The sequence below is a fragment of the Prosopis cineraria genome, unplaced genomic scaffold, assembly GCF_029017545.1.
Source record: "Prosopis cineraria cultivar Desert tree isolate PC_DT_omini unplaced genomic scaffold, ASM2901754v1 PC13, whole genome shotgun sequence".
Taxonomy (NCBI): Eukaryota; Viridiplantae; Streptophyta; class Magnoliopsida; order Fabales; family Fabaceae; genus Prosopis; species Prosopis cineraria.
Genome location: NW_026555344.1, coordinates 14694873 through 14766961, shown reverse-complemented (window position 1 = coordinate 14766961; position 72089 = coordinate 14694873). Strand labels below are relative to the sequence as shown.

Genomic DNA, 72089 nt, shown 5'->3' with positions numbered 1-72089 from the left:
CATATTTAAAAAAATTATGCCACAAAATACTTGACGGTTGTTTCCTTATAACCATCAAGTATTTACAAATACTTGATGCTTGTTTTGAAACAAGCATCAAGTATTTATTCAAGGAAGTGCATATTTAGTTCATATACTTGATGGTTTTTTAAAAATAACCGTCAAGTATAAGATTAATACTTCACAGTTTTTAACCGTCAAGTACCCTTACTTGATAGTTAAAAATCTTCAAGTATTGTGAAAAATAAGCATCAAATATAGGTATTTTCTATGGTAGTGTAATGGAATTGAAATAAAATGAAGAAATAGTTGAGCTTAGCTAAGTGAAGACTTTAAAACTCCTCTTCCATCAACTCTCCCCTAGTACTCCATTAAGATTCTAGCTAGGAAACATCAAGAAAATCTTGCTTCCACTAAGAATACTAAGTGGTCAAGTCGGTTGCTCCATAGTCTTAATGAATTGAGCTTAAATCTTCTTCCAAGTATTTGAGGTAGGGTTGATCTTGAGAGAGGAGAATAATGGTGGCAGAATTGAGTGGATTTGATGGTGAAAAGTGGAAGAAAAGGTGGCAGGACGTGCTAGAGTGTAGGGAGAAAAAATGGACAAAATGAAGAATACCAAGAATGAGGGAGAGAAATTGTGGAAGATGAATGAGATGAGTATTGGATTTGATTTTGGGGGATATGGGATGTGGTCTAAGTGTTTCCCCATTAGCTGAAGTTCAATTAATAAAATAAAATAATAAAATAAATCGAAAATAGGAGCCTTGTCACACTTGCAAGATGGCACCCTCCAATTAGCTTGTAGATGATTCCAATATATGTACAATTAATCCCATATGTCATCCACAATTTTAGCTAATCTAAACCACCTAGGAGCCCTTACACATACAAACCATTAACCTTTGACCCTATGGACTGTTGACTCCTTTTGCCCAATTGATACACAAGTCACATACCACCTATGTCACATCAATCACATAATTTAATTATATAACATGTGACATTATAAAATGTAATTAAAGTCCAGAATTGAATTCATAATTAGAAGGGAGAATTAATTAAAATAACCAAGTTCTAGGCTGCATAAAATTATATAAAAATTTCTACACAAAAGAAAATTGAAAACTAAGTCAAACTAAGACGCTTAAGAAAGTGTTGACTTTTTATTTAGTTATTCCCAAACTAAAATGAATTTTAAAAATATAATTTTACAACTCATCAACTGGACATAAAATGCACTTTGTCAATTTTTCTTGTACATTTTCTCAAAAGTTCATTTTTTAGATCAAAATGTCCCTAATGCACTAAACCTAGAAACTTAGGCAAAATTCCAAATCTAATACAATATGTGCACTTTGAGGTGATAAATCATTAATAAAAAAGTCCTAATTGACAAATAAAAGTGGGTAACAGATGTGTTCTATTAGTATGTGAAGATTCTATGCCGTCCTGAAGCATCAATTGTTCAAAAATATGTCTCAAAAGAAGTGGCAGAATTTTGTCAAGATTACTTGAATAATGTACGACTTGTTGGGTTGAGATAATGTGATATCAAAGATTGTAGGTGTAGCATATCTGTGAAGACCGTAGATCCTTGTGAATTGCAACAAGTACACTTACACGTGTTGAATAATGTTGATTAAGTTCAAGACTACATAAATGTACACAAAGAACTTGTAAGGGAGCAAAGCAATCAAATTAAGACGACTGAGCAAAGACTAATTAGGGAGCATAATAGTACTTTTGCAAAGTGGTTGAAACAGAAGGTTAAGAATGAAGAATGTGTTTCTAATATTGTTATATGCTGGACTGCATTTGATATTAATGAGCATTTATTCTACACAAAGTCTCTAGACAACAAGAGTAATGTGTAAAATAGTGATGTTATGCTAGTAGCTTCAAGCATGCATTTCTCAAGTAGAAAAGACTTAAATCCTTTGTTCGCATCCATGCCTTATTATGGGGTTATTGAAGAGATCGGGGAGGTTGATTATATTAAATTTAGAATTCCTATTTTCAAATGCAAATGAGTTTATGTGACAAATGGTTTTCATCAGGATATGTTGGGATTTACACTAGTCAATCTGAATACTCTAAGTTTTGGTGTTGAACCTTTTATTATAGCAGACCAAGCAAAACAAGTGTTTTATATCACAGATCCAAGAAATGAAAGATGATCAGTGGCTTTGGAAGGAAAAAGGGAGGTTAAATTTTGATGAGAAAGATTATTCAAATTTTGATATTTCTGAGACTCCTTCCTTCTCAATAGGCTTGCTTGTATTGAATTTTGGAGATGAAGTGGATAATGAACATAGCACAAGAGATGATTATTGTAAAGGGATTTGAGAGAATATCACTATTTAAAACTATTTTAAATGTTAGCTATTTATTTATCATTGTGTTTGATTATTTAATTAGTTATTTCTTGTACCATAAAAAATATTTATCATTATGCTTGATTTATTTATTAATTTATTTATTCAATTTATTTATCACTTATGAATTTTGATTATTGTCTAAATAGGATTATGGAGGATCAGAGCGTTAATTAGGGACAGCTTGACCCTTCTACTACTCCAATCGTGTCTACTACTAGTGATGAGGGTGTGCCTGCTGTGGGAGACCAGACCCAAACTGCAGGTAATAGCCAATCTACATGAATAAGGAGACCTAGAAGTAGAACATGATTAAGAGAATTGGCTCTAAGTTGAAGTAGAGGCGAAAGGATTCCGATCTAGTTTGATAGTAATTGAAGGCCAATAGGGCCTAATGTAGCCAAGTTTATTAGTTTTGCAGGCCTCTAAGCAGCATATTGGTACCCACGTGAGCCGATATCCCCAAACGTGTCAAGGAACAAATTTGGTGTAATGCCCTTACTGACATTACCATACACTCCACTAAAAATTTTTAATTACTTTAGATATTTGAATTGAAATTGTTGAATACATTAGGATCCTAATAAAAGATTTTCAGAGATCTTTATATAATTTAGACAAGCATAAATCTTATTATACACTGCAAAAGCAATAAAGCATTATGCATCAAAGATCTAGAAAACATGTACATCACTAAAAAAATAAATTAAAAATTGGCACCGTGCACCGTGTCTCGTGCCACATATGCCATGACATGTGGCACAGAGGCCACAATCGCTCACTTTATGTCGTGCGCCATGGCATGGGAGTAAATGCACCGAGGCGCACACACCTGAATTTGCTGTCAAATAGCAGTTTCTGATATGAAATTCAAATGCATTCCATTTCCACATATGAAGTTTGATTGAGATTGTTCAAGTGCCCACACGAAGCTTATTTTGAAATCTAACTAATGACACTGGTTTCATCCCAATCCAATATTTCTATCAAAAATTAGACACTAAAGTACACTTTAATCATTTTTTGTCAAATTTTTGTCACTTAAGTGTCTCAATTTGAAACCAACTGTCATTAGCCTCTTTTTAGGCCTTGACCAAGTCTAATTAGACCAAACACACTTAATTGACCATGCACATGTACAATATAACACACATACACAAATTTGGCCTATAAATGGCCCATTTCTCCCGTTGGGCCAAATTCACATTTCATTTATTTAATTTCATATATGGATAAAACACTACAAATAATCTCTACCCATCTTATATTCACACATAATTACATCTATCCACTAGCCTGACCAGTCACTTCATCTTTTACACATGTATAAGGGCTAGGGAGGTCAAAATCACAAAACATACCATAATCATATCTTATGCACATGTACAAAAGCTATGGAAACTTATACATATACAAAACTAATATCAACCAAATTCATTACACCACATCTTATAAAGATTTAGGTGAGAGATGTCAACTCAACCTATATCCTTTCCCTTTGATCTACCAGTTCCAGAACCTAAAAAATGTAAATAATCACGGGTGAGATAAAAATCTCAGTAACCAAATATAGCTCATTAAATGTTTATTACCACAAATAACCATGCCAAAGTAACTGAAATCATCATATAACACATATATACATAGTATATTATAACTAAATTATCACTTTTGCATATAAACCATGTTTCAAATACTTTTACACCTTAGCATGATCAACTATCCACTAATCATTCATAGCTTCCCGACACGAAACCATAAGCTTTTCTGGATCATTCACTTATTGACCTGAGCTCACTTTCGGTGATAGAAATACTCAGCCAAAGGTATCTATCCTATCTACAGGCTATGGCTTTTCCTTTTCACACACTTGTGATAGAAGTGTCATTGACTCTTAACCATACCCTAATGAGCACTAAGGAGTTTCCAGACTACCAGGATGTCCCATGGTAATAGTCCTATAATATGCTATACCAAATTACCTATGATAATGGCCCGTATAATGCTGCACCGGATGTCCCATGGTGCCAACTGACTATATGTATTTTTACATTCACATATCTCCACACACACACAACCCTACACATCCTGAGTGAACTCTCACCCCCTATGATCATGCTCTTTCATAACTTTTACTACTTATACACCTTTCTCACCCCCCCCACACACACACACATATCCATTGAAATCAATAACTTTTCAAATTCATTTCACAATGCAATATTCATGTTAAAACCATTTCAACAATAATCATGCATATAACTTATAAATTCACAATTTATCATTTGATATTCACTTCTACATAGTTATAATAGTTAATAAACATAATAAACTATATGGTTACCTCAACCTTTTTATTTGATAGAAAGGATTTCCCATATAACTTCAAACCTATTCAAGCTCCTTTCTCTATTGACTAAAAATGCGAATTATCACATTTAAACACTGAATCATTATCAAATCCACATTTCATACTCGATTATGCACATTACTACTGATCACCCCTTATTTCAAGCTTTAACATTTTCTATAAATTTTCTCTCACTACTCTCTCTAGATTAAGGCAATTCTTGCCTATAGCTTCAAAACTTTATCATTTTAACTGCAACTAGTTGCAAAGCACTAGTTTAGTTCTACATAACCTTTTTATTACTATTGGGTAAGAAATTAACTCCTTAAAACTCCTAAATTTACTTTCTCATTAGTTAAAACTAAGAGAAAATAGGGTAGATTTAAAGGTTAAGGCAGTACATGACTTACCTGATAAGTAACAAGTCAAAGACACCATCCTTACTCCTGATTTAGCTTGCCCTAGTAAATACTTTTCTCTTTTCCATACCAGACCTCTCCTCTCATGTTTCTCTCTTCTATTTTTTAAGTTGGTGATAGGAAATTAGTCGCTTATCCTCAAAATTACACTAAAGCTAACCCTAATGCAATATAGGGCCAACCCTAGGTCATCTCCCAAGGAATGGTTTTAAGTCTAATTGAAAGTTATCTAGTGAAATAAATCAACCAAAGTTTGTAGGAATTTAGTTATCTAGCTAATTATCTAAACTAATTACCTAATATGCAAGTAATTAAAATGCTAGTGAAAGTGAGTGAAATGAACTTCCCTTTTTACAATAATAGAACCCTAGAGATTAGTTGATTTTGGACTCATTATCTTCTCATGATTAGGCTAAGTTTAGCTTCCCTTTCCTCTTGACTAAAGCTGTCATGACTTAAGAAAATTATCCTAAGCCAATTAACCTAATTAGCTAACCTCCCTAGGTCTTAGATTAAAGTCCCTAGTTCAATTAACTAATTGGTGAAGACATTAGCCAAGTGATTCACTCAAAATCCTCTCTCAACAGCCATGGTGAAACACATAAATTGAGCAACCACAAGATTATGTCAAGCTACTCAACAACACAAGCATTAACACCACAAGATTATGCAATATTAACACAAGATATTCACTAATTGAAAAACACAAGATTATGTGCCAAACAAAGAGTGGAAAAATTCAGTCATGGCTGTCCAATGAAGAAATTAAATGAAACAATCCTCTCTCTTTACATCAACATCAAATTCAAATTAGAATTTATAAGCTAAGATGATTAAACCCTAGATTAAGGAATCTAACCATCTAGTAAAAAGAGAAGAGGATAGGAAACAAAAGAACTTAGCCAATTTGAAGCTCAAGACTCATCCTCCATCTTCATCTCTCTAGGATTCCACAAAGAAACTTAGCCAATCTTCATCTTCAAGAACCCTAGTGATTGCTTGTGAAGGCCAAACTCCATAGCTCTTGAATGATGGAAATGAGCTTCAATCCTTGTGAAAATGGAAGGGATGGAACGAAAATGAAGAGAGGAGAAGAATGGTATGAGTTTTGTGGAGGTTTGGTGGCTGAAAATGGAGATTAGGGTGCTGGAAAATGAAGAACAAAAGAGAGAAAATGAAGAACACTATGAACAAGGGAGAGAGAATGTGGAAGATGAATGAGATATGTGTTGGATCCCATTTGGGACTTAAAATGGCGTGCTCCTTGGTGTCTCCCATCAGCTGAAGCTTAATTAAAATAAGGAAAAGGAAATTAAAATGTAAATGGGAGCCTTGTCACACTTGTAAGGTGGCAACTTCCTATTGGTTTGTAGATGATTCCAATGTGTGCCTAATTTCCCATGTGTCATCCACATCATTTTAGCTGATCTAATCCCTCAAAATAATCATAATTCACGTGCAAACCATCAGCCATTGTCCTCAAGGAGTGTTGACCTCAATTGCCCAATTGATGCACAAGTCACATGCCACCTATGTCACATAAATCACATAATTCAATTAAATAGCATATGATATAATAAAATCTAATTCATGTCCAGAATTAAATTCATAATTAGAAGGGAGAATTTATTAAATTAAACAAGTTTCAGGCTGCACAAAATTATATAAAAATTTTCACATAAAGGCAAACCAAAAACTAGGACAAACTAAGACACTTAAGAAAGTGTTGACTTTTTTTATTTAATTACTCTCAAACTAAAATGAATTTTAAAAATATAATTTCACCATTCATCAACTGGACATAAAATGCACTTTGTTAATTTTTCTTGTACATTTTCTCAAAAGTTCATTTTTTGGACCAAAATGCCCCTAGTGCACTGATCTTAGAAACTTAGGTAAAGTTTCAAATCTAATGCAATGTGTGCACTTGAAGGTGATAAATAATTAATAAAATGGTCCTAATTGACAAATAAAAGTGGGTAACAAATGTGTTCTATCAGTTGGACACATCTCTATTAATTTGATTTATGCTCTATGCGTTGCGGCACATCTATCACCCGCCGCGATGCGTGGCATAGTGAGGGAAATCCTAATTATGCTCACACGCTCTGCTTTGGGACTTTGCTCTTCTACTCATATCTATTCATATAACATCCCAATGAGTCAATATAATACTTCACTACTTAAAACCCTAATCCCACATTAAATCAATAATTCATCCCCAATCAGTCATTAACGCAGGATTAGAAATTTGAGATGTTACATTTAGGATGCCATTAATGTGAGCACTTTTATCACTTATGTCACTAATTATTAATATCACTACATCACTAACTATTTTAATGGCATATATTGTAAGTCACCTATGATGTCCCTAACGATGCAAACTTTAAGTATCGATTGATAACCTGGGCCTGTGACCGTTGGAGGGGTTTCAAGACATTATTGGCTAAAAGATTTGTGCATGTCGAGCTATCAGAAGGGTAGCCCTAGCCTGATCCTTATGTCAAGTATATATTTTTGGAAGTAGATACTTTTGACAAATTCTTTAAGCTTAGGACTATGCCAGATGCTATGGTCAATTAGCTTGTTTTAATTTAATTATTCTTTATTGGCTTATTTAAGTTATATATCATTTTTTCTTGAATTATGAATATCTTAGTAATTCAAATTTATAGGAAAGAAGGAAAAAGGCTCAAGCAATTAGAAGGATTAATAATTATCCTCAAACAAAATCTTGTGGTGGTTATGCTTTAGACAATAAAGAATTGATGAATGCTAAGAGAAGGAAGAGGGAAGAACAAGCTCAATCTAATCCCTCTATTTTGTTGTCTCCACCATTTCTACTACGTCATGATAAGAGATGGATCCATGCTCACCAAAAGAAGGACGAGTGCTTTTTAAGCGAGCATGCTCATGATGTTGCTTAGAAAATTATAAGTATTGCAATTTTCCCCTCTATATTTATTTTAAACATAAAATATTACTAATTGTTTGTTATTTGTATATTAAAGGATAAGCTTAAGTAGAAATAATCTGATAGATTATTTATCTTAGAGGGAAGGAATGACATCCTAACTATTGCTATGGGAAAACCAAATTATCCTAGATGTGTTAAGGGATTTGTATTAAGGGTGAGCATAAAAGATGTATTTGGACCATCTCGTCAATCTCATTCTTCATGACTCATGACTAGAGAAGAGATGAATACACTATTAGCTCAGTCAAGGGAAGAGAAAGGGCAAAGGTAGAGGTTACCCTTAAAGCTAAGTGGCAAAATATGAAGGAAGAAATGGTAATGATGATGAGCTCAAACAAGGACCCAAGTATCCCAATGTCCTACTCTCCAACTTATCCTCCAAGCAAAGGGAGTAATATTGTTCTGATTCCTTCAAAGGATGACCCGACCCCTGAGCTTGATGAGCTATGCTTCTTATATGTAGAGGGTCAGGAGAGATACTTAGTAGTATGGGGTTGGATCCACAAGGGATCAAAATGCCACTTCTAGGAAGTCTAAGAAGATATTGTCAAGTTCATCATTTGAAGAGGTGAAAATTGATTATGTTCCTATTCCATTACCTACTGATGAGATCAGGACAGTGAAGGATACCAAGAGCACTTTTACCTTATGGCCAAAAAGACTTGTTAGGAACCCTCAAGATTCGATAACAAAATTAATTAATTGTAATACATTATTTATATTTAAGTATGTTTTTACCAACTTTTTTAATTTAACAGGAGACCCTATCGACCAATAAAGTAGGTGGAAAGACCAAGTTGTTCGAGCTGAGCCCGTGAGACCATTTTATCTTGATGGCATATGGTGGATCATTTCCACCTAGATGTTTTAAAGCGGTTCCTGATCTTACTAGAATAAAGAACTACCAAATCTTTGTTGAGAATAAGGATTTACATCAGATTCTGATTGATACTAACTTAACTATAGTAGATATTCAAATTGGGATTATGTAAGTATTTTCTTGTAAATTTAAATGAAATTAAACAAATCAGTTATTGAAACTAACTTGTTTGTATTTTCATAGTTTTTTTTGCATCAATTATTATTTTCCTTGGGCAAAGATAAACAACATGAATTTCTTTGTCCACATTTCACTAATGATAAAGAGACTACCAAAAAAGCAAAGGAGGAATATATGAATCAAAGACTTAGTAAAGGCGGAAAGGAGTATTACTTTGCCATATTTCTCAATCTATAAGTAAACATGTTTGAATTTAAATTTATTTGTAACGGTGTTAAATATTTGCTTACCTAAATTTATTCTTTTGTAGTACACACTGGCAGTTAATAGTCTTTTTGATGAAGAGCAATTCTATCCTCTTTTTATGCTCTTTGCATCATAAACTAAATTTGGCAATGAAGAAGTCTTGTGAGCAGTGTGTTGAAGTGTATTAATTTGATAAGTCTTGTAATATATTATTCTTTTTGATTAAGTTACTAGCTATATGATATTGATGGTAGGGCTCTAAGGATTGCCCAGCAAATATGGTTGGAAAAGACCCCATATGATGTCAAGGATCCTATGTGGATAACACCAAAGGTAAGTAGTATGTGCATGTTTTTATTCTATTTAATTTTGATGATAAAGTTTTTCTAATATAATTTTGACAATTTTTGCTATTCTATAGAGTCGTTGTCAACTCCCTACTAACTTGTGTGGCTTTTATATGTTGAGACACGCATATAATATCATCACCGCTGGCTTAACTAAGTTCACTATAAAGGTAAATCTAATTTTAGATGTTTATGTTTTGTTTAATTGGAATTGCTAAGTTAATTTTGTTTATTTTTCAAATGTTCAATGATCCGTTTACATTTCCTGAATCAAAAATCCAAGAAATTAGAAGATATTGGGGACTATTCTTGTTAGATCATCGTAACAATCATCCTTTGGAAGAGTGAGTTACGTATTTATAGAAAAAACTAGTGTAGTTATGTAGGATTGTGTGATTCATGTTTGACAATTCATTTGATGTTTAATTGTGTACTTGTATAGTTTTATGTGAAGAAAATTAAATGTTCAACAATTCATTTCAATTGATCAATATTTGATTATATTGGATCTGTCTGGTTATCTGGATATTTTAAATTTGACTGGATTGTAGGTTTTAATTAAATTGCAACCTAACATGGTTGGAGGTAAATGAAAGAAATAAACACATTTTTTACACAAATATCTACACCATTATGACCAAAACCGATATAGATATTCAAGTCATCTACACCAGTTAGAGACAAAATCGATGTAGATGATTTGAATATCTACGTCAGTTACAGGTAGATATGCAATGTCTACACCAATTATGGACATAACTGGTGTAGATATCATAAAAAGTTCATCATATATCTACATTGATTATGGACATAACCGATGTAGATAATAATTTTTAACCAAAATACTAAAAAATTCTTAATTTTTTTCTACACCGGGTGCAAACCGGTGTAGATATATGCAATATCTACACCAGTTATAAATAACGGGTGTAGATAGTCAATCTTAATCGGTGTAGATGTTACTTTCTGCAATAATGAGTGTTCAGTGGATGAAGCTTTCAATATAGTGACTACCATTGCTCATACTTATAGTAATGAAGATTTTGATATAGAAGAAGTCACTCCCTAACCTTATATTGAAAAGAAAGCTCCTACCTAGCCTTCAGGTGTTCCTACAATAGCTCTCTTTAAGGACTCAATGGAAGAACAACACTAAGGTATTTAAGAATCCTCAACCTTTAACAACCTTACTAGCCTCGAGAGAAATCATTGACCCTTCACCTCAATTTTCTCCCCGACCTACTTGGGAGGAGTTAGAAGCAAAAGTAAAGGTTGTAAGTCCTATGACTCCCATCACTCTCCCTTCACATTTACTCACTCTTATTAACTTGTCTCCTAAGCCCCTTGATGATGATAAAAAAGTAGAGAAAAAGTTTAAGAGTTTGGGATTAAGGTTTAAGTTGAAGGTGTAGAGAAGTTAGGGAAAAAGGGAAAAGAAGTGGTTATGAATTTAGGTACAAATAAGCATAAGGGTCAACATGTGATAAGAGAGAAGAGGAGTACAATGAAATTCAAGCCTAAGGTTGCCAATGAAGGTAATTTTGAGTCTAAACCTTTATCTTCAACCTCCTCTAAACTCATCAAGCCATCAGCTTCTTTAAAATCATCCTCAATGCCTCACATTAACATTATCATGGATGATTGGGTGAAAATTTTTATGGCCAAAGTAGATGTTGTGAAGATCAAGAAGGGTCTTTCCACTTCTAAACCCAAAAAGACCAATCCTTAGCCTTCTTTTGTTTTTCATTTGAATTGAGATCATACTTTATAGCCTTTTATGTTTAACTTTTGGATAATATTGCTTATAACTATTTATTAATACAAGTTCACTACTCAATTCATAATTGTGCAATTTACATTTTCTAATTATTACATAAAATGTTGAACTCTAGTTTTGATGAAACAAAATAAGATAAATTTATGTTTTACATATTTAATAATGAAAAATTAATTATTTGTAAGGGAATTAGGGTCTCTTTATGTTATATTCTAACTCTCATGTCTTATTCCCAAATAGCATTCTTAATCCTAGATAAGTGCCTTATTATCAAATAGCCAAGAAACATATAGACACCTCTCATATTCTTTCTTCAAATGTTTCTCATTAAAAATCAAGTATTTGACTTGATCTAACATCTTTAGAGACCTTTTATATTGCTTAAAAGGTATCTCAACTGATCTTAGAATCAAAAATCTAAAATCTAAGAGCCTTCGTAATTTGTTTATGAAAACATCATTATGCCAAAATAGCTTCTTTATTCCAAAATAGCTTATTCATGTGTGTGTTCCTTATTCCCAATTATCCACTCTTTTTCTTATTCAAGAATAGCTATGCTTATTTAGGAATAGTGGTTGATCATTCAAAGTTATTCTTCATGCGTCACTTCATAATATCTTATTTAGAAATAGCCTATTTAGAGTAACTTATTTGGGAATAGTTTCTCTTATTCCCAAAAAAATACTTGCAAATCAATGCACGTGTAAACATCTTCTGATATAAGATCTTTACTTTGAAAGAGCCCTATTTGCATTCTCGTTAAGTTATTCTTCATTGTTTCAAAATAAACCACCCTATTTCGAAACAAACATGAAGTTTCATGATCTGTTTTTCATGATAGTTGCTAAGGAAACTTCAAAACTCTCTATTCCCTTTCCTTTTGCTTTCTGTAAGTTGTGGTATCTCTATAATCATTCTAGAAACCTTTTAAACAAATATTTGGGTTGGATAAAACATTTATTGATCTTATTCCATAAATTCTTATTCCAAAATAGCTTCCTTCTTATAAAATAATCTCTCACCTATCTCGTCAGAACATTTAATGCAAAGAGATGTTACTTTCCTTACTTGCTCTGACACAGAAACTCCACCGTAAAGCACTACGCCATTACCTCATTTTGAAGAAAGTTCAAAAGAAAGAAGATGACTCTAATAGCTATATTCATGAGTCTAATAATTATTTATGAAGCTCAGCTATAAATTAGAGAATTTATGAAGACAATGAATAAGAGCGATATGAATAAACAATGTGAGTCATTTCATTTTTGGTTTCACCAATTTTCAGAGCTTGTATTCATTATAGGGGAGCTTCATTAGTTACATATTAACTCATAGAAAGAATACATGATAGAAGTAGTTTATTGTCAAACTACCTCTATTCATCTCTATTTTTCTTTCTCAAAATGAAGTATCTTAAACTCAGGAAGTTTAAGAGGGATAAATCATTAACTTTATAAGGGTAGTGATTCAAACTTTAGTATGAATCTAAGATTATACTGAGGATACAAAGAGCCTAAATTAATCATAGTGAAATTAGTGGAGCAAATATCAAGTGGTACTTAAGGACTAGATGTATAGGCTCAAGTAGTTAAAGTTGAAATAGGATAAACAATTTGTGCAAACTTCTATCCCTTACTCTCAGAAGCATTAGGTGATATCTTTCTATCTTATAATTTATTACTGCATTTACTAGTCAAATTTTATAAAACTCAATGCATACCTCCTTTTGGGTGAACTTTTAAAGTTTACAAGGTAACAAATGCTACAAGGGGTGTCTATATAAATATAATGCTTATATTTTTCCTTTTTTAATTGGACCTAATATGATTATACAGTATTTTCTCAAATGGCAAAAAAATAGCTATAAAGATACTTTCAAAAGCTTCTAGCCAAGGTGCCAAAAAAATTCAAAATCAAAAATCTGGTGGCATTATTAGGATTATGCATAAAAGAGGAAGAGAAAGTACTTATTTATGAATATATTCACAATACAAGCCTTGATTATTTTCTATTTGATTTTTCTCTTCTAAACTCATTTTAGCATTTAGCTTAAACTTATAGTCTATATTGTATGTTATTATTTATTTCAAGACTTTTTATATTTGTTTTAGTAATTAGTTTCTTAAATCAAGATTATCTTTATTTTGCTTGCCAATATTATCTTTATTTATTTTGTCATTTTGATTATTTTGTCCCTCACAACAAGTTTATCCATAGGTTCCAAAAAGGTAGAATACTAAGCTGGTTGGAGCATTTTTAAAATCACAACAGGAATTGCTTGAGGAATTCTTTATCTTGATGATTATTCTTGTCTTCAAATCACACACCATGTGTGATCTCAAACCTAGCAATATTTTATTAGATGATGAAATGAATCTAAAAATTTTAGATTTTGGCTTGCTAAGATGGTTGCTGTAACCTCCTCTCATATATCCACTTAATATAAGAGAAGACTACAGTGTTACCATTAACTCACATCATTCACAATAATCTAATTCATTTTAAAAGCTTCAGCCGAAGACTTACTTTTAAAAATCAATTAAATCACAATTCAATCAGAGAAAACACAACGAAAATAAATCATACACTTTCCAAGTACATAGTGGATATAACCCACCAACATTCCTAACTCAAATGCATGCATTTCAACACACAATAAAACTAAATTCTGGTTTGTGCGCCACGATGAACGGTCAGTGCACCATAGCATGTAGCACAGAGCCATACACTCATCTTGTCTGTGATATGCACAACGATATGTGCATTCATGAACCGCGACGCGCCTGTCCCTTTTTCTACTGTCATTTTGACAACAAAAATGATGAACTTTCGATGTGCGCCAATTTCTCATATGACATCCAATCGGAGTGATTCAAGTGTCCACACGAAGCTTAGCTTGTATACTAACTAATGAGACAGGTTTGGACATGATCTAATGGTTCGATCAAAATTTGAACACTGAAGGTGCAAAAAGTCACTTTTTATAAAAAAATTATACACCCAAGCACTCAAATCGATCCCTTTCTCTTATTAGACCACACTAGGCCTTGAACCAAGTCTAAAAGGATCTAAAACACCTGATTAACCATGATTAATCACAATTATACACATATATCAAAATTTGAGCCCTGTACGGCCAATTTCCACAATTTACTAATTTCACAAACTATGCTATTTCTTGGGGTAACATAGGCCATTTGGCTACTTTTCAACTTAATCACATACAAACATATACAATCATATTTATAATACAATCTTAGCTCTCAAATTGCTCATTTCATCATAATTTTGGCTTTTGGCTTAAGATTCACCAACACATAATCACAATACAATCTTAGCCCCCAAATTACTCATTTTCTCATAATTTGTCCTTTGGCTTAAGATTCACCAATGCAAACAACCATTTCAACTCAAACTTTTTTCCAATCAAAGCCCTTTTTGTATTAAACAACATATATACACATAATCGGGCTTGATTTCATAAAAAACTCAAATCAAGACATGCAACCTATGGCAATCCTATACACTTATATATACAATATTTTAATTCAGTTCATTACACAACCTCAAAGTACACGGCTTCTTAATTCAAGCCAGTCCAAACTCTCTTCCCTTGGCCTGCTTACTTCTCGATCCTATAAACATGTTACTATGGGGGTGAGATAAAAATCTCAGTAACAGAGTAACTCACTCCTATTAACTATCATATGCAACAATATGAAAGTAAATATAATATATCATTAAAACTTCATAAAGTAGTATTTACATTATATCACGTTTCATATTCCACTTTTCATCAATCCCGAGGATTCTATGCTATCTCAAGATAGTTCATCATATCATAAAATACTAGTATGATCTCTACCAACCAAACCTCCAAATCACCCTGACATGAAACCAAAGGCTCATCTCAGACTAATGTACACTCTTATTAGTCATGAGCTCACCTGCAGTGGTAGAATCACCTGGCTAAAGATATTATAATGCACAATATAGACTATGGTTTTTTCCTAATACACACAATAGGGCGTCGTTGACTCCCACCTGTGTCACAAAGATACTACGGAATCTCTTATCTCCAACACAGTACCTTAATAAGCACTCAAGAGTTCTTCTCTAACATAGCACCTTTAAAGGCACTAAGGAGAATTGTTTCCAATAGCACACCCTAACAGGGTATTAAGAAAACCTTGCCATATGGTCTTTATCATCCCTTATACTCAGGTGAACTTCCACCACTCAGATCATGCTTTCTCGAACCATTTAAGGTTTCCTTTTCACAATTTACTTTATCTTATACATAACATATATATATATCACTTCACATTACAAAATATAATTTCAATGCTCATTTCAATAAAAATTCATTTTACACACACAATCACTCTGTGCCACAAAACATGTTCAATTCAAAATCAGTTCATGTATTACATAGCATACTAGTATACAGTTACAATAAATAGTCAAATAAAGGAAGTTACTCAGTTACCTCAACCCTTCTTTTACTAGGAAGGTTACCCGTAGATTTCACTATCACACAAACTTATCTCAAGCTTCCTTTCTCTACTCACGTGACCAATATGTTAATCTAAACACATTTGGCATATTTTGGTCATTTGGCCTACTTTGACTAAAAACTCATTTTTAATATTTAGGGCTATATTCATCCATAAACTATTTTCCATTTATCTATTCTAAGTCCATAACTATCCAATTACTACGTTACATCACCTTAACCAATTTTATTTCACTCAAGACAAATTTTGCCATAACTTTTTCTATCTAAAAACCCAAAATTGAGCCTCTGGGTTCAAAGCTCTACCGTTCAACTCTAAACCAATCACAAAGCTCTAATTTAGCTTTCAAGAACCTTTTTATTACTATTGGGCAAGAATCAAACCCCTCAAATTCCATCGATTCAATTTCTCTATAACTCATTTTCAAAGAAATTTGTGTAGAATGGAACATAAGAGTTATACATAGCTTACCTGGCAAGTTATCAATCTGAATCACCTTCCACCGCTCCAAAATAACTTAACTTATCTCCTCAACCCTTTTCCTCTCTCTGTTTCATGTGTTTCTCAAATTCTCTCCTTTGAAGTTTTCTAAAATTCACGAGTTATGGAGGCAAATTCTGGTCCATACGTTGTAGGGCATGAAGCACAAGCCGCAATGCGTGGCACAGTGAGATTTATTCTAACCAGGCGTACTTGCTTCGACCCAAAATACACTCCTATCACCCATATCTATTCATACAACACACAAACCAGTCAAAATACTAATTAGTCCTCTAAATCTCTCATCCTACTTTAATTTTCACTCCCCCTTGATTTACCTCTAAACTTAGGATTATGAAATTCAGGATGTTATAGTTGCTATAAATGAAAATGATGAAAATATAAATAGAATTGCTTGAACATAGTAAGTTCTATTCTTTCCCTATAATGTCTACACTATCTTGATATGGTTGAACATATAAAAAAACTATGATACATATTTTAAAATTATAATTTTTGTTATTGATATTTTTTTATAATGGTTATATGTCTTCAAAATAGCAATGTTTGGGCAACATTTTGAAAAATCATATGTTTTCAATTTTGGCATTATAATTTTAGAAATTATAAGTGGAAGGAAGCATACAAGTTCTCATGATCAATCACAATATGTTAATAGCCTCTTAAGCTATATAAGTTATATGATAATAATGTGTTTCTATCATCAATTGCTCTTATGAATAATCTCAACCTCTAAATTGGAGAAAGATTACTTAAGCTCTGTGTGTGTGTGTGTGTGAAAGAAAGGCATAATGATAGTAATAGTTAGTTTTACTTCCTTGTTAAAGGCTTCGAACCAATGGATGGATGACAAGTTCTTTTTTACTTCCTTGTTAAAGGCTTAGAACCAATGGATAGATGAATAGTTCTTAGAGATATTAGGCTCGAATATAAAAGAATTTGGAACATATTTAAGAAAATATAGACAAATATAATGGTTTTTGATACAAATTAGTCTATTATCTATTTAAGAAATTAGTCTACTATCTATTTAAGAAAATCCAAATGTTAGGCCTATTATATTGGACATAATGGTTTTTGATATTACGTTTAGCTTAAGTTTTTTTGATGACAAATAATATTTATGTTTAATTATTTTTATATATATAGTAGTTAACTATGACTATAGAACAATTATTTTAAAGTGTTGTTACTTATGTTGTTCTATATTACATGAGATTTGAAGAAATGATTTGTATGCATCAAAGTTATTTTATACTATCATATTTTTCCTTATCTTGAATTGATTCTATATCCAAGAGTGTTCATAGTATTATCTTTCATAACTTAGATATATGCATATTGATACTTGGACTAACTATTTTATTCATGATATCATTTAAGGTTGTCCAAAGTGAAGACAAGAGTGAGCATGAAGAGGAATAAAGTTGAAGTCATCATTTGCATGCTACACTCATTATTGAATAACATAAAGATAAAAAGAAGGATGATTCAAGAAGTGCTTAAGAAGAATGAAGACATTCATACAAACTTGGATGCACCTTGAAAGCCTTTGACTTGATAAGTAAAATATCATTAAGCTAGAAATCTTTATGTTAAATTTATTGATTTAGATATGAAGTATTAGCTCAAGATATCTTAAATCAAAACATGCATTTTAGCTATTAATAGAAAAAGTGAGATATAGTTTTCTATAATCATGGTTTTCATCTTTGATCACATGTCTTATAAAGGTTGAAATATTTTGATTACTAACTCCATAAAGTTTTTAAAGTTGTTCTATTTACTCAAAATGAAGTTAAGTTAAAAAAGTCATCAACACTTGAAGTCTAAGCCTTGAAATGGAAATTATGGAGAAAATTAGTTTTGATCTTTGGTCATGTTTCATGTCATATCTCTTACTAGAAAGATCACTTTAATGTAAAACATACGTCATTTGATAATAGACTCCAATATATTTTTAATGATTAAAATGGAGTTCTATTAAAAAGTATGAGCTTTAGAATTTGAGTGTTGAGATATTAATTCTGCATAGATTTTAGTCTTGACCTTTATACATTCTTTTTATCATATCTCAAAATATACTTTGACTTTAAGGGTCAAACTAATTTTATTGAAATCTATACTTCAAGATCTTTCGAAAAATATATAATTTGTCAAATTTGGAGTTGTATTGAGTGAGTTAGAATATTATAAATTTTTGCACAGTAAAGCTGCAAAATCAGATGTGAGAGCAACTGAGACGCATGTGTAACTTAGCACCAATGCAAAAAATTATGTGAGAGCACTTCTCAATCATGCATGAAATAACCTCGAGAAGCCCATTTTCGCACTGAATAAGCTTTTTGTACTAAACCACATATGATTCTACCTCTCATATGTGAGAAATGACCTCCAGAACCCTTATTTTCTCTAAATAAGTTCTATAAGCCAAATCATGCGTGACACTTCCAAAACTCACATAATATGTAACTTTTACTTGAGAAACCTCCAAAGCACATGTGAATTAACACTGGACACTTACAAGAAAATGCACCAATAGCTATATTCACTGTGTAACATCTCCAAACAGTCATTTGATGTCTTTAACACTTATTTCACTCAATGAGCTATAAATTTAACACTCCAAATTGATATTAACAAGAGATTAACCTCAAAAATAGTCAAACTATGAAATTCATGATCATATGACTCTTGTTATATGAAAATCATTATTCTTGAGCTAAGATCATCTATATCTTCATCAGTTGAGTATTTAAACTTCATTGCACTTATCATTACTCTTGAGAGAGTTTCAAGAGAGTGATTCACATGCACAAAACCTTTGTAAAGGTAAGGGAGAGATTTCCTTTGGAATTAAGAGAGGTTGTTCTCTTGGGAAAAGAAGCTCACTAGCAATGTGAGTTTTTGTAAAGGCTCACAAGTATTTAAACTGAACTTGTAGATGTACCGAGATGGCAAACACCCACTCAAGCTTGTGTTTTAGTGAAGAAATCTCAAGCAGTTGCTTGAGAACTGGATGTAAGCTCAAGAGGAGGAACTGAAACAAGATAAACCATTATTTTCAATCTCTCTTCCCTTAACTCTTTAGATTTCCAACAACCTTAGTTTATGCTATGTTTTAGTGTTCAAAATATAATTTAATATATTTACTTACTCTTACTCGAACTTGTACTTAAAAATTTCTTTAAATATTCATACACATATTGAGTTTGTGAAAATAGCTTTGGCATTCTTACAAATATAGTTTAGAATTCAAGTTTGCCTAAAACTTCCTTTGAACACAGTTTTTCTAAAAAGTTTAAAAAGAACTGAAATTTTCTCAAACACCCAATTCACCCCCCTTAGGTATTTTGCCATATCTAACATGTTATAATAATAGTTGTTTTGTATCCTAGCAATAATATACTTTAATCGCCTTGTCCACACCCTGTATTCTTTCTAAATGGTCGACTACTAGAGCCTATTGTTAGATCTAGAACTAGTGATTTATGCTCTATCAATCAAATGTCTATTAGCAAATTCTTGCCTCACTAGCTAGTACGAGGCTTCTATTTCTTCTTCTAATTTCCTTAGACATTTAAAAGCTCTTCTATTTTTTAAAATAAAAAAGTATTTCTATTTAATGTTAGAAATGTCAATACAACCAATAGGGGGTGAATTGAGTGTTAATCAAATTTTTAGTTCTTTTGAAACAATTTTCAACAATAAAAAGTATAAGTGGAGGTTTAAGCAAAATTAAATTTAAAACTTTGTTTGAAAGAATGCTAATGTGACTTTCACAATCTTAATGTAAGTTAGAATGATTAAAATCAACTTATAAGTTGATAAGCTAGTAGCTAGAAATATAAAGAGTTTAGGAAAGTGAGAGAATATAAAGAGTTTAGGAACCTATGTCAAGTCATTAAAATATCTAATTTCTCAAATTCTTTATTGCTCATATGTGTCCTCCTATTGGAAGTAATACTATTTGAGGCACGATAGGGCACCATATGCGAGCACCTCTCCTAGCAAGGGTTTAAACCTTAGCTTTATAAGATCAAGTAACAACACCCAAGAGGGTTTTGAATTAGGTGTTTAGAACATTTTTGTACTAAACAAAATCTTTTGCAAAGATTAAACAAAATAAGGTGCAACAAAAAGTTTGTCGACAATTTTAAATCAATTAACAAAATATTATATTACAAGAAGTTTGTAAATTATTTCAAAAATAATGTAATCTCTTGAAAACTAGACTACATAAGGAAGATAAAATCAATTTATCAAAACACAATTCAAGAGATGAAATAAGCGAGAGTTCACAAATGAAGCACCAAGAGAGTATGCAAAAAGATAAAGTGCTAAATGTAAAGAGTTAAGGGATAAAGATACTGTATAGAAGATTTATCCTAGCTTAATCCAACCACTTAGTTTATATCCAGTTCTCATAACACCTCTAAAAATTAATTACTATAACACAAGCTTCAATAGGTGTTTGCCATTATAATACAAGTTATAAGTTTTCTTAGGTACTTGTGAGTCATATACAAGTCTCTCATTACACCAGTGAGTATCTCACACAAGAGAATGACCTCTTTTGATAGCAAGGAAATCTCTCCTTACAAATTATACCTTTACAGAGAAAATTTCTTCTCTGTCCAAACACAAGGGAGCACTACTCTTGATTTACTTAAGAATATAAAAGGTGTTTTTCTAATAAATTCTCTATCAAAGAAAAGAGAGGAATAATTTAAGCACACTCAAAGAACTCTCTCAAAAGAGTAAATGATACATTAATAACCTATAAACCAACTAAGAGTTTATTTCACAATAATAGAATACAAGAGTATAGGATTTTAGCAATATGACACTTAATGCATGGTAATTCATTACCCACTTACTTAAATGAAGTTCAATTTATAGTTTAGCAATATTACTTATCGAGTAGAGCCAAAACGAATAGTTGATGTTAAAGATAAGTAATTGCAGAACAAGACTATTCGACTGGTTAAGGTGGTGTGGAAAGGAATGGCTCCTGGTGATGCTACCTGGGAGACAGAGGACAAAATGAAGCAGCAATATCCTTATCTATTTCCCTAGGTATGTGTTGTGATTGTTCTTGAATTTTGGGGGCAAAATTCCTTTAAAGGAGGGGAGAACTGTAATATCTTAAAACATCAAATCTAGAAAAATGGATTAATTAAGGGATAAATTAGTTAAAAAATATGATTAATTTATTTAATTATATTTTTGGGTGGCTAATTGGATTTTTAAGTCATATTTGGCTTTAAATTGAGATAGGATGAAAGTCAGATCAAGTCGAGAGACATCAGGGGGAGCAAAATCAAGTTATTGCTCACTGCACTATGAGCTGCAGCTTGCATGGTGTGTGCTGTGGCGCACGGCACAACAGGCAACTTAAATTTTCAAGAATCATTATAAATGGACAGTTTTTGGGGTGGAAAACCTAGAGCACGAAGAGGGCTACTTTGGGCACTACTAGAGCATCAATTTGGGGGATTTTAAAGATAATTTAAGCCTTCAAACTCTTGGGTAAGTTTCCTACCCTTCTCCTCTACCTTTTCATCTCATTTTTCATGGGATTTGGAAGAGTGAGAATTTGGTCTGATTGGATTAAGCCATGAGTCAATATTTTAAAGGTTTCTATTAACTCTAAAGGTTTAATTTAGGTTTATTGATCTTGGATATGTGGTAATATGAAGCTACTTTATTGTTTAGTGAAAGTTGGATCAAGCTTTATCTTGATCATAAGGTGTTGAAGTGTGATAAGTTGAAATATTGAGTTTTATGTTGTGATAGAATTAGAAGGAGACTTAAAGGGATGATGTGAACAAATTGTAATCTTGACAAGCCTATTTATTGAGAATTTGAGTAAGAAGTGGGAGAATTGGGAGGTTATTATTAGCTAATGGTGCTTGTGTTAATTGAAAATTAACATATAGTACTTGTTGATATAGATTGTGGTGTGGGAAGACTTACCTTGACACAAGAAGAGAATTAGTACTATGGGTAACCCTTTTAGTAACAAAAGGGTTGAGGTAACTAGATAATTTGTATTGTTTATTACCTTGTATAAGTTATTCTCAAGTTATTTTTCTATGATTTGTTGAGTATATATGCATAAATTCTTTAAAGGTTAATTATTTTAGAAAAAGTAGAGTTTTGGTTTGTAAAATTCTATATTTTTGAAGTAAATGGACAGATTTTGTTATACTTGTTTGAAAATTTATTTATGCATGGTCAAGTGGAGATATGTAGTGAAATATGGCATATTAGAGGGTGGGAGGTCACCCTAGTGAAGATAGTAAAGATTAAGTCCATATGGCATTGCTAGCACCTCGGGATGCTAGGTGCAGCATTTACTCTCCTTAGTACTCGAAAATGGTTGCGGTGTTGGAGACTTACTCTCCTTAGTACCCAAAAGGGTATGGAGTTGGAGACTATGCTCCTTAGCATCCGTAGGATGCGGTGTTGGAGTAACGACACCCCAGTTACTTGTAATAGAGGGAAACAGTAGTCCAGAAGTGGTTTAGGACACCTTGGCTGGGTAGTCCTACCATGGATGGTGAGCTTGGGAACCATACATGTGGTTTGGTTTTATGAAATAGCCTACTAGTTCGGTCAGGAGTATTAGAGGACCGGATGGTTAGGGATCATGCATGCAAATTTATGGTGATATTATATGATGTGATTATGTTACTTATTTTAATGCTTGTTTATAACTTAGCTTGTTAATCAATAATGTAGATTATCTTAGTTACTGAGATTTTTATCTCACCCCGTAGATTATCATTTTATAGGTGCTACCAGTGAGATTGAGCCAGGGAGAAATCTGGCAGGGGCTAGCATATCTGCTACACTCTTTGTAAAGCCTGATTTTGGTTTGAGTGGTGTACATAAACTTGTTATATGATATTATATGTTGCCAACTAGGAATGCATATCATTTTGATTGGTTGCACTTGTTTCATACTATGTTGTGGTGTATTTTAGCCCAATATTGTATATGAGGTAAATATGTGGTAATTTTTGTAGTGATGGGCTAAAATACTAATACAAGTTTAAGAAATGTTTTATCTATGTGGTGACAATGTATTAGTAGTATATTATGTGGCAATAGAGGCCAAATAGTGCTTGTAGTGCTAATTGTGCGTTTTGGTCATATTGGGCAAAATGGCCATTAAGTGGTCAAATTTTGTGTTTGGTATATTTTTGTATTTTTGATTAGTCACTCAAGTGTATTTTGGTCGATTGGACTTGGTTCAAGCTTCACAATGGGTTAATGGTATTTTTTTATGAGTTTTAGGTACTTGGATGGTTGAAAATTTCTTTAAAAAACTGACTTTTGCATCCGAGTATCTAAAATTCTCATATGGTGTCAGATTGTAATGAAACTTATATCATTAGTTAGCTTATTGAATAAGCTTTGTGTGGGCGCTTGAATTACTCCAATCGGACATCATATGTGAAAATGGCGCGCGTTCAAAGTTCATCCAGAAAAGCTGCCATGACAGCATTGCTGTCATGGACAGGTGCACCGCAACACATTTCATGCAAGCCACGGTACACAATACAGCGAGAAAACATGACTTTCTGTGCCACAAGCCACGGTTCACGAACCACGAGCTGCAGCGCATGGACCAAAACACTTAAAAATGACATTTTTTGCCCTGTTTTGAAGTGGTTTGATTCCCAAAACTTTTTCATGCTTCCAATATCTATATAAATAATTAAGTTTGAGCTCAAACTATCAATTTAAAGGGTTTTTATGGAATCCTAAATATTCCTCAATTATTTTTAAAAGATTATTAGTTTTAACCATTATATATATAATGTGAGATTAGGAGCAAATCCTTACTCCTAATTATGATTGTTTGTTATAATTGTGTGGTAAATTTTGGTAATGTCAAGGTAGACATTACATTACTCTTAATCATGTAGTCTAACACTAAGGGATAATTCAAGCATAGATAAAATCTTACTCAAGTAAGAATTAGATTACATAAACATGTCCAAGACACTTGTCTTCTTTTTTGGCTTAAACACGCATGGGATCAATCTAAATCACTTGTGAATTGTGATAGCTTGTTGCCTCTTACATAATTTGATTTGTCAATAAGGATTGAATCCCCTTAAGGATGGGTTTGATGAATTAGATACAAACAGCTCTAACATAGATGGTCCCCCTATTTGACAATTGAGCCATCAAATGCATGAAGAAACTTCTATAAGAGTTTGGTTAACAAGATATTTGTAGATTTCATAAGCCATAAGGATAATAGATGAATGTTAATTAATATAGTAAAAGTATAATGACTTTATATTATACATATGGAGTAGCAATACTATCATTTATATATTATCTATATTATAAGTACTTTGTATGGGTATTATATATCTATGAATTATATAAATTTTTATAAATTTATGTCCCATACTGCCATTTATGTTCTATAATTTTTGTTTTGTACTTTGTATAGGTGTTAACTATTAATTAAAGATATAGATGTGTGTGTGTGTGTGTGTATGTGTGTGTGTGTGTGTGTGTGTTGCCATTTATATTCTAATAATTATTCATTGTTTTATTGTGTTTTAATTTAGATAATGGCAGAGAAGACCTCAACAAAATAAAAGTTCCGTGCATGGACACCTAAGGAGGATGGTGTGCTTGTTGCTTCCTTGTTGCAAATCCATGAAGGCAATCTACTTGCTAATAATGGTTTCAAATCTAGAGTATTAAAATAATTGCATTCTACATTGCATGAGAAGATCTTTGGTTATGGAATCAAAATTTATCTTAACATTCAATCTTATTTGAAGACATTAAAAATAAATTGGCATTTTGTAAATTGCATGGTTCATGGCATCAATACATCAAGGTTTAGATAAGATGTATACAAACAGTACTACAACTAAAAAGGCTATTTAGGATGAGCATATAAAAGTAACATTATGTTATTTAGATTATATTTGGATATCTTATATGTAATATTTCTTATAATGAGTGTATATATATAAATTGGTTTGGTTCTTTTATAGAACAACAAAATTTTATAGGAAACCTTTTTGTCATTTTGATACAATTTCAACCATATTCAATAAAGACATAGCTAGTGGAAAAGGATCATTGTCTAGTTTACAAATTGACTTGGTTAATGACACTGAAGAAATCTCACATGTGGAGGTTGACAATGATGACATTAAGGAAACTCAACTTGTTGATATAAGTGTTGACATTGACCCTTCCATGACTGCTACCGTGTCAGAAATAATAAGAGGAAAAGGAGTAATTGTGATTATGATGACCTTTTTATGGAGGCTTTAGAAAAGATGATGAACAACACATGCCAAGGAATCTAGGAAGCATCTACAAATTTAGGATCTCATATTGACAAGTTAGCATAGGAATCTATGTTAGATGCAAAGTGTGAAGTCTTTTATGAGGAGCTTTACAAGTTGGAAGAGCTTACTGAAGATAAACAACAAGATGCAATGTTAAAAATTATTAAATATGAAGAGCTCTTTATTGTCTTTCCAATACTCCCATACATGGCAAAATTGTCTATGGTTTGAAGGCTTCTTGCATAGTCTAATTGTCTGCATAAAATATGTTATATAAGAGTAATTTGGATGTGATATGATTGGCCATATTTTGTACATTTTTTAAGTAGCAGAATTCCCACCATTTATTTTTGGTATATGCAAGGGTTACGTCTTAGTAATTTTTGATAACTTCTTGTCATTTCATATGTGAAAAGTGAACACATCTCGATGAGCTTGATATAATGCACCATTTTGTATAACATTTTCATTTTGTATATTTTGTATCAATTATGTATGTATTATGTATATAAAGCTATGAAATAAAGATATACAACCTATAAATAAGGATACATAAACTATTTTCACATACTTCTAGCAACTTCACACCATTGCATCTTACAAAAGCACAAAACAAAGAGCTAAGCACCTAGCTAGCACAAAATACCGAATTGTGCATATGAACCATAAAAATTAATTTTTTACCCTTTTGGAAAAGTTAAAAAGCAAATATCTAAATTGATTTTCTAATTAATTATAAATCCCATGATGCCTATCCAGTTACATTGTGATGAATTTGAAGCTAATTTTATCATTATTGCTTAACTTTTGGTTTGAAGAAATGATATGTGTGGCAAATTTCCATAATTGCCATAAGAGATGAACATGCCTCTTATTTCTAACCTAAGAGATGAATCTATTTGCCTCTAACACTATCACCCATAAAGATATAAGTAGCAAAGCTATAAACCAAACAAACTTTTAGCATATCATAATTCGAATGTATTAAATGGTTGTTGGGGATAAAGAATTTTTTTAACAAAAAATTGACAGGGATATTTTAGTAAATTGATTACATAAATGCATATATTAAATAAAAAATATATCATAATTCTATGTACATACTAAACATGCTTTTAAAACCCATATCCACTCTTATTACCATCTCCATCTCCATTTCCATTAAAAAAAATTAGGATACCAAACAGACCCTAAGTCCTATAATGAAAAAAGGATGGCCAGATCATGCATGAGCCCATGCTAAAACTCACATGGATTAACTAGATAAGTAAGGGTACATTCTAAGTATTTGACACTAAAATTCTAAGGACTTATGAGCATAGGTATGTTCTAATGGATGCATTCTTACCATTTTCATTATATGAATAACTCTTATCAGTATTCTCATTGAATCTAAGGAGAAGAAAAAAAAGATAAAACCTATAATATTAAGGCTTCTCTTGATCTTCATGCTCTTAGAGGTTTTATCACTTCATAATTACACATTTCATCTACACAAGTAATAAAAACTAAACTCTTGGTTTTGTAATCATCAAAATACATGATTCAACAGGTTCACCATGTTGTAAGGAACTAACCCTTTCTACTAGACCCAACCCATATTACGAGGGACATGCTTATTTCTTATATTTTTGTTGACACCAAATTTTAAAATAAAAAGGACTAAATGGCAATTTAGACCCTTAAACTAAATGCCCAAGGGTGATTTGAACTTTATTTGATATATTTTAAACCCTAAAAAATTAAACTTGGGTCAATCTTACCCCACCATTAATTTGGAATTAACGTCTATCACTTTATGTATAAGGCATATCATTTTTCTTCCTCTTTCTTCACTTCCTCTTTTCTTTTACTAAGAAAGTCTAAAGCACAACCTATTAGTCTTTATAAAGATTGCAATGCCAACAAAAAGTTCTCTACTAATAGTGCCTTTCATTGATCCAATCTTAACAACATCCTCTCTTACTTAGCTTCCAATAACAATGCCATCAACACCAATTTTTACAACATCGCCATACTAGGCATCCGGTGACACTATATATAACCTTTTCATGTGTCAAGGTGATGTCACCTTCCATATGTGCTGCCTAGGCATGCATGACACAATCCAATAATTACCTTCCTTGTGAAGATTTTCACAAGGAGTAACCTGGTAAGATACATCTAGTGCTTGCTGCAATATTGCTTCTTCTTCTCCATTGTCAACATAAAGCCTAGACATAGCTTCCTTATCTAGTACATTGTCAATATCTCTGACCAGTTGATGAGCTTATTATTCTTTTCTTTGAACAAGACAACTGATGAGGTAGCGAAACTAGGTTTGGGGAAGAAGAAATATGCAATGAGAGAAACTAAAATTATTTTCAAATCTAGAACTCTATATTGTCTAGCTCGTGCACACTAGACCTTTCACCCTAAGATTGCAGAACCAGTCTAGGTGGTGTGATTAAAGACCTTCCTGGGTATTGTGAGAGGAAGTTAGGAGGAAGAATTCTATGTCCAAGTTAAAACATTTGTTATGAAATATATCCCTTCTATGGTCCTAATGATGAGTAAGGAGAGATGACACCAATAACATAAGTTTTACCCCAAGATAAAGTTAAAATTGCAGTACATGTTTTATTCACAATACTAAAAAAAAAGGTTATGGATTTTTATTTTAACCTATGTTAGATGATTATAAACCATTCAACATGAAATCATTATGTATATATGAAACGATTTGATGAACCATCCAATATTATTTGAAGACACATATTAGAAGATTTTCAAAACCCGTCCAATACGTGGTGCCAAAAATCAAGCCTGGTTAGGTGAAGTATGCATTGGATAGTACTAATGGTAGAAATGTCTGAGGTGTTCTCATATTTACTAGAAATGTACATTCCTGAATTTTAACTTCTGAGGATTTAAATCCATTATAATTGCATTATAAATTGTAATCTAGAAGTCTAGAAGTATGATATGCAATTTAAAAAAATTATAAATATATAAATTATAAATATAAAAATAAACCTTATTATTGTACAAATTTAATTTTAAAAAAATAATTTTATTTTATATTTATGATTATATTTTTTCATTTTAATGATTATTAACATTATGTTTCAAAGAGTGAAATTATAATATACATCTCTCTTTCCTTTTATATACTTGACCATCATATGCACAAGTCATGTTAGGTTATGACTGAATTGAATCTAGTTTATTGGGTTATTTATTTGCACATATCTACTATAATCCAAATTATTGTATTACATTTTATTTCAAATCTTTTTATTCTTATGTATAATAAACTATGTACTCTTTGGTTTCACATATTATCTCTTAAGGAAGAATGAAGAGTCATAGAGCTATTCTTAGGTGAAAATATTATAAGTAATTTTCATTTTATCTCTTTACTTTTTGTAGTTTAGAACTTAATTTGGAAAATTTGTGGGAATGGTGTGTGTATATATATATATATATATTGTTTTTATTTTGTCCAGTTGGAAGTGAAGGATTTTAAAGCCTCTAGAATTCAATTTGACCATGAGTGAAGCTGTAACAAATAAATTTTCACAAGAAAATAGATTAGGCAAAGGTGGATTTAGACAAGTATATAAGCTGACAAAAGACATTGGTATAATACTTTGCTTTATATATTGTTAATTATTCTTCTTTTTCTAGTCCAATCATGCAATTTTAGGGTATTCTTTCAAATGGCCAAAATATAACTATAAAGAGACTTTTAAAAGGTTTTGGCCAAGGTGTAGAAGAATTCAAGAATGAAGTTTTGTTAATAGCAAGGCTGGAACTTAAAAATTTGGTGACATTATTAGGATTCTGCATAGAAGAACAAGAAAAAAAAAATACTCATATATGAATATGTTCCCAATAGGAGCCTTGATTACTTTTTATTTGGTTTGGATCTTATAAACTTATTTTAACTTAAATTTATAGTTCAAAATTTGTTATTTGCTAGAGTTAATTAATTTCTTAAACTCAAATCATCTGCATAGGTTCCTATGAATGCCAAGTACTAAATTGGTTGGAGCGCTTTAAAATCATAGGAGGAATTGCTCGATGAATTCTTTATCTCCATGAATATTCCCACCTTAAGATTATACATCATGATCTTAAATCTAGTAATACATTTAAATGAGAAAATTATGGAATAATTATGGAATTGTGAACATGTATCTTTAAATATTTTTGCCAAGTGGGATATTACATTATAATATTTTTAAAAATGAGAAAATCATAAAGATTATAATGTTGTATATCTATATATTGTTTATTTGTAATTATTTGACTCTTGTGGAAGGTGTTAGGAGATTTTTTGTTGTTGTCTTTTTATACCATATGATACTCCTCTATTAAAGGCCTAATAGGTGGGCCCTGTTAATCACTATATTTTCTTGTAACTTTGATCTATCCCATTAATCACTTATGTGGGATGGATTAAAGTTACAAATATTGGATAATGCATGGTGAGATAAGGGCAAATCATATTGGTTGTAGCTGGGAGCATAGTGAAAGCTATGCATCATCTCTTGATGATTTTGACACATGTATATTTGAGAAAGATTATCTCAAATAGATAGCCAAAGCGATTGAAGAGGACCTTGAGGATTATCTGTAAATGTTTGAGAAGTTGAAATGTGATGCAAAAACATTAGTATATGCTAGTTGTAGTACATTAAAGTTGTCAGCAATGTTAAAATTGTACAACATGAAATAAAAACATAGATGGAATAATGTGAGCTTCATTCAATTGCTTAGGTATTTGAAAGTAGAATTACTTCCTAAGAAAAATGAGCTTCCTTATAGGACATATGACATAAAACAAGTGCTGCAATCAATTAGCATGAGTTATGAAAAAATACATGCATGTCTTAATAATTTCCTTTTATTTTGAAATGAATATATATCATTAACCAAGTATCTGAAGTGTAATGCCTCATGTTACAAGCAGAATTGATATAGTCTAAGAAAGGCACTATGGTGTTGTCTAATTGTGCCTGGATTTAGATGCATGCTTAGTCATCCTGTTGATTCTCTACAGTAGAAGAAGATTGATTATGAGTATCTTGAATTTAGGGAAGACAATAGAAACATACATCTTGCTTTATCTATTGACAAGATGAATCTGCATGAGCTTTAAAGCAGTAACCATAGCACATGATTAGTCATTTTGGTGATTTATAACCTTTCTTAATGACTTTTCATAGAGTGTAAGTATATGATGTTGTTCGTGCTAATTACAGGACCTAAGCAACCTAGGGATGACATATACATATATTTGACTCCTCCAATTGATAACTTAAAGATCATGTAGGAGTTAAGTGTAGAGGTATATGATAGGTATAGGGAAGAAAGATTTAATTTGAGAACTATGCTCTTTGGTATAATCAATAACTTTCCTGCATATGGTAATTTGTCAAGGTATAATATTAAAAGACAACTTGGATGCCCTATTTGTAAAGAGGGAACACATTCTATGAGTCTAAAGCATGGGATAAAAAATTTTTACCTCAGGCATTATAGGTTTTTACATCGAGAACATCATTATTAATGGATAAGAAAATCCTTCAATGAAAATCTAGAAGAAGGTAAGCCAAATCTGCCATTAACAAGCGATAAGCTATTTGAGAAGATGAAGGATTTGGATATTAAATTCAGAAAACCTTTTACGACACATCTTGAAACAAGCAGATAGAATAAGGGGTCTATTTTCTTTGAACCACCTTCGCGGACCACCTTGGATGTTCAGAATTTTTTTGATGTTATGCATATTGAGAAAATGTTTATCAAAGTCCTATTAGCACTTTACTCTAAATGTTAGCAAAAGTAAAAGATGGCATAAAAGCAAGGTTGGACATGGTTTCTTTAGGAATAAGAGAAGAATTGGAACCCCAAGATAAGCAAAACCTTACCTTTCTCCCTCTAATAGCTCATACTCTATCTAAGATAGAGAAACTTGCATTTTAAAAGTTCCTTAATTTGGTTAAATTTCATGAGGGCTCCTATTCAAACATTAAAAATCTTGTATCAATGAAAGATCTAAAGTTGAAGGGTTTAAAGTGTAACATCCTGAGTCTTCAATCTAGGAATTTTAAGTGTTTATAAGGATAGGATGATAATTTCAAGTGAATTTTAGGATTAATTACATTTATGGGAGACTAATATAGTTTTTAAATCCTTGAACAACCTTAGAAAAGGCAAGATCAAAGTTTGAATAGGCCGTGGCATAGAGAAAGATTTAAATTGTGAAGGAGCTCTTTGTGCCACGCACCATGGCAAACATGCCAATACGCCACAGTGAACTTACCAAATCAGCATTTATCAAACCAAAAATCAAAAGTAGGATAAAAGAAATCACAAAGAGGCAGTGGGAAACAACTGGTGAATGTTAGGGCACAACCCTTGGACCATTTGCACACATTTGGAGCTTGAATCTTCATTAGGTAAATTCCATACTCCCTTTCCTTCCCTTTTGATGCAAAATTTCAAACTTTTAGGAGATTTTGGGGCTTGTTTTTGGTTGTGGTTGGGTAATAGACAAACCCATTGACTCAGTTAAGGTCTTGGGGAGTTAAATCAAGCCTCTAACCTTAGGTTTATGAGTTTTATAGTGATTTGAAATTTTTTATTAGGGTTTAAATGAACCTTATGTGAAAAATTGAGGTTTTGGGACAATATGAATAGTTGGTTGATGATTTTGGTATGTTTATAAACTAAATAGGATTGTTAAAATGTTTTAAAAGGATTGGTGTTGTTAAATAAGGAATTTTAGAGTTATAGATACTTGAAACCTAGTGACTTTGAGGTTTATTCAGAGCGATAATTGATAATTGTCACTTAATTATGTAGATTAAAGGTTGTTCGAGTGTTATTATGTGAGTAGGAACCTATGGAGCTAACATTAAACCACAGTAACTCTTTTGTAACAAAGGGTTGAGGTGATAGAATAATTTACACTATTTAATTATATTGCTTAACTATTTATGAGTACTAAGTAGATGTTTATATTTGCTACATGTGATTTGATAACATTGTATATTGTAAAATATGATTTTTATGCATATGAAATGATTTTGAAATGGTGAAGTTTGTGAAAGATTTATATGATTGTAGTGAGAATTGGACATGCATATGTGTTATATATGAGAAGTGTGAGCATGATCATGATAAAGGGTAGAAGTTCACCCATAGAATGGAGTAATGGAAGTCCATATGGCATGTATCTCCTTAGTGCCTAGTAAGGCACGGTGTTGGAGATTATCTTTTTAGTATCTATGTGGGATATGGCATTAAAAAGTGACACTCTTTAGCATCAGTAACACGATGTTAGAGTAACAATATCTTAATTCATGTGCGATAGGGGGAGACTATAGTCTAGAAGTAGGATAGGACATCTTTGTTCGGGTGATCCTCCCCCTAAAAGTTAGCTTAGACAATTGATTATATACCTTGGTCTAAGAGCCTATGATTTTAATCGGGATGATATGGAGGTTTGGATGGTAAAATGATCATGCTAGAGTAAATTGAATATTGATTATGAAAAAGGTTATATTGTAATATGTTAAAAGTATGTTTTGGTATATAATAGCTTTACTCACATATAGTTGTGCATGTTAACTAATAGTAGTAAATTATTTTGTTACTAAAATGTTTATCTCACCCCATAGATATATTTTATAGGTGAAGGCTCTAGTAAGGTGAAGAGAAAGGAAGGGACAACCGAAGAGTGAAGAGCTTTATTTGTATAGCTCTTCCCTTTTCTATTTTGGGTTTGTAACAAATATGCTTTGTTGTAATGTCAACTTAGAATCATTATATTGTTTTGCTATCACTTATATGAAACTCTATGTAACATGTGTGTATCTCGGCCTCAAATTATGATGATTGTGTTTAAGCAAGTATGAATGGCCAAGATACTAGTACAAGTGATTTATAGTGTTAATTATGGGTGGAATGACCAAAATGAGATTTATGTTGAATTTTATCCACCCTTTTTTATTATTAAAAATTGGGGTTTTGGTGGTCATTTTAAATATGAATAGTTATTTGTGTGATATGATTGGCCATAAATGTTGTGTGTGATATCCTGAAATTTTAAGACTCAGACTTACTTTAAAATAAAATATCTATAATTAAATTAAAATTAAGAATAATTTGATAGAGATTCAAAGTTTGAATTTTACTAAGTAAAAATTTTATATTTTTAACCATGAAAAAAATTACCAAAGTTGACCTAGGCTTTTGTACTATAATAAAGAAATGCTGGGCTCTTCCTTGTAATTTTTTTAAAGTGTTTGGATCAGTTTTTTAAAGGGCAAAACATGCAGAAACTAAAAACAAAAGAGCAAGAAATGGAACAAAGAGCATGAGAGAGAGAGGAAAAGAGAAAAGGAAGAGAGGGAGCTAGGGCTTAAATTTGAGAGGCTTTGCAACCATTGCGAGCGTTACATAATAGGTAAACACCCTACGTCAATTCTCTTACTTCTCTCTTGGTTTTCTTAAGTTTTTAGAAGAGGAAACTTCTTTATTTTGATCCCAAAAGCTTTGTTTGTTATAAGCTTTGATTTCCTTGGGTTCTATAGAAGTTGTTTTGAGTTTTTATATGGTGCTCTAATATATTGAGTGAGTAATTGGATAAAAAGGGAGCTTTAGGGCAAAAATCAAACCCTGAGAGATTGGATTTCACTCTTCAATAGTTTAAACCTATTGATTAAGTTACAATTGTGCTATTTGAATCCAATAAAATTTAAATTAAGCTTTGGTTTTCATTATAAGGGCTAATTATGAAAGTTGATGATAATAAGTGAAGGTTTTTAATTGATTAAAAATTCTATGAATTGAAAATTGGCCTAATAGTGGCTAATAAATTGTTTTGATGGTTAAGTGATACTATGTGAATGGTTGGTTTAATATATAGACTATTAGGATGGATTATGGCTCATTGACCCAAATTGTTCAATATGAGTTGTAGTCTTCATTAATACTATTTTCTATGAAAAGTGATATGGATCACTTTTATATTGAAAGGAATCATTAGTGGAACTTAATTGAAAGATAAAGAGCAAGCTAAGTTTCATTTTGTATGAGAGGAAATCCTTCTGGTATAAAACGGTTGAGGTAACAGGGGGATTTATATTTCTTATTGCTTTGTTTAGCTATTTTTAAATAAATATTGCTAGCTATCATACATTACATGTTTTAAATGATTAAACGCAATTACTTGTGTTTTATAAAGACTTATGGGGTACTACTTGGATAATAGTATATATATGTTTTCTATTCATTTAACAATAATGTTTTTATAGAAACAAGGTTATTTGCATGCATTGTAAATATAAAGAATGGAAGTTGCACTTAAACAAGTATAACTAGGTTAGATACTTTAGATAGGCTAAGGAATCGCTTAAGGGAGGAGTGATGTTTGTTATACCACCTTATAATGTTGAAGTAGTCAATACTCGAGAAAGGTAGATAAGAGTGAAAGGCATGCTCTCGATAGGAGTTCACTAATAGGAAGGTATGGACTTGTGATATTCTATGGCACATTGCCAGTACTCAATGTTGCCTTTTGTATTACGAGCTCAATACACTAAAGTGGTTAGTGGATTGAGTATTTGACACCTCTCAGTGGAGGAGGGAATCTGACATATGAAGTGTAAGGTTGAGTGTCTAGGCCAAGGTAGCTCTCACATGGAGAGTAAGTCGAGCTGGCTCTAGGAAGGAGTTAGTTTTGACTACTTAGGATTTACGTTGAAGGAGCACAGGAAATTAGGTGGATTCAATCATGCCTTTAATTATGTTTTGTACTTGTGAAGGTACAAGTAGATATAAGGTCTACCTATGAGCTAAAGAGTGTCAAAGGGCATTTTATCAGCTAGGAAAGGTCATACCGACCTATGTTATGCATTCATGCATTTTAAATGACTAAATTATATATTATGTTTAATCTATTATTCATTTATTTGACTATGGCTTACTTTGTAAAAATAAATGTAAATTTTTCTGTTACTGAGACTGCAATTATCTCACCCATTTCTTTTTAATATTTTAAGTCTAGGTGAAGGATCCAGTGGTAGATGAGAAAAAGAGCAGAGCTAAGGGTTGTTGGTGGATTGTAAAGAACTACAATCCCTTTCTTTTGAGAAAATTTATGGTAATGTATTTAGGATTAGAATGCCAATAGGATGTGATTGTATATGTATGTGTGAATATGTGTAGATTGTATGACTTTATATGAATTTTTGTCTACTTGTAGACTTATAACTAGAAAACTTGGTTATGATGTGTGATTTTGATAGATTTATTTGGTAGATCAAGTTTTCACTACAAGAAAATATTTATTTTGATATATATGTGATTATACAAGCAAATACAAAGTTGTTGTATTGCAAATGGTGTGCTATGAGGAAACATACACCTTGGAAAGAGAGAGTGGGTGTGTGGGCTCCACGAAGATCTCTGAGCTAAGTAAAAATGTTTAGCTTGTATATTCATATGTGTATATGGTATTTAAAATGATTTTTGGCCACTCTTGTATGATTTATAAATTTTGAAGACATAAGGTCCATTTTAGAAAATGGCACGTGGATGGTTAAATTTTGATATAAGAGATTTTTCTATTATTTAAATATTCTATCAGGTACTACTAGTCCTATTTGATGTGTTCAAAGTATTTTCACAAGTTTGTGACCATTAAGATGAGATTTAGATAATTTTGAAAATGGTTTTTATCAAAAAGCTACACTTTTGCATCTAAATATCTAAATTTCAATCCAAACATTGAATTTTTTTGAAATTTGGGTCACAAGTAAAAATATTTATTATCTTCATGTGGGCTTTGGAATCACCTCGATCGAATATTTAATGGAGAAATGGCATGCTCTGAAAGTTGATATGGAGATGCTATCATGACAGCAACCATTGCTGAGGTTGGGATGCATATGAATTTTGATCTAACCATTAGAGCTTTTTAAAATTTGGTATACTTTTATTACTCTTTGAATGTGATGTGTGGACTCTAGAATCGCTCTAGTAGGAGGTCAGATGATGAAATGGTGCACTCCAGAAGATGGTCCGATTGTGCTGTCATGATAGAAAAAATAACAAACTTCTAAGGTATCCAATTTTTAATTTAGCCATTAGATCTTTTTGAAATTTGGTGAACTACTAGTAATCATTAAAATTTACTGTAAGCTATAAAATTACTTTGATCGAAGGTCGGACGATAAAACGATACCTCCCGAAAGTTGGCCTGAGAGAGTTGTCATAACAGCAATTTAATTGTCATGACAGCAACTTTTTACCCTACTTTCACCTAGTTTGCTTAGATGCACTATAGGTAGAACCTATAAATTTTTTCTAAAGGTTTTCAATACTTATTTTGTGATCATGTATTTGTTTAGTAATTTAAATGATTTGTTTCCTAAGTTGGTTTTAGAATCAACTCCTTAACCACACTTAATTTATTTGAATTGTGTAATTTTTGGATAACACATGAGGCAAATGTTACATTGTGTGTGGTCCATCTGAGTTGGTCAAAGTGATTTCGGAGCTAATGGCATTTAGTCGTGTGAGTTGGATACTTTTGAATGTGTTTTAAAATGAAAATAGACCATTTTGAGTTTGAGTATCCATCTTTTTAATGGATGATTATTTAGGTATAAGACTAGTGTTATTAGTTAGAGGGCTCAAAGAGCTTCACGTGAACACTTGAACCACTCAAATTGGATGTTAGATGGTGAAACGGCATACTTCAAAAGTTAGTCCAAGCCTAAGATCTAAGGTACGAAGTCATGCTAGGTGAAGCTTTGTGATACTAAGGATAAAGATAGGCATTTGGTAGTCTAGTTCTTTAGGTGATTTAGAGATGTCTTTGGATTCAGTATCTTCACCTTTAATACTAGAGAGACATTTCCCTAATTTGAATTGAAATTCTACCAACTAGGGGGAATAATCATTCCCATGCCTTTAGAGCCAAGAGCTCTCTTCAGAAGTGGAGGCTGTGCTCCAAAAGATCAAGGAGTCATGCATTGATAGAGTCCTTAGGCATTTGGCTTTGGAATGCATAATTAATCAATTATGTTATTAATTATAATTTATATTTAATACTCACTTTTTAAATTTTGAACTTCAAAATACAGGAAAGAGGGAGAAGGAAATATGTGAAAAGAAATAAGCATTAATTCTTTGCCTCCTTCGCTACTAAAAAAAAGGGGTGTATATATAACAATTACTTTTGCCAATATATAATGGTTTTTAACTATTATATATTTTAGCGTTGTATCTTTTCCAAAAGAATATATGGTGATTTTTAACTGTTATATATTAGAAGTATATATAGTGTTTATTTTGAAATAGTCATTATGTATTGTGAGTATATTAATGGTTATTTAAAACTAATCATTGTATAGTTAGAACTATAAAGGGGTTAAAATAACCGTTGTATAGTTCCAACTATGTAGCGGTTATTTTTAACTATATATATATATTTGACTTTTAAAAATAAAACACGGGGCTTCATTTTTAATAGCCCCCTTCATTATACATATCGAAAGAAATTCTAACCATTGTATAATTCCAATTATGTGATAATTCTTTTCAAATAACTGTTATGTATTTGATTTTTTTGAAAAAAAATCATAATATGAAAATGCATGTCTAATAGCCCCTTACATTATTCACTATAGAAACAAATTCTAGCAATAAAATTAAAGGCATCCAAAATTCTAAAAACATGTTGCACTTCTAAACTTGGGTATATGAAACATCTCATCCAGCAAAACAAGAGCATTAATTCTATCAAAAGACATGCAAATTTCATCAAATAACTTACAGTTATTTGCCAAATTTTAAGCAAATCTGTATGACGCTTTAGATCTGGACGACTTTGAAACCTTTGGCTAATGAACAAACATTTTTCCAAGTGTAAAAATCCTTTTTCCAAGCTTTATAATGACTAAATTGGAGGACAAAAAGATTGCAACAATGGAGGAAGGGAACTACCAACCTAAGAATTAACAAATAGAAGAGAAAGCTTGAGGAGCAACAATGGAGGGGCTTAGTAGATGTCAACGACCCATGGTATGTGAAACCCACACTTAACGATGACACCGGAGACAACGACAATTATCCATGGTGTACCTATAACAGTTAACGGTGGTGGGTAGCTGAAAACAATGATTCTTGGTGAAGGGAAGTATCCTTGTGGTGAATAAGAGAGGTTTAACGGGAGGAAGAGAGAATTTTAAAGGTTCCAAAACGTAACAATTCTTAAAAATAGAGGAAGCTAAATTTTTTTTTTTAAAATGAACTATATAATGATTATTTCAGATAACCGCTATATAATCTGGGGTATCAATATTAAAAAAAAAAAAGAACTGTAAACAGTGCGTGGTTATTTAAAGTAACTGCTATATTGTTTATAATGGTGATTTATATTAACTGTCATATAAACCCAAAAACTATACATAGTCTTTTAAGTCAAATACTGCCTCATCTATACAACAGTTTTTAAAATAATCATTATATAAGAGTGTTATATATACACTATTTTTTAGCAGTGCCTCTCCAAAATACCTTTCTAAAAACGCTCTCTCTTTCCCTCCCCTCTCTCTGGTGTCATCTACTAATCGATAACAATTGAAATATGTCAGTCAGGATTTCAATTATACCACATGGAAGCAGATGATTAATTGTGAAAATTCGACAAATAGGATAAGAGTCAGTAAATATTTATGCTAAAATAGGGTACACAATCTCTTTTTCTACTCTAAATTCTTCAGATTCAGAATTAGTAAATTTTAAACAAAAAGGAACATAAAAAGAAAAAAGAACTAACAAATAGAGCCCAACAAGTGGGAAAGGCGAGAACAAGATCCGAATATATCACATGAATATAAAAATACATACACAAGTTTGTTTGCAATTAGTATGATCTGTTGATTAAGGTCAAACAACCTGAAATCATCATCCCCACCAAAAAGGAAAAAGAAAAAACGGCAACAAATGAAGCACTAATAATATTCGTTCATGACCATGGGATATATAATAATATAATACACATATATTCCGTTAATGATAGAAGATTCACTGTTTCAGAGCAGATTACAACAGCTAGAAGAAAACGTTGCAGCTAGCTAAGTCAGCTCTTGGAAGTAGAACCTGGAGGTTGGTATAGCTGCTGATACATGGCAACCATCCTATTGTATGCATCCATGGTCATAGGCTGCATGGATTATTAATGTTTGTATTTATTATATATCCTTCAATATGTATAATGTCATCAAACAAATAAAATAATATTTTATCTCCTCACAAAAACTAAAGCTAAAATAGTTAAGAAAAAATAACTTCATAACAAACGAAAAAAGTTTAACTACGATAAATACAATACAGGTTAATTTGCCATGCATGTAAATATTCTGCAGCCCCCTGTATACACAAGGTAATAGTAATTTAAGATGAAATTTTGTGAGACTAGTATATACAATACAATTAAGATGGGGAAAATATCAAAGAATGAATATCAAACAAGAATCTATAACAAATAAATATTAATAAATTAATAATTGAAGTTACTATTTGAACAAATATCTGATCAGTTTAGATTACTTGTCTGATATTAAATTCTTTTTAAAGTTCTTTATTGATATTCTCCCAATGATATATGTATCTGTGGACAATTACTCTTTGAAACCATGTGATGAAGGCCTTTTTAACCGTTACCGAATGGTTGTGATGTAGAAGATAGCAGGACACACATTAAAAGGTAAGCAATCAAATCTATCAATTTCTACATAATGCAATTATATTGCTACTTTCTAATTTGATTTGATTGGCTAACTGATTTTAACAACTTCCTGTTAACAATACATCAAACTTTTTACTACTATATAAGAACTAGAAATTAAAGTTCACCCCTTGAATTATTTTAAAATAAACTATAAAAAATTTAAAATATACATTTAATTTTTTAATTTTATATAAAATTTTATTTTAGTCCCTTAATTTTTAAAGTATCTTTTTATCTTATAATCCTAATATTGTTAATTTTATCTCAACAAATTTTTACATTAAACTTTCAAATATTGATAAAACATTCTTAAATATTAACATATTAAATTTAATTATTTTAAAATAATAATGATTGATAAAAAAATAATCATTTAATACTAATGGTGTTAGAATTAAAGGAAGACAAAAATACTCCATAAAATTAAGGGATAAAATTAAAATATTATATAAAATTAAATGATTAAAAATATATTTTAACCAATATAATAATTATAACAAATTGTACTGTTATTTTATAAACAGTAAATATAATGTATGAATAAAAATAAGATTCATCACCTGGTTTTGCCCTGCTAAAAAAGTGGACAATGGATCAGGCATCACGGTCGTTGACGGAGCTCCTTGTAGTCGATCAGTGCCAAGTGACGTGGCATCCCATGAAGCCAAAGGCATGAAAGCCGAAGGATGGAAGACCGGAGGAATACCAACAAAGCTGTTTCCACGACTGATGTTATTCATATCAATACCCATTCCCATTCTCAAGCCCATGCCCATGCCCATAGGAGGCATCATGGACATTTGAAGTTGTTGCATGGCCATTGGTAGCAACATGGCTGACATATTCATTTTACTCATCACATGCACCTGAGCTTGCAGCTGCTTTAGATACTCTATCACCTCATCCAGCATTGAAGCTTTATCTGTCTGGAATACATAATGTATTTTTACTTCAATATAAATGCCCAAAATCACAATTACAATTAAGCTAATTGCTATGTTATATTGAAATTTCAAAATTGTACATATTTTTCCTTTTTAATATTTATGGAAGCCTTCTACATTCAATATAAAGAGAAAAGAAATGAAAAGAAAAAGGGCAAAAGAAAAAAAAGTAAGAGATGTTATGAATCTTTGCAAATTAAAAATTTAAATTTCCTTCATTGTTATTCCCTCTATTTTTAAAAATAAGAGAAACTATCATATATTTCTTTATTCTTTTATACAATTACCCATCATTCATGAGCCTATTTTTTTAATTATTATAAGCAAAACTACAAATTTCAAGAAACATTAATTACTTTTTTTTAAATTCTTTCTCATAAATGGATTATCAGTCAGTTGGAGAAAAAAAAAAGTAAACATCAATTACAAGAGCATTTTAGTTTAAACAGTTTAATTTCAGATATAATTATTAGGATTAACTAATTTCTTTAAACTGTGTGACTTAGTTAAAACTCTTCTATATTTTTTTTTAAAGAGGGAGTATATGGCATACTACTCTGGTTTTATTTATAATTTATTTTTAGCACTTTTTTTAGTATCAAGAAAAATCTTGAACATCATTAACTCTGTCAAAAAAATTTTAAAAAAATAACTTTGCTCTTATTAAATATACATAATTTAATAACATATTTTTTTATCTCCAATATTCAATGAAAGATAAAAAAATTTATAATAAAAATTTAATGATATAACATGAGACAAAAAAAAAAAAGGAGTGTACATATGTATAAGACATTGATAATTAGTGACTTTCAAAATTAAACTTTTATCTATGAGTAATAATTGACTTTTAAAATAGCTCAAGAATAACTAATCGTTTTTTTAAGAGAGACACAAATTTAATTTGGAGGGTTTTTATTGGTTACTTATTGTTTTGCCTTTATTATTACATCTCTGGTTTTTAGCCAAAACATTGAATGACAAGGCTGAGGCAACAAATCAAATACACAATGGCCTACCCCTAGAAGGGTTTATATGGGAGTAGTTGGCTGTCTCCTCACCTAACAACCCAATGTCAAAGTGTTACCATGTGTTACAGAGTCTTTATGTGGACATTAAATGTGTGGCTGCCAAACACTGCCCTATTGTTCCCATATCCATATCCGATTGGAGCCAAGTTTTGAACCACATCTTCCCAACCCCACCGCTGTCTCCTCAATCCAAAGCTCTGTCTAGTAATCTTACTTGAAAATGCATATCTAGAGGTGCTTAATGCAATGATTAAGACAATCAGTTTGATTATTTACACAAAAATTTGTTTATGATCTTACCATCTAATCATTTAATCCTATTTATAAGGTAAAAAATAAATATTTATTTTAATTTTATTTATGAAATATTTTAACAATTATTGAGTTCATCTTTATTTTTTTGCCTCTATTAAATGTTGAAGAGATTATTAAATGCATGGTAAAATATTTTATTTTTAAAGTATATATATAATAGGAGTAATAAAATTAAAAACTTGTTACATTTTTAAATAATATTAATAAAATTTAAAATTTTTCTTAATTCTTATAAAAATATTAAAAATAATTTATAAATATGATTAAAGAGACTATTAAAAGTTGCGTGAATCTTTAATAAGGAAAAGTCTACTTTTTTTTACGACAATACATTAAGAAAGGGGGAAAACAGTCCGAGAATCATTCTTTTGCAGAGTTTATAATCAAAGATAGTGAAAAATCAGGTTATAATTAAGAAGGCTTTCATACATGAGAGAAAATTACATCATGACAGAAAATATATGACGCAATAGGAATCATGCATGCATGCATTTATTTTCTCTTACAATTTTGAAGTTTGGGTTATTGCAACATTTTTATGTTATACATTATTTTTATATATTAATTTTTTATATTTCCTTTGGTATTATTCATAATCACTTTTAACATATTTTATTGAAATTGAAGAAAATCTCAAAATATATTAACTCCATCTAAAAATTTAATAACTTATTAATTTTATCTCTATTAAACATATATATTTTAATAATATATTGTCTCTCTCTAACATTCAATGAATGGTAAATGAGAAGATTTTTAATAAAAATTTAATGAGATGACTTATAAATAAAATAAAAAAACTTCTTTCTTTACTCTATAAATAGGATCAGATAGAGTAACTCAATGAAGCCTATATATATACTAACTTTAAAAGCTTGGATTGTAATTTTCTTATGTCGTGCTCCTTTGATTCTATTTATAAGGTGCTTTTAGTATGTTTCATCAAAACCAAAAAAATCCTCAAAACTTATTAATTCTATCTAAAAAATTTAATAATTTCTCAACTTTACTCATATTAAATATATATATATATATTAATTATATATTTTTTCTTTCCAACATTTAATGGATGTCAAATGAAAAATTTTGAGATGAAAATTTAATAAGATGACTCATAGATTAAAAAAAAAATTTCTCTCTCTCTCTTCCTCCTAAAAGGGAATAATAACTTTGTGCACCCTAATTTGGTTAGAACACGGAAGATATTTGATAAGAAATATTAATAATCTTAAAAGCCTCATGTAAAATTAACCAAGAAATATAGGTTGTAACTTCTTGGGATGAAATAGTTGGGATAATTATATTTTTATCCACTCAGTAAAATTAAGTTATTTTAAAAATATATACTCACTCCATCTAAAAATATAAGATATTTTTTGAGAAATTAAATATTTAAAAATATAAGACATTTTTAATCTTTGAAGGTATAATTATTGTCTTTTTTTTTTAAGTAGCCGTATTGATAATGACTTTATATTTATTATAGAATATTTAATATAGATAAATATAAAAAATAAAATTAATTAAAAAATAAATAATTATTTTATTAAGAGATAAAATTTTATTAAAAATATATTTTTAATCTGAGGGATTATTAGCTATAACTTTTTTCATGCGAGGCTAAATTTGGACATGCTCATTCTAACGTTTTCTAATGAGATGGACATCCATTCTTTGTCGCTTACGATGATTAGCATACATTCAATTTTGACGGCTCAGGTCAGATGAGAAAAAAGATATTTAAATGGAACTCAAATTTGGGATCAAATTCAACAAAATGAATATTTCAGAAATTCTTTCCCAAAAAAAATCAAAATAAAATTGCGTGAAACTGTTTTGTTAGAAGAGTAGTTTTAACACGAAATTTAAAGTGGTGATTTATTTCAGAGAGAATAACAATAAAATCTCAAAACTAAAAATTTATAATAATTAATTTCCAACAAAATTTTTTAAAAATAATTTATAAATATTGATCTAAAAAATTGTAAACAAACATTTCAACTATAAATTGAGAATTATATTTAAAATTTAAATATTTTATTTATAGTTAGAACAACTAAATTTATGTTTAAATCAATATTTACAGTTAATTTTTTAAAAAAATTCGGAGAACTAACTATAATAAATTCAATGAATTGGGATTTTAAAGTCATCCTCCATCTAATTGGGCAGGAATAGGAAGAGGAATCCGCTGTTATATTTTGTGTCCATCATCTTTGATAGGAGATCTAGATTGTTTAGATTTAAATTTTGAAAAAATAGCAATCAAGCTATTGGAACAAATTTATATTAGTCTTGATCGATTATTATTAAAATTTAAATAAATATTTATTAATTTAGATTAATTTTTTATCAACAAGTATCCATTAATATTTTAATAATAACTCATTTTAAATTAACAATAATTTATTCAAACTTTTTTATTTGAATTTTGACAACAATTGATATAAATTTACTTTAGTGATCCTTGATTACTATTTTTCCTTAATTTTTTTCTTTTTTATATTCATGAGTTAAATCTGCAAAGTTTAAATACTCCTTCAGTTAAAAAATGTAAGGCATTTTTGATTGAATCTTATCCCTAATAAAATAGTTACCTATTTTCAAACTAACTTTTTTTTATATTTATTCCTATTAAATATCCTATAATAAATATAAAGTTACTATCAATAGAGGCATTTTAAAAAAAAAAGACATTGATTACACCTCAAAAGATTAAAAATACCTTATATTTTTAAATATCCAAACCTTCAAAAAATATCTTATATTTTTAAACAGAAGAAGTATCATTTTTTTATTTTTAAATTTCATACGTTAAAACTATTTTTTTAAAAATAGAAGCTAGAATTTTTTTTTTATGTGTCGTGTTGTATTTGTTGAAATAAAATTTAAAATATGAAGAGTAATTAATAATAATTATGGATAGTCCAGATTTAGAAAAGATAATGAAACTTACATCCCAATAAAATATGAATTTAATAATTGTTAGGTTTTAGTAAATTTTGTTAAAAATTATGTTGTAACGTATCAGTTGAAATCGTTAGAAATATAAGTTACAGGGGCACATAAGTTTTATTGACTTGTTAAATTGACTTAACAAATATAAATTTATTTGAAAAGGTACACGTAGCTCATCTCTCAACAAATTTTTAAAATCTAACTATCTTTTCATTACCTTTTAACCCCTAAATACCATTTTCACAATCCAGACTCAAAAGCCCAGATCATTCTCGAAAAAAGCAAGGGATTTATTCTCACTACTATTTTCCTAACTAATTAATTGAAAATGAATAAAATTTATATATTTAACCTTATATACTTAATATATTTTTATTCAATCAAATAAAAATAAGTGAATTTTAATGTTAATAATATTAATAACAAAAAAGTATTATAGAATAAATAATTTTTAAAACATATATATGTTTGGGAAAACATAATTTTAGATCCCTACATTTTGCTCACATTTTACTATTGGTCCTTACACTTTTTTTAATATTTTAGGTCCCTTCATAAATAAAGTGAAGAAATTTTAAAGGAATTTAACATATCAAAAAATAAAAATATAGGGATTTAAAACAAAAAAAAATACAAAGATTAATAACGAAATATGAACAAAATGAAGAGACTTAAAATTATATTTTTTTTTAATATGTTTTTAACACCTTAAATATAGAAGACTAAGTATATAAATTTTTGTTATTGACAATTTGTGAGTCGGGACCATTATAGAAATCAAAATAACTGGCTGACACACTACGGATCACAACACTATCACCAGTAAAACCAACAATTGCAGCTATGTATTGAGTATATACCTTGCTGGAATTTGGGACCAGCTTTTGCAATGTCCTCATCCTCTGGTTTATCTTATCTCTCCTTTTCTGAAAAACAAATAAATACTTATTTAATTAAATAAATAATCATAAAAATATTAAATTCAATTGCTTAAAGTGAGATAGGTCCACCCTTTCAGATTGGTTGTGTACTGCTGCTGCCCTTCTCCTTTTAGTGGACACTGAGGTTCTTCCTATTCCTTTCTTTTCGTCCTCCTCATCGCCTGTCTCTTTCTGCGACAATTAACATATTAAAATTTTTTTATCAATTAATCATTTATTACTTATTAAATTACTCAGATAATCTGGCAAGAGAACTTGAAGTCAGAGACGGGATGACTATCTCCCAAATATAGTTTGTGACTGTGTGTTGAGGGATAACGATTACTTTATCACACTTTATTTTTAAAAGATTACTAAAGTACAATTTTGATTATTCGCCGTGAGAAAATGTGCACCTTAATCAATAAAATAACTTTTTTTAATAAAAGAATTTCAATTTTCAAAAGCAAAAACAGTTACAAATTATTTTTACTTCATCCATTAAAATAATAGAAATATTGACCTTTTTTTTTTGAGCAAAAATAGAAATATTGACCTTGAAATTTTTTTTATATATCCAATATAATCTCTTTTCTTATGTAGTGCCTAGATACAGATATAACGCCAAAAGTGACACTGTTTGATCTTATCAGTTAATAATTAATTTTAACCAAAGCACATTTATTGATCTCCGTAGCTTTATACAATTTTGTTTTAGTTTCCATCATTTTTTAATATTTTCAGTCTTTATATGGTTTATGATAAATATTACAAATACTGAAACTATAAGGATTTAAATAATAAACATCATTCAATTTTATTAAAACTATAAAAATTAAAAATTCTAACAAAAAAAAACTACAAAAACAAAAATAAAACCTTAAAAAATTAATTATAAGAATAAAAAATTATGTTTTCTTAAAATTTTATAATCTAATTAAAACTGACAACAATAACAGTTACCAATAATGTGAGAGAGAGAGGGAGAGAGATTTTGCCTGTGGTCCGCTATGACAAACAGAATCGTGGTCGTCGGCGTTGGTGGTTTTGGTGCACTGCTTGGCGGAGCTGGTGTTTTCCGGCGACCCCATCGACATGGAAACGAAACCCATCTCCAATTCCTTCTCGCACGTGTCCAACGTCACGTGCTGGCTTTCTCTTCCAAACGTGGCGCTTCCACTCGCACTCGGATCTCTGCTACTCCACTCAGGAGCCACTGGCACACGCGCCACCTTCGAGCGTTGCGACGCCAATAGTGTCTCTTCCCCTTGCGTGGCGGGCTCACTACAAGACCCCACACGTGTAGAACAGCCCACCACGCACGTGCTAACTGTGGCACCACGTGTGGTCCGCTTCTCTTCGGTGCGATTTGAACAAGGCACCATGGCGTCCATGGTGACCGTGTTCGATGCCGCCGCCGTAGCGATGGTGGTCATTACGGCAGCCGCCGCCGCCGCTCTCTGGTTATCAAGCCACGGCACTAAGTCATCGCCGTCGGTGGCGCCGACGTCGAAAACGGATTTGCTCCGGTGGGGAAAGCGAGTGGCTTGGTTTACTATAGACTCCAAGGTGCCACTCGCGCGTGGCTTGTCCCATGTGTACTTGGAAGATGGGGCTATTGACCTGGCGCCGGCGCCGGCGGAGATGGGTTTCTCCGGTACTCTTGGCTGACCGAAACCGTGCATGAAGAGCTGTCCATTTTCCCATGTCAGCTCCGCAACTTCGTAGTCTAACCTGCACGCATCATCAAATACCAGGCAATCCCATCATCAATAGGTTCAATATATTATTTTTGAAAGATTCGTTCGAATATTATTTATATATTCAGGTAACGCAGAGAAAGATGAACAAAAATGGACAGTACACGGGAACATCAGGAGCAGTGGAATTGGAATTTGAACTACGAAGAGGGACTCTTGGGGCTGTGGGATTTTCATCCAAATCCCAGCTAGGAACACACTGACTCATTTCAGAATGTTTAGGTTCGCTGTTGCAGCAGACAAGAGAAAGGAAAATGGGATGTGGATTTTATTTGGCAAGGAAAATGGGAGAATTTAGTCCACGTGAAGGAACAAACAAGGGAGTTCAACTGGTTTGAGAAATAATTGGTTTCTTTTAGAAAACAAGTTGATGAAGAATATACTGCAACTGGAGTGCAGTGGAGAAACGGGGGTATAAAAAAAGTGTTTGAAAGCGAGATTACCACAATTATTAATGTTCCTATTATTATTGTTATTACAGGATGGCAAGTACATGAAGGAAAGAAGTCATGAAGAGTTGTTTTGTGCTTTCATTCATCCAGGTGGCTTTAAATGAGCCAAGTGAAAATGAATTCATCAAAATAGCTTTCGGAAATTGGGTGTATAAATCATGTCCGCGCTTATAACCACCTATTTATTAGGTAAAGTTAATATATTGAGGTGACATTAAATTGTGTCAAGGACCCTCCCCCTATTTTTTTAAGAAACACTAGATACCATATATTAAAGAGTGAGCAATATCTCCTTAAACAATTTTTTTAAAAAAAATCAAAATCTCTTTTCTATCAAAGATCCATCATCTTCTCTATTATTTGTCCCTCCAAAGCTCCTATACTTTATTCATTTAGGGATTTAGAACATTAAAAAATGAAAGTGTAGGGATCTAAAATACTGAAAAAATATAGGGACCTATAGCAAAATAATAGTAAAGTTCAGAGATCCAAAGTTATGTTTTTCTTATCCTTTAATTATTTTTTTCCTAATATCAACACACGCACACACTTTCTCCAATTTTTAGTATAAGATAGAGTTCACAAATTTTTTTAGTGTTTAATACAAGGCAAAGTTAGAATAATTAATGCTTTTTTCTAATTTTTTTACCCCCTGCTTATTTGTTGTATTTTGAATTGTTGAGCAACAATGTATTCAAGTTATTAATTGTAAAGAAGGGTAAAATTAGTAATCAAATGGGTATAGCATGGAGCATATGATACCCCAACTACATGTGTGATAGGGGGAATTCGTAATTCAAAAATGAGATGGAATATCTTTAGCTAAGTAGTTCTCTTATGAAAGGTGAGCTAGTATTAGTTTATATAAAATTGTTCTAGTTGTAGCCTACAAATCAGTCGAAGGTAGATGCGGAGGTTCAAATGGATTGTAGTGACCACACAAATAACTAGCTAATTAAACCACAATACCATGGTAATTAAAGCTAATATCCCAAGTTAAACATTACCATGGTAGAAGAAAAGCTTAACCATAGTTATAAGAAACAAAAACTAATTGAAAACTCTTTTAAAATGAGATCCCAATTAAAATTGATTTCCAAAAAAAAATTGATTTCAAAACAACATATTAGAGTAATCAAACAAACGGAAGCAAGAGGTAACCTGTTAAAGCGTTACTTAATAGCATAGGCATAACATTTGAAAAATCTAAACACAATTAATTAAGTTAATCAATGTAATTAGTGAGTTGAAGAGGTGTGTGGCCAAAGATGTCTAATAAGCATGCTTGGTTGTGATTTCAATTCTAAACGCGAGTCTAAAGTGGAGTCGAGTCACCCAGATGTGAAAAGCAAAAGAAAAATTGAAGGGTAAGATTTTGTGCCACGCGTCGCAACTTGTGGTTACGCTGCCGCGGTGCATCTGCACTAATACACCTGTGTGAGGTGATAGGAATTAGTCGCTTATCCTTCAAAATTAAACTAAAGATAACCCTAATATAATATAGGGTCAACCCTAAGTCATCTCCTAAGGAATGGTCTTAGTCTAATTAAAAGTTATCTAGTAGAATAAATCACCTAAAGTTGTAGGAATTTATACCTAATTATCTAAAGTAATTACCTAATGATTAAAATGCTAAATAAAGTGAGTGAAATGCACTTCCCTTTTCACAATAATGGAACCCTAAAGATTAGTTGATTTTGGACTTATTATCTTCTCATGATTAGGCTAAGTTTAGCTTCCTTTTCCTCTTGACTAAAGGTACCATGACTTTAGAAAATTATCCTAAGCCAATTAACCTAATTAGCTAACTTTTCTAGGTCATAGATTAAAGTCCCTATTTCAATTAACCAACTGGTGAAGAAATTAGCCAAGCGATTCACTCAAAATCTCCTCTCAACAGCCACGGTCAAAACAATAATGTGAGTAACCACAAGATTAAGTCAAGCTACACAATAATACAAACATTAACACCATAAGATTATGCAATATTAACACAAGTAATTCACTAATTAAAAACACAAGATTATGTGCCAAACAAAGAGTGGCAAAATTCAGTCATGGCTGTCCAAAGAAGAAATTAAATGAAACAATCTTCTCTCTTTACATCAACATCAATTTAAATTAGAATTTACAAGCTAAGATGATTACACACTAGACAAGCTAAGATGATTAAACACTAGATTAAGGAATTTAACCATCTAGTAAAAAGAGAAGAGGATAGGAAACAAAAGAACTTTGCCAATTTGAAGCTCAAGACTCATCCTCCATCTTCATCTCTCTAGGATTCCATAAAGAAACTTAGCCAATCTTCATCATCTTCAAGAACCCTAAGTTAGAAGCTTGTTAACCGAAATTCATGGAACTTGAGATGAAGAAAATAAGCTTAGAACCTTATGAAATAGGAAGGGATGAAACGAAAATGAAGAGAGTAAATGAATGGTGTGAGTTTTGTGGAGGTTTAGAGGCTAAAAACGAAGGTTAAGGTGCTGGAAAATGAAGAACAAAAGAGAGAAAATGAAGAACAATATGAACAAGAGAGAAAATGTGGAAGATGAATGAGATGAATGTTGGATCTCAATTAGGGCTGAATAGATGTACTCCTAAGTGTTTTCCATCAGCTGAATACTCAATTAAAAAATGGTTAAAGGAAATAAAAAGAAAATGAGAGCCTTGTCACATTTGCAAGGTGGTACCTTCCTATTGGTTTGTAGATGATTCCAATATATGCCTAATTTTTCATGTGTCATCTACATCATTTGAGCTGAATTAGTCCCTCAAAATAATCATAATTCACATGCAAATGATCAGCCATTGACCTCAAGGAGTGTTGACCTCAATTGCTTAATTGATGCACAAGTCACATGCCACTTATGTTACATAAATCACATAATTCAATTAAATAGCATCTAATATAATACAATCTAATTAATGTCTAGAATTAAATTCATGATTAGAAGGGATAATTAATTAAAATAACTAAGTTTCAAGCTACACAAAATTATATAAAAATTTTCACACAAAGGCAAATCAAAAACTAGGTCAAACTAAGATGCTTAAGAAAGTGTTGACTTTTTTATTTAATTACCCCCAAACTAAAATAAATTTTAAAAATATAATTTCACCACTTATCAACTAGACATAAAATGGACTTTTTTAATTTTTCTTGTACATTTTCTCAAAAGTTCATTTTTTGAATCAAAATGCCCCTATTGCACTAAACCTAGAAGCTTAAGCAAAATTTCAAATCTAATATAATGTGTACACTTGAAGGTGATAAATCATTAATAAAAGAGTCCTAATTGACAAATAAAAGTGGGTAACAAATGTGTTGTATCAGGAGGGCTTCTCTGTGCCATATATCACAGTGCATTATGTGTTCGTCATAGCCCATAGCCAAAAATTAGACTTTATCAGTTGGTGTCTATGTGCGAAAATAGAAGAGGAAAGGAGAAAATGAAGAGCACAACTTGGCTTTGCTAGGGTACACACATTAGGACCCTTAAGGATAGTCAGAGGCTTCCCATCACCTAAGGTAAGTGTAATAAGTTTCCTTCCTTCCTTCCTTCTACTTTTTTTTTTATGAGGATTTGAGTTAGGCTTTGAGTTAGGAGATTGATTTTTGGTGTATAGGAGTTATAGGTCCAAACCTATTGACTAAAATGGATATAATAGGAGTAGTTTAGAGTATTTAAACCCTACATTAATGATTTTGTATATGGTTAGTTGGGATGAGTCATTAATATGCAAAAATTGTCATTTAGAAGGTGGTTGGGAGTATTTTTTGATCATTAATGGTGGTTTATTGATTTATTAAAGTCAATACGGGTTAATGGAATCTAGTGAACCTATTGGGTATTAATAGATAGTGAACTTGTGTGATTGATTAAATAGAGAATGTGGAGTTTGTTGAATCCTGATTTTGATGATCACAAAATAAAGAGAAATTTCATGCATTTCAAGTTTTCTTAATTAAAATAATTGGCTTAACATTAAAACTGACTAAGTGAGAGCTTATACGAACAAAAGGTATGTTATCTTGTTAGTTAAGTATTTGACTTAACTATAATCCTTTGTACTTGAAGTTGTCTTGTTCAAAAATATTTCTAAGTGTTGATAACACTAGTACTAGATGCCTTAACACCAGTGTTACCTCTGTTATCTTCACTGTTCTATTGATTCTTGGTATATATAATACTGGTCCTACTCATTCTAACACCGGCGTTACCCTTTTGAGCTTATGCAATTGAGTCTTTCTTATTCAAACCTTTTTCCTTGCATTGGTACTATATTTTCAACATCATTCTTATTTTTTTCTATCCTTAGTTGAGTTATGTCAACACCTATGTTATGTGGTTAGCACCTGTACTAAGTTTTGCTCAAATTTATGTAACACCTGTGCTAACATCTTAACACTGGTACTGTTCTTTCTTCTATTCTCGAAGAGATTTGATTAATATGTTACTTCGGTATTATTTTTTAACACCGGTGCTAAATAATCTTTTTAGAAATATTCTAATTCTTCCAAAAATATCAAGAATCTTTGTCTTTTACGTATTGGATTACATTGGTACTACAAAGTCAACATCTGTGCTAAAACTTTCTTTATGTGTTTGTTCATGATTGTAACACCGGTGCTAGATCATAGTAACATCGGTGCTACTTTGAATCTTTATGCTCTAGAACCCATCTTTTAATCCTTCTTTTCATCTATAATCAATTGTGTTCACTCTATATCTTTACCAAATGATATCTAAACACAATTATCTTCTTGAAGTTCTTCTAGCTGCTAATATTTGTTTTGAACATTGAGCTTTCCTTTTATTATATCAAAATGTATAAGCTTCAACCACTTGTATCAAAAGCATTTAATGTTTTTAGCTGTTATTATACAAAAGAGGATGTCTCTACCATGAAGCATTGTTCCATTGGCTAGTCTGCTAGAGAACCTCAAAGAAGCTCAAATATCCATGGAAACTTAAAGCTAGAAGGAAACATATCACAAGCAACCTCCAACAGAAAAATTTATGAGTCTAACAAATCATTTATGATTCTCAACTATAAATAAAGCTCATTTATGAAATATTGATGCAAGAGGAAAAACGAGAACTACAAGAACATTCTGTATTTATTGAGTATCAAAGTTTACCTACCTTTCGTGTATCATTTATTGATAGAGAGCTTTATTGATTATATACCTACTCTAAAAGAGAGTTTAAAAGCAACAGTAGTTCATTCTTAAACTTACTTAGTTTATCCTTATTTTACATCTTCAAAATAGAGGAATTTAAGTTCGGGGAGCTTAAGGAGATTTATCATTACCTTTGTAAGGGGGAGAGTTTTAAATTTATTGAAAAGTTTGTTTATGTATTGTGACAACTAAGAGCCTAGATTAATCTTGGTAATATAGTTAGAAATCTCAGGAGGTTCTTGAGGACTGGACGTAGACTTAAGTGATAGGAGTCAAACCAGGATAAATCTCTCCCAAATTATCCCAATCATTCAAAATATTGGGAGTCAATTTTTGAGAGTTAATTTTTCACTCCTTAAATCTTATTTTCATTTTATATATATATATATATATATATATGTATGTATGTATTAATCAAAATTATTAATTACAAGCAAAAAAGTAGACTGGACAAAAATCACAGCTTAAGAGGCAGGGAAATATTCAGTCAAGCACAGTACACAGACATAGAGAACACATACACATGCGAGACAAAGCAGACAGGGATCAGAGCAAAAATGCAGAAGAAAATTCAGACGTATGCACATAGCAGAGCAGAGCGAGAAAGCATGTAAACCCTCTCCTCACACAGAAGCTTCCCTATTTCTTCTTTAAAAGGGATGAAGAACTGAAGTAAGGGGGGAGCTGAGAGGGGGATCGAGAGAAAAGAACAGACACAAAAAACTAGCAAGAAAAAGGAGGAGAGACCGAAACCGAAAGGAGATAGAAAAATGAAGAAAAAAGTAGAGCATGGCAGTGTTCAAAATAGAGCATGAAAATGGTAAGGAGGAGATGGAGGAAAGAAAAACTAAACGCGAGAGAGGGCATGGGGATGAGAAAACAAAAAAACAGAGCATGAAGAAGAAGTAGAAAAAACTAGACAAAAAACCTGGAAAAGAAAAGCACAAAGAATAGAGAAGAAAAATAGAGTCACGGGACTTTTGGCCAGATGAGAAAACTGAGAAGAAGGAGAGAAAACCGAGGAAGGGAAACGAACTAGAAACACAGCAGAAAAATAGAAAGCTGAGACGAGAAGGAGAGAGAGCTGAGAGGAAAACTGAAGAAGAGAAGAGAGGAGGAAAACTTGAGGAATGAGAGACCGAGGACGGACGAGAAAGGGATGAGAAATAGAGCACAGAGGGAGAGACTGAGTGAGGAAGGGGAGGACCGAACACAGCACCTGAACACAGCACTAACGTGAAAAGAAGGGAGATGAGAATGAACGAGGAAGAGCAAGAAAACAAGAGAAAGAGACTGAGGAAGAGCAGCTGGATAGTGATAAAAAGAGAGCACGAGAAGAGAGAAAACCAGAGTAGTAGACCGAGGAGAAGAGAAAGTGTGTAAATTCTTGCATGCACGGAGAAGAAACTAAAGCTGACACTGAGACGAAACCAGAGCTGACGCTGGTACGCCATACTTGTTTTTGCTTCATCTCATCCTTGTTCTAAATTCTTGTAACAGATATGTGTGTAAATCTCTGTCATGAAAGGGACCTTAATGATAACTCCTCATATTTGAAATAAGGAAATTTGAAAGTTTTGAAAGTTTAAGCATGGATTGGGAATATTTAAAAAAATATTTGAAGAGAAAGTAGCTTTGTATCATTGTGTTTACTTTCTCTAAATTATGTTGCATACCTTAAATATGTTCTAATATGTGTTTATTTGCTTTTACAAATAAGGTTGATTTAGTTATAACACTTTCACATGATGTTTTTGATTCTAATATTTTGAACAAAAATTTTTTTATTGAACTAAGTGATAAGTTAGATTCAAGTTTGTCTTCTAGCATGAAAGAGTATTAATCAACCTAAATTTAATTTCTATTTCTTTATTTCTCAAAGTCATACATTATTTTGTGTTTACTTTCCATTTGATATTAATTGATTAAATCTTGAAGATAATTTTGATTTTAAATGACATCATTTTCATACGGAGATTTTAAATGTGTGGTTAAATGAAGGAGTTTGTTCTTATTATTTCACAAATATAATCAATTAAAACATTTGAATGCTATCCTGAGAGATTTAAAAAATCTTAATAGATATTTAGCTTAATCACCTCATTGTGAAGGATAATAAGTCCTCACAAATGTCGTGGTCATTAACTTATATAATATATAAATAAATAAATTTTAAAAATAAAATTATAAATGTTTTTTATAATAAGATTAATTAATTTAATTAATGTATTAAATCTTTTGGTCATGTGAGATTTTTGAATATCTATAGATCTCTAGAATAATCATCTCACCGTGAAAGTCAATAAGACTTCGTAGGTATAATGATTAAGATTTCTATATTTAAAAATGCAAATTATATAATTATGTATTAAAATATATTTAAAATATATATTATTTAATCCTTTATTGTGTGAGTATTTTGAATCTCCACAGATATTTAGGATAATTGTATTATCGTAAAAGTTAATAAGGCTTTTCAGGTATGATGATTAAGAGTCTTTTTTTAAAAAACAAAGTATATATGTACATACATGCTCAAAAAATTATTAAAAATATATACATAAGAATATAAATAAATAAATTAAGTTGCTAAATTCTTTTATCGTGTGAGATTTTGAAATCTCCACAGATATATAGAATAATTATATTACTGTAAGAGCCAATAAGGCTCTGCAAGTATTGCGACTGAAATTTTGTCATAAAATATAAAAAAATAGAAATGAAAATAATTTTTAAACCCTTTTCTTTTCTTTATTCTAAAAATTTAAAAATAGAGGAAATAATTGAAATTAAATCACTTTTTGTAATTTAAAACACACACATCAAAATTTCAAAATTTATTTTATTTGCAAAATGGTGAATTATTTTTGATTAATTTCTCTTCAAAAAAATATTTTTGCCAACAAACTTATAAGCCCGAACTATGTAGACTTTGATCCCCACCGCAAGGTATGTAGGCCTCAGAGTCAGATTTTGAGTCAAGTCCTTCCTTTTAAATAAATAAATATTTCTCATTTAATTCTTATCATTTTTATATCAAATACGTGAATATAAAAGGAATAATTAAAATAATTTTAAAACTATATTTATATAGCACAACAAACTTTAGGTAACTATTTTGACGAACGGGTGTTATGGGGTGCCTAATACCTTCCCCACACTCCATCGACTTCTAAACCTATTCTCTGTTTTCGCAAACCATCCTTATCCTCCATTAAATGGTTTTTTCTAATTTTTTTCAAAATTTTGGTGGCGACTCCCATTTTTTGGGTCTTCCTTCCGAAGGTCGGAACCTCCGCTCTCATGCTGTCCGCGTCGTATTTCCAGGTATGACAATGATTATAGTGTGACTCTTTTAACACCATTCAAGATTGGGAAAAGCTTTGGAAGTGATTATTGTGAGGGATAAACCTTTGACCTCTCAAAGGTTTCAAGTAATCAGGGGAAATCTAGCTTATATAATTGAATATTAATTATTTATTTATTTGAAAATGGTTGATTTGAGTCATGGTTGATATTTCAAACTATTCATGCAATTTTTGGCAAAATGTTGAGTTGTGAAATTATGGTATGATTTTGAAAATGGAACCATCATGCTTGCCACCTATGAGTGATTATTGTTTTTTATGGATAGTATATTGTGAAAATTGCTATCATGTGATATTTGGTATGTGAAGTATGTCGATTATGTGGAGTATATGAGTATGGGTATATGAAATTATATAACATGCATTAGCTACATTGAATGCATAAACATGTAGTTGTACTAGCATAATCATTGGCGAGAGTTCGCCTAGGGATAAGAGTAAATGGTTAAACCCACTGGTATTGGCAGTGACCATTGGAATAGAGAGCTTGCCTTGGTAACAATTGTTAGAATCGAGAGGTTTTCCTTACCTCATGGTTGATTTGGAATTGTTCCACTTATTCTATGAGAGACTCGAACCTAACTAGTCTCTATCAGTTTATAAGGAGGCTAGATTAGGGATACGACACCCCATAGTTGTTAATATTAGGAGAAATCAAATTATACAAGTGAGCGAGTTAATCTTGACTCAGTAGCTCCTCACAAGTAAAAAGCTAGGTTAGTTTGTGAAGGACGTAGCCACTAAATAGCCGTCGGTTTCACGTCGAAGGTAACAGGAGAGTATAAGGTTAGCAATCATGCATTTAGTTTCGACCATATGCTTGTTAGTATTGTGGTTGATATAGTTTAGGGATGAGTGGTTAGTATTATTGTCACCCCAAGTTTTGCATTATTGATATGCATATATGATTATGTGTTTGAAGCCTAATTACATGGCTATTATTATTATGGCCGAGGCTAATGTTGTCATACATGTTTTATGTGTTTATTTATTGCCAATTGCTGTTTTCAATTGATATGTAATTGTATTGATTAGGTAAAACTTGATTACTGAGTGTTTGTACTCATCCCTCAATTTTTAATATTTTCAGGGTCTAGTTCATCGAATCAAGATTGGGGAAAACATGTTGAGGCATACGATTATAGAATAATCCTTTGTGTATGCCTCATTTCATTATTTTATGTGTATAAATGTTGAGTTAATTGCCAACTAGGAATTACATGATTATGTTTGTACTACTTGCATTATTATAGTGTACAACTTGTATATTTTATGCCCTGGGTTCATGAGATTTGGTCGAAAACCCTTGTATAGGGTCAAAATACTTGTGCAAGTAGGAAAATGTGTATTTTGATTGTTTTTGAATGAAAATGATTATTTTGTGTAAAGTTTTCCTCCCCCTTGTGTCTTACGAAATATGGGATTGAGTGATGAATTTATGAATTACATGTTTTTTGGTTGAGTGTGGTGTGTTGCACGAGTTCTCTAGAGTCTATTGAGTGTAGTTGAATGGTTGATGTAGGCTTTTGGCACTTTTGTCTGAGTTTGGATACCCTTGTGGTGAGTTTTTGTGAAAATGGATTTGGGTATCTAACTCTTTGTAAAAAATGAATTTGAGTGTGAAACTTGTACCTTTAGCTTGAGTTAGAAGAAAGCTTCGTATAAAATTGAAATCACCTTAATTAGATGTCCAATAGAGATTTGGGATGTGTTTGAAGTTTTCTCCTTGTGCTGTCAAATTGACAATTGCATATTGTCATTTTAGTGCAATACACCATGGCACACGGCACAGAGGCGAGTGATGCCATGACGCACTAGCGCTTAGCCACAGCGTTGCGACACATTTCTTATTTTCTGCACAAACTACAAATTTGAGTTTAATAAAAGTTTGTGGGAGAGATTTCAATATTGAAAATCTTGTTATTCATTGCAATGGTCTGAAATTTATCTCCCATTTGTAATTTATGAAAACTTGGTAATTTTTATTGGGTTTAGTTCCTTGATTACTTTGATATTTGGTTAATGGTGATTGTAAAGTGAGGTTATTAAAATAAGGACAAAACAATCAATTCACATGACTTAAGTATTCTACCACAACTAAACTCCTAAACCAGTAAGGCAAGCACATTCAGCTTGAGAGTCAACACAACATTATAATCCACAAATTCAACCATGAATATGATCAACTCCAAGATCACATAATTATTATTCACAAAGGATCCTAGCTGTATCACAAGCCCCAAAGGCTTATGTTAAACACTCAGGCTAAACGCACAATATTCAATAATATCTCAAGTATAATCTCACACGGTAAAATTCATTGGCCACAGCACAAGCTATCATGAATTTGGTTTACCAAACTAGCTAGACAGTTAAAAATCAATCACAAATTTAATAATGGTTATAATTTCAACACAAATTTAAATTCATAATATGTCTTTAAATTGGCAATACATAAATGTAATATAACTATTCTTTACACATATAAACTAAGAGGCATTACTAATACAATTACTAGTTATTACCTTTGGCTCTTTTCCCTTGTCACTTATTAAGCTTTCACCTGTAAATGTTAAACATAAGGTGAGGTAAATATCTCAATAACTAAAAAAAATCCTAACTTCTAACATATAATGCATAAGGATTTAAGGGTGTATAAAGCAAGCAATTTATAATCACATATCATAGTAACATATTTAAGTATGCATGATCAATTTATTTTTCCCTTATCTCCTCCTTATCTCTTCTGACTGAGTCCATAGGCTATAATTCGTAACAAGACCTATCCGTGTGATCGAATTGATCCAAGCTCAATGTTAGAGGGGTAATCCAATCAAAGGTCACTGCTCCCCTAACTTGGACATGAACTCCCCACCAATCGAATTCTTGCAAGGTGTCATATTATTGCCAGTAACACATATCCACTCCAAGAGTGAGTATCATTAGCTAAGCTAAAATCATACCAAACTCCTGTCAAAGTTGATACCACATTTATCCAATACTGGGAGCTACCCAAGCGTTGTCATACCATGTGCACTTACAATACCATAATCTTTCAACTAAAGTGAACTCCCACCCATTTTATATTTTAAACATTCCATAGTATATCACAATTTCAATCATACACCCTAATGCAATTGCACATGCCAAGTAATCACAATTTCTAATTAATATGCTTAATTTCATCCACATTTACAAACTTCATAATTTATATTTAAAAAGTTCTCAACCATTCTCATAATTTGCAATAAAGCATAGCTTACTTGATTCACCCACATTTTTCAACAAATTAACTTATACCTACTTTATATATTTTCTACAATATCAAAATTGCATCTACACATATAACATAAATTTCATAATTTTCATTAAACAAAAAATACTTAAAACATGAATATGAGGGAACTTTAGTTTCCAATGACCTCTACCCCTTATTCAAAAGGAACACATATAGATTCAATCCAATTCTAAGCTCTCATATGCTTTAAAAGCTCAAAAGAGTTTACAATTTAAACAGCTCAAAATCATCAATTATTTACTATAAACATAATTTTCATACCTACCTATTTCATTTAAAATCCTGTCTCATTTTATTAGGAAACTTTGATATTTAAAGGTTTTATTAACTTATTTAGACTCTAATGAGCCTAACCAAACCCATTATCCATTTATTTATTCCTCAATTTTTTCAATTTTGGATTCCTCCAATTTGCTCAAAATTACAATTAAATTCAAACTAATACTTCTAAAATGATCAAAACCCTAATTCCAACCTATATGAACATAAACCAAGATTTAAATTTGAATTTAAATAGTTAGAATAACATTAACCACCTCAAAACTCTCACTTGATTATAAACCCTAATATAAAATTCTCTAAATCAAACATTTGAACAAATTTAAACCAATTAAATACTTAATCTAACTCCATTAACATATTTAAACTCAAATTGATTGGTTAAAACTATCCCAAATTCAAAATTATAGAAAGCCCCAAATCCTTCACTATCAAGAATTCAAAAAATGAGGAAGAAAATATGCTAAATATTTAGGAAATTTAGCTAACTTTAGAAAGCTTAAAATCATTCTCAAGATATCATATAATAAAACCCTCCCTTCGGTAACACCCCTGCAAGCGACCGCACCTCTATTTCTTTTCTTTGTGCGTAGAAACAAAATTGAAAGGGGAGGAAGGGCTTTGCCACCTAATATAATGGGTGGGGCTCGATATGAAAATATGCACCTTTTTTATTTAAAAAAAAGATTTTTCTCACTCTTTCTTTCTATATTTCCTAAAAACCTATTTAGTATTTTTTTTCCCTCTTAAAATTCCATCCAATAAGTTATTTATTAGACTATCTAAGAATTTAAAGGATTGAGTTACCTTAGATATTGCAATAAGTTATTTATTAGACTATCTAAGAATTTAAAGGATTGAGTTACCTTAGATATTTTGCTCAAACAAAATTTTTATATTATATAAATAATTGTAATCTCTTAAATGTGAAATTATTCACATGATTTATTTAATCTCACTTAATTTTATTTTTTTCCTTTTTCTAAATATCATGACTTGGTACTATATTGTTAAAATTTAACTCTTCTTTGATAAATTTTATTTCCTCATATAATTATTTGGTAAATTTAATTACCATGAAATAGTCACATTAAACTCAACAGTATTAATAAATTTTACTACATTTAATTTTGTACTTCTTTTTCATAAAATTATAATTTGATGCTTTAATAAATAATTATAATCAATCTATCTTGATAAGGATGTTTCTCAATTTCATAGTTTATTTCATTAAATCATAATCATATGTGCCTTTATACCTTGAACAACATAAATGAAGTTATCCTAAACCTCAATTTATTTAATAAATCATATTATAATGTTACTTAAATTTTGGGAGTAAAAATTGAGATGTTACAACTCTTCTCTCCTAAAAAAAATTTTGCCTTCAAAATTTACCTTCATAACCCATCATGGAACAAACTTCCTCTTAGGTTTATTCACATAGAATTCCCAAATAAAAACTTCATATATTTATTTCTTTAATAATGGTTTCTTCCACCTTCAATTGATCCCATCTCGTGGGTACAATCCTTAATGGTCCGTCCCTAACAGTCTCTAATCTTAATTAAGTGGATAATCCATCATCTGAAACACCTCACCCTACACTCCAGTTCTTTAATGAGGTAAACCTCAATTTCTTGAATTTGCTCAAGCAGATCCCCCAGTCCTTGCCTTCAAATGAAAACTGGATCAATATGCATACTTGTACATGTTATCTTGGTTTTTTAATGTCTTTCACTTGTGCTTTGGTTTAGAAAGATTGTGGTTAAGGTCGATATCTCACTAGGGCAATTCAACTTTCACCTTACAAGATGTCATATAGCTATTACCCAAGAATTGATTAGCATAAAAAGTTGGTCAAAGGCGTAGTTAACTTACAATCCACTTCCAACACTTCTTACATTGTGACCTGACCTAGCCAGTCTGTCCCCAAGAATTTGCTATACCATAATAATTTATCAATCATGACTTTGCTCTATGGATTATGGGCCCACATTGCTTTCGTTGCGCCACTCTAATCAAAAGTGGGGGGTTTTTTTTTCAAGATTTAGCTTTAACCTCTTTCTTATCTATCTTCACAATAACATTACTATGGTTCCCATCATCACACAAATCTAGCTATTAATGCCTTATATGCTCGCCCATCAACTGTATAAGTACTAACAAATTGTGTATTTTCAACAAAGAAATACTTCCAAATTTTCTTAAAATTATCACCCCTACTCTAAAAGACATCTTTCTCCATGAAATATCATTTCTATTCAAAATAATATTTTTGAATAATTCCTTTCACAATTTATAATAAAAAAATCAAGCATTTACATTTCCAAATAATTTCCAACACATGCAAATACATAATTAATCATATACTCTCCAAGCAATCTTGCATAATCATATTAAATTATCCACCAATACTTCACCAAGACACAAAATATAATTCACTTTTCCTTCATACATGAAACTATTATTCAAAACATAATAAGGATTCAACAGTTCTAATGATATGCTTGAAACCCATAATTTCCTTAACATCATATCTTGGAAAAAGATATTGTACAATTTTTCATCATGCATAATTCCCCAAAACATTTATACTTTGCCCAAACAAGGTTACATATTGATTAACAATTTTTTTTCTTGAGTGTCACATTTCACACTAAATTAAGCTCAACTATACACATTTTTGGTGTACAAAATTTTAATATAACATATTATTTGATTTCATAAAATTTCTAATTTCCCAAAGAATTTGAGAAGGCAAAAAATAACATTATACTCAAAAGATGGATTTGGCTTTTAAGATAACTTTCCTGTATTAACTATCATATTCTTCATCTTGCTGATATCCACTATTCCACCTATCTTTGTACTCACTACAATATCTTCCATCCTTAATGTTACCAAACAAAGAGCATATACACGAGTATATCCCTATAATAAATCATAACCAAAGATCATTTTCAATCTAATTTACAACTAGCACATGGTTTAATGAAAATTATTCATGGTTAAATGCAAATCATTCGCCCATTTTCCTTTTGAAATAAAATTTATAATGTTAAAATATATTACTGGAAGAAATATGGGCATCCAGTCCAAATTGAACAAGTTTTCGAGATAAATTCCAAGTGCAACAATTCTGCATGTAATGTATTGAATTTATATCCTCTGCTCTTCAACATTACACATATATGTACACCCACAACAGGCTAACAATTAAGCAGATTTTCCTTGGTAATATACTTGCATGTTTGACTGAAATACTTCAAGGTCATTGAAAAATTAGTTTTGTGCAACCAATATTAAAATGTTTTCCCTTTAAACTTCGCATCACTTCCTTTTCCAATCACATCTACAATCAAAAATCTTTGGTACCATAATTATAGTCATGTAAACCTCTTATAAGATTAAAGAAATTCTGGTTTAATGATGACAAGCACTATGCTACGTATAGAAATTTGAATCACTCTAATTGGACGTATATGTGAAAATGGCGCACGTCTGAAGTCAGGCTAAAAAAGCTGTCAATCATGAGTGATTTCACAACACATGGTATAAAGGCAAAGATTTCCCTCTCTATACTACATGCCATGGTACATGTGTCACATGCCACAGCACAACATATAAGCTATTTTAGGTAAAAATGACCTTTTTGACCTTGTTTTCTTATGTAAGGTGATTTTGCATTCCTTTTTGCTTCCATTGTGCATAAATATTTATAATTTAGAGTTTAAATCTTTTGTAATGGTTTCAGGATCCTAAACAATTTCAAAAGTATTATTTGGTATTATTAAACTTTAATATTTTAAAGGTAAAATTAGGAGTATAATGATTGCTAATTTCCTTTATATAATTTATTGGTAATGTCAAGGAGGACATGATAATGAAAGGCTGAGCTCAGTGGCTTAGAACAGTATTAGGCCAAGCTCCTAACAGCATATGAGGTAGCCAAGGTAATGGTGAGGGAGTCTTTCTAAGAGGAAGAGAGGTGCATTGCTAAGATAGAAGTGTTCCAACGCAAAGAGATCTTACTGCTTGTGAAACTTGCCCAAGTACACGAAGCATTGTCCTGAAGTCTTGATATATAAAACATTGCAATGCTTTAAAGGAAAAGGCTTTGTGTGATCTTGATATGTGTAAAATCCTGAATTCCTAACTCTAGCACTAATTGCTAATTAAGGGTAAATCAGTGAGTGATTAGGATTTTGAATGGTAAATTGGTGTTATGACTCCTTGGGATATTGAATGAATAAGAATAAGTAGAAGGACAAAATTTCAAAGCAAAGCGTGTAAGCACAGTAGGAATTTCCCTCACTATGCTATATGTAAAGGCATATACAATGTATGCCATGGTTTATGGTATAAAATTTTGACTTTAAATACATGGTCAAACACAAGAATCAAAAGGGAGAAGAAGGAGAAATTGAGAGAGAGGAGGAGAAGGTAAGGTTCTGCTAGGACATTGAGTTTTGAGAGCTTGGGAGACATTTTTGACCAGTCACTTGTTAGATAAGTTTCACACTGCCTTAAGCTCTGATTCCACCCTAATTTTCCTTAGTTTAAGTTATAGAGAAATGAATCAGAAAGTTTTAAGGGGTTGATTGCTTACTCTTTAATAATAATAAGATTCTTAGGAATTGAACTAAGATTTTGGGATAGGTTTAGGAATTAATAGTTAAGTTTTCAAGCAATAGGCTTAAATTAGCCTTAATTAATAGGTAAAAAGGAGTGGAAATCAGTATGGATTGTGTGAGAACTTAAGAAACTGATAGAAAGGTTGAATAGGGTAATTGAGACCTAAAGGGTTATTTGAATGGAAGAGAATGGTTAATTATGATCAATAGTGATAATTAGTACTTGTGATCAATTTGGCAATTGACTAATAGTGCTAATTTATATAGATTGATGTACTGTATGTGTGCTAAGGTAAAGGAAGTGTGTGGTGACGGTAAGCAATCTAAGGATACCATGGGTAAACATTTTTAGTAACAAAAGAGTTAAGATAACCAAATAATTTACTCTATTTGATTAATTAGCTTAATTATTTGTGAGTAATGATATGACTATATGTATACCTATTTTTGTGAATTGAGAATATTGTGCATGAAAATGATTTTAAAGGAATCAATTTATAAAAGCATAGTATTTGTGTGTGTGTGTGTGTGTGTGGGGTTTGGATATAAAACATGTGATTTATATATGAGAAAGGTGAGCATGATCATGTTAGGGGTAGGAGTTCACGTGTAAAGAGGAATAGTGAAAGATCATATGACATACATCCTTCTGAGTGCCCAACGAGGCACAGTGTTGGAGAAATTCTTCTTCTTAGTACCTAGTGAGGTATGGTGTTGAAGAACCCCTCTTGAGTGGCCCTATGGGTGTGGTGTTGGAGATTTATGCTCTTGAGCAATTGTGCAATGTAGTATTAGAGTAACGATGCCCCGATCGTGTGTGATAAGGGAAAATTATAGTTTAAAATTAGTACAAAATACCTTTGGTTGGGTGATTCTACTACTAAATGTATGCTTGGATTCATGTGTGTGTGATTAGTCCAGTGGAGCCTTTATTTTAGTCAAGGTGATATGGAGGCTCAGATGGTAGAATAACTATGCTAGAACATGAAAATGGTTTGCAAAAATGGATATGCATTTATTTATATATGAATAATGTATTTATATATATAAGCCTTATTTGTTTATAGTTAGGTATGTTAATTAATAGTTGTGTGTTATTTTGTTATTGAGATATTTATCTCACTCTATCGTTATATTTTTATAGGTCCTGACAGTAAGCATGGAAAAGAGAAAGACTCGGGACAGGTGTAGTGGGACTACAGCCATGCTATAAGAGTTTATGTAATGAATTTACAGTGTTGTGGTTAGAAAAGATTTAAATTACCATAGAAATACATAAGCATGTGCTAAATGGTGAATTTATATAGTTTTGTGAACATCTTAACCCATGTAAGTAGTAAAGTGTGATATGTGGTGAAATGTAAATTAGTGGGCTAATATTGTGTTGCACGTGAATATGTGTATATAAAAGAGTTGACTATGTGATCAATTGGATGGAATTGTGTACAAGTGTGAAAATTTGAGTTATAGGCCTTACTATGTGGAAAAGGGTAGTTTGATGGCCAAACGTGGGTGAATGTATAATTTGTATAATATCATTGCTTAATCAGGTTAAATATGTCCTATTGAATGTTGTCAAGCCATTGAAATTGGCTAATAATGCATGGGTTAGATTTGGGATATTGGGTTAGGTGAGAATGACATAAATGGTCATTTTGCATTCAAGTATTTAATTTTCAAATAAAATACTGAATTGAGACAAAACCTGTATCATTAGATAGCTTATCAGATAAGATTCATGTAAGTATTTGAAGCACTCCAATCGAACATTGTATGAGAAAATAGCACACATTGGAAGTTTGCATCAGTAAGCTATTATTGATAGCAAATTCTGATACACGTGTCGCAGTATATGGTATGCATGCCATGGCACATGGCACAAAATGGGAGCTTATGGTTTTGTATCACATATTGCGGTGCATGTGGCATAAGCTACGGGGCATAGCCATTTTCCTAAAATTGATGGTTTTGCTCTAATTTTAACTTTAAGCGATGCTTATACAGCTCGATAGGCTTCATCTCTACAGGCTTTCACTAAGCATAGATTTTTATTTCAACAAGATTTAATTGGTTTTAGGATCCCAAACCTATAAAAGTATTTATTTTCCTTATTTTAAATATATATCATTTTTGATAACGAGAGAGATTAGCAGGACCTCTAATTATGTTTGAGTGTATTAAGTGTGATAAATTGGTAACGTCAAGTAAACATTACAATGAGTGCATTGTAGGGCATAAGGACTTTAAATAGTATGTGTCAGGGTAGTCGAAGCAAGCTTTAATCTAGCGGGTAGAGCTGGCAATGGCAATAGCGGAGAGAATGAGGATAATGGAACTCTAGGCTTCCCTGCTCACTAAGGACTTTGACAACCTCCTCTATCGTCTGAGTAGGGTTTTATGTTTTTATTGCTTTATTTTGGCTAAAAGGCCAAGAACTTTATATTTTTTGCTTCTTTTGCATGTTTAGCCTTTAAGCCAAATTTTAGATATTTTTATTTAGTGTCTAGCTATAGGGTTAGGATTATTTTTGATATTTCAATTAATTTTCAATGGTCCTCCAGCATTGTTGTGTAGTATTTCTTTAAATATTTTCCATCAATTGCTCTTTTATATGGCTCACCTTCAAGGTTGGATAACCAATACACATTAGACTTTAGGAATTTGGATACTTTGAATAGCCCTTCCCAATTGGGTGACCATTTCCCCTATTTTCTATCTTTAGTTCCTAGAGGGAAAATGACTTTCTAAATAAGTTCACTTTCTTGAAAAATCTTAAGTTTGACATGTTTGTTGTATGCCTTAGTAACCCTTTGCTTTTACGCTACCATGTGATTGTATGCTTGTGATCTAAGTTTATCTACATCTTCTAACTCTTGAATCATAGTTGTTGTGTACTCCTTGGAAGTTAGGTTTTTTTGTTGTATCACCCCTTAAGAATAGTACCATTGCCTCCATTGGTAGGAGTGTGTCATGCTTGTTTGCCAAGGCAAATGGATTGACCTCCATAGTAGTTTGAATTAAGGTTTGATATGCCCATAGAATTTCAGAAAGTGTGATGTGCCAATCTCTTGGATTGTCTTGTAACATTTTTTGTAAGATCCTAATGATGATCTTATTGGATGCCTCTACCTAACCATTGGCCTAAGCATAGTTAGGAGTTGAGTAGATTAATATGATCTTATGATCTTTCATGAATCCCTTAGTTTCTTCTATTGTGAACATGGTTCCTCGATCAGTAGTGATGGTCTAGGGAATCCTAAACCTAAGCATAATCTATTCTTGAATGAACTTGATTATGTTTCCTTGTTCTACTTTCTTCAGACATAGGGCCTCTACCTTCTTAATAAAATAGCCAATCGTAAAGAGTATAAAGGAGTGCCTTTAGATGAGGCAAACTATATCTTGCTTATAATATCTATGGCCTACCCTTTAAAAGGCCATGGTGTCACCATATTGTTGAGCTTTGAAGTAGGTTTCCATCTATATTGGTCCATATCTCTAGCATTACCTATACCCTTTATAAATTACATATAATCAAACAACATAGTAGGCTAAAAGTAGCCGTACCAGTAGATGAGCCACCTTATCGTTATCCCAAACTAGTATTCTTCACAAGCACCCTTATGAACCTACTTATGGATCTTTATTGCTTCAATAAACCCAACACACTTGAGTAAAAGTCTTTCATAGTTTTCTTTTAGAGCTCATCACCTAGGATGGTGAATACCTTGCCTTCAACCTAAGTTTATAGGTTGCCTTAGAGTTAAGGTTTAGTACATAATTTTTTATTTGCTTTCTCTAATCAACTACTACTTGTTGATCGTAGCTTATTGAAAATACTAGCTTTCCCCTTGTTTATACCGACGATTGTTCATTTCTTTAGACAATGATGATCTCATATGCTAGTCTTTTAGAGACCTTGACCCCTGATGTGAGTTAGGCCAACTTATAGGCCTCCTAATTAGATTCTTTAGGTATGTGTGTAAACTCTACATTATCCAAGTCTTAGATGATTTAAGAAGCAGAAGCAAAGTTAGGAGCTAATGCTAGGAAGCTACATTTGTATTCCTTACTTATTTGATAGAGTACTAGCTAGGAATCTCCCTCTATATCTACTTCTTTTACACCTGATAAGGAACACATCATATTTGGCTTGATTATTTGTGCATGGAAAGTCTAATTTCATTGATGATACTATGCACAATCCTTTTGGAGAGCTTACAGAGTCCTCAATACTCAAGCCATCAAACTTGAGTACCCAAGATCACAGTTGTCTAGTTTCTATGGAAAAAGTGTGTAAATCCAACTCAATTCCTTACCAAGAACCTAATAAAGGTTGCTCTATAAAGAAATCTGCCAATACTTACCCTTTAATGGATTTTTATGGATAGTAGATCATAGTAAACTTAGTAGGCAAGGATCCGCTTGCTAATTCTCCTTGATATAATGCGTTGGCTTAACATATATTTTATGATATTCATCTAGAATGCCATGTAAACTACTATAGTGAGCATTTAATAGTGTAATTGGTGTAATTTTATACAAGAAAAATAGATAACCAAATACAATTTCTCTATTGCCAAATATTTAGTTTCAATTCTAGTCAAACATTGGCTAATATAGTACACAGCCTACTTATGGCCTAAGGAGTTAGTTTGAGCTAATAGACTCCTTATAGACTCATTAGTGGCAAATATATACACCTAAGGAGCTAGTTTGAGCTAATAGACTCCTTATAGACTCATTAGTGGCAAATATATACACCTAAAGAGCTAGTTTGAGCTAATAGACTCCTTATAGACTCATTAGTGGCAAATATATACAAGAGTAATGGCTCTCTTTCTCTTGGCATAGCTAGCACTAGAGGCTAATAAATGTACTCTTTGAATTTTTCTTGAAGGCTTGCTAATGGTGCTCCTACCATTTGAACTCTTAGCTTTGCTTGAGTTTGAATAGATCTAAGAACTCCTTGGTCTTCTAGATTAGGTTAGAGATAAATCTCTTAAGGTAGTTCACTTGGCCTAGAAAGCACTAAGCTCTACTTTGTTGGAGGGAGCTTGCCTTATAGCATGTCTGTCACTTTATTCTTATCTACTTTGATCCCTAGTTGGTGCACCCAAATGCTTAAGAAATTTCTAGCTTGTACCCCAAAGGCATACTTCAGTAGATTTAATTTAAGCTTGAGGTCTCTAAGCTTTGACATGCCTGATGTGAAGCTCATTGCTTTTAGACTTCATTATAATGCCATCTATATAGACCTCCCTAAATTTCCTTATCATTTTGTGAAAAATAGAAGTCATGGCTCTTTGATATATAGCTCTATCACTTTTCAAGCTAAAAGACATGACTACTTACTTAAAAGTATTGATAGACCCAAGGCACCAAAAGGTTAGGTTGTTTTATGGATGTCATCTTATGCAATGAAGATTTTTTTGTAGCTAGAAAAGCAATCCAAGAAAGAGAAGAGTTCATTACTTGTCTAGAGTCTATAAGGAGAGAAACTATCGCATGGAATACACATCTTTAAAAGTGGCCATGTTAAAGTTCTTGAAATCCATGCATATCCCTATCTTCTTATTCTTCTTTATGATAAGGACTATGTTAGATAACCATGAAGATTATCGATATGGATGAATGAAACCAACCTCTAAGAATTTCTTAATCTATTCTTTCACTTAGAGCTCTATTTGTATAGAGATTCACCTAGTTAGTTGTTAGAAAGGCTTGAAGTCAGTCTTAATTAGTAAATAGTATTCCACAACTTCCTATCCAAATTAGGCATAAGCTTATTCCTAGAAAAAACAATCTTTATACTCCTAGAGTATCCCTATTAGTTTTCCTTTCAACTTGTCTTTAAGGAGGTTGCTTATATAAACTAGCTAAGGTACTTCTGTGGTCCCCAGGTCTATCTCTTTCGAGGGATCTTTTACTTCAGGAGGGATATCTTTTATATGTTGTAGGGCAGCTTGTTGGTCTTTCCATTGCATGGGATTCAGATTAGTCTTGAAAGTCTTCATAAACTATATTAGCCTTATACACTTTAGCTCTTCTTACGCTATCAATTTGACTAACATTTGTTGTACTTTGTACTTTTGTATGACTATGGTAGCTATGGCCTAGAGTGCTAATGGCATTTTCATTCTAGCAATTCAATGATGGGTTTTGTGAGTGGCAACTCCTTGCAACTAGAGTGACCTATGGTCTTTTCATGAGTCTGTGAGTGAAACTCTCTTTTAGCATTAGTGAGATTTCTAGGCTGACTTGTCTTAGCCAATGCACTAAACCT

The 72089-nt window shown here is 31.5% G+C and overlaps 1 protein-coding gene across 1 annotated transcript; it reads right to left on the bottom strand.

Annotated features, from left to right (window-relative positions):
• Positions 1 to 39733: 39733 nt before the first annotated feature.
• On the bottom strand, positions 39734 to 48975 carry LOC129290463 (transcription factor UNE10). The gene is made up of 6 exons (XM_054927239.1): positions 48686 to 48975; positions 47820 to 48555; positions 46912 to 47013; positions 46762 to 46827; positions 41214 to 41579; positions 39734 to 40086 (listed from the first exon to the last, which is right to left on the bottom strand). The coding sequence occupies exons 1-6, from the start codon at positions 48787 to 48789 to the stop codon at positions 40003 to 40005; spliced, it is 1458 nt and encodes a 485-aa protein (XP_054783214.1). The 5' UTR covers positions 48790 to 48975; the 3' UTR covers positions 39734 to 40002.
• Between the last annotated feature and the right edge of the window lie 23114 nt (positions 48976 to 72089).

Coding starts and splice junctions, on each gene's coding strand:
- LOC129290463 (XM_054927239.1), bottom strand. CDS start 48,789: ATGAGTCAGTGTGTTCCTAGCTGGGATTTGGATGAAAATCCCACAGCC. Junction 46,828..46,911: donor TACACAACCAATCTGAAAGG/GTGGACCTATCT, acceptor TTTGTTTTTCAG/AAAAGGAGAGATAAGATAAA. Junction 40,087..41,213: donor TTTTAGCAGGGCAAAACCAG/GTGATGAATCTT, acceptor TAATCCATGCAG/CCTATGACCATGGATGCATA.